Source organism: Pectinophora gossypiella, chromosome 3, assembly GCF_024362695.1.
Source record: "Pectinophora gossypiella chromosome 3, ilPecGoss1.1, whole genome shotgun sequence".
Taxonomy (NCBI): domain Eukaryota; kingdom Metazoa; phylum Arthropoda; class Insecta; order Lepidoptera; family Gelechiidae; genus Pectinophora; species Pectinophora gossypiella.
In genome coordinates, this window is record NC_065406.1 from 15,909,051 (window position 1) to 15,977,438 (window position 68,388).

General features: G+C 36.1%; 1 protein-coding gene across 7 annotated transcripts; it reads left to right on the top strand.

Moving 5' to 3' along the window:
- Positions 1-9,273: 9,273 nt before the first annotated feature.
- On the top strand, positions 9,274-46,091 carry LOC126382113 (inactive ubiquitin carboxyl-terminal hydrolase MINDY-4B). Of its 7 annotated transcripts, none has more exons than XM_050031860.1 (14): positions 29,451-29,656; positions 30,111-30,162; positions 36,783-36,871; positions 37,306-37,436; positions 38,165-38,263; positions 41,627-41,816; positions 42,237-42,251; positions 42,352-42,417; positions 42,506-42,576; positions 42,967-43,114; positions 43,619-43,756; positions 45,028-45,107; positions 45,489-45,626; positions 46,024-46,091. In XM_050031860.1, the coding sequence occupies exons 2-14, from the start codon at positions 30,120-30,122 to the stop codon at positions 46,079-46,081; spliced, it is 1,266 nt and encodes a 421-aa protein (XP_049887817.1). In that variant the 5' UTR covers positions 29,451-29,656; positions 30,111-30,119; the 3' UTR covers positions 46,082-46,091. The 7 variants fall into 7 exon arrangements, with proteins under 7 accessions (XP_049887819.1, XP_049887815.1, XP_049887813.1 ...); XM_050031859.1 differs by having other exon boundaries at positions 29,451-29,564; XM_050031862.1 differs by lacking the exons at positions 29,451-29,656; positions 30,111-30,162 and adding an exon at positions 9,274-9,309.
- Positions 46,092-68,388: the final 22,297 nt, after the last annotated feature.

Consider the following 68,388-nt stretch of genomic DNA (forward strand, 5'->3'; position numbering starts at 1 on the left):
GCGGTAAGAACCCGTTATTCATATATCGCGCCTAACGCGGAAAGCGTGCAGTGCAGCATATTACTGTATCATGCTGGACGTGTATCGCGCATTGCAGCCGCAATATCAGCATTTCGGCTCACTTAGTTTACTCAGCGCGGATATTAGTTCCGGCGCGAGATACGAGTCCGTGTTTATACGCCAAAATAAACTTCATGAGTCGAAATACTTTCATAGTACCGATACCAATATCGCACGTACCTATAGTACTATAAGGACATAATTGTCACAAGACATGCGAAGTGACTACGACAATACCAACATATTATTACAGACACATACGTACATAAACTCACGCCCGTAATCCCTAATGGGGTGGGCAGAGACTCAAGTAATCAAAGAAAACTCGCAGCCACTAATACGATGTCGTAAGCTGGATATGATAAACCTTATGGTGATAAGGGATTAGCCCATCGCCCGGGCCTTAACGCAAGGACACAATCCCTCTGTCGGTTTTTACGACATGTCCGGGAAGACAAGCAGCTACAAACAGAACAAGAGTTACAGAACGACGAAAAATTCCACGTGAGATTCATTCCCATCAGGATTCGGTACGGTGTCACTAACGAGATCATTATATGGCTTCCGTGGTCCAGTGGTTGAGCGTTGTACTCACGATCCGGAGGTCCCGGGTTCGAATCCCGGTGGGGACAAATCACAAAAATCACTTTGCGATCCCTAGTTTGATTAGGACATTACAGGCTGATCACCTGATTGTCCGAAAGTAAGATGATCCGTGCTTCGGAAGGCACGTTAAGCCGTTGGTCCCGGTTACTACTCATTGATGTAAGTATGTAGTTGTTACATGAGCCATGTCAGGGGCCTTTGGTGGCTCAATCATAACCCTGACACCAGGATTGATGAGGCTGGTACTCCACCTGACAACCCACACGATAAGAAGAAGATACGAATTCCATAGTAATTTCGTGTTTTGACGTTTAGTAAAGAGTAACTGATTTGACTAGCTGGAAACTTGCCTATTAGAGTGCCTTAGATAGTATCCATTATGAAGAAATTTTCTTCGACAAACACATTCCAAAGATAAAGTAGAGTTGATAACACGCAATCATTATAACGCTTCGCTAAGCACCCTCAAGGTACCCACAAAATCAGTCGACCACATCCTACATAAAATATTAACATCATCCATATAAGCTGATTCAGTGTTACCACTACTAAATGCTACTCTGCTGGACTAAGATAAAAAAGCAGGTCAACGTATTGCTTTTAACTCATTTATGAATTTTAATCAAGAAATACAATACAATACAAATACACTTTATTGCACCAGAACAAAAAGAAACAATTACAAAAAGACTCTTAGGTAACTAAGTACATGGCAAATGGCGGCCTTATCGCTTAAAGCGACTTCTTCCAGACAACCATAAGTTGAGGAAAAAAGACAAGAAAAAAAAGGAAATGGATGAGGACGTAATAATAAGTCAGATATTTTATCACATTTTTCTATGACGTCACAGTTTTTCATACAAATTCCATAGTAATTTTGTGTTGTGACGTTTAGTAAAAAGTAACTGATTTGACTAGATGTAAACTAGCCCATTCTTCTTCCATCGTGTTAGGATGTGAGGTGGAGTACCAACCTCATCAATCCTGGTGTTAGGGCTATTCAGCCGCCAAAGGCCCCAAACCATTAGATGGTATTTACTGAAATCAGCACCTCTGTGAATGTTACTTTTTTAGATGCGTTGATTCAATGTGCACATTCTTTATTAGCCCACATGTGTGTAAGATGTTCGAGAATTCTTAGTAATGGCTCTGTCGGATTCCGTTTATCGCCGTCAGGGAATAGAACCCGTTTCGTTATTAATGAGAACACTTCATCACGACCAAATGACGACCTGCTGAGATCCTCACTAGCGGAATAGTGGTAACACTTGTTCGTACTTCTTCTGTCGTGTGGAATGTAAGATTAATGACCGACCTTATAAACAACCTGAATAACTATTGAACTTTAATGACTTCTTACATCTTTTTTTACCTTTGATGGGTTTGCTCCAAGGATGTTATGGGTATGAAATTTCGGTTACGGATTCACAATAAAGATTTTGATTTGATTTGATTTGGCATTTCTCATCACATCAATAGCATGTCTTTAATAAAGAAAATGCTTTCTAGTTATATTACACACACACGAACACAGTTTTGTGCAAAAAAATATAATATTCGATTTGAACAAATATACTTAATTATGGCGGCTTTTTGTGTCCTGAGAATTGGTTAGACTGCTCACCCCTGTTGAGATCACTTCTACAACTCATTTTCTACTGTCTTGTCAAGTCAAATGTACAATACATTTTACGCATAGTGTGACAATATAAGCTGTTACTCCATTATATGCAGCACTAAAACTACACGGTTCGCTACGCCCTCTTAACTCGAGCCTCAAAGACAAACTCACCACAAAATTGTGGGGTCTCATCGTAAAACTGTCAAAATTTCCCCAAGAACGTCACCTTAATTGTGCCATTACACCGCTAGCTCGCTATCTGCGGCGACCTTCCCTTTAAATGGGACGCGGTGATAAAATATGTGCGCGTATTTGCAAATACTTGAATTATTTCGCGACATGATTTTGTACGGTTGTATTAAGCAGCAACGGTCTTGTTTTATTCAAAGATTATATAATCTTTACGGGCGTATATGCGAGTATTGTAGGTACGCATGACTGATTTAACTAGATCGTCTTCTTGCTCGTAAACGTATCTTGATTACTAGAATTTTGTAATCAAAGGATTTCAGGGCTTTTGTGTAAGTAGTTTTAAATAACGCCATTTCATTATTTTTAACCAATACCAAGCCCACATTCATCTAGAAACGGCCACCCAGCAGGCGATCTATCACGATTTCTCATATCGCCCAGAATTCAGTCTAGCAGCCGTCGGCCGTCGTAAAGCGAATTTATATCTCGAAACCGTTTCCCATTAAAAACTTTGCCATTATTTCTTTCGGGCCCTAAGAGATACGGTAATGTACGTTTTAGACTTTTGCGATTAGTACTGGTATACTTAGCTTTGCTTTTGTAATTGCTTCGGAGGCTTGAGGAAGTTTGCAAAATCCAAGACTGCTTTTCTCTATATTATAGTCTCAATGCGACATTGTTGAAATCACTTTGTGAAACTGTCCTTTGTTTAGTTAGATTATTATTCTTCTTCTATCGTGTGGGTTATGAAGTGGATTACCAATCTCATCAACCTTAGTGTCAGGGTAATTATTGGGACACGAAAAGCCCCAGGTGATTGCTGGCTTGGATCTCCTGATTGTCCGAAACAATAAAGTAATTTCGTGCTTCATGAGGCACGTTAAGCCGTTGATCTTGGGTTGAGTTCTAGCTTCCACCAAGATAGATAGATAAAATACTTTATTGAGCACAATGGACACAAAATACAGAGATAAGGACAGCATATACAGAAAAGCACAACAGGCGGCCTTATTGCTCATGCAGCAATTTCTTCCAGGCAACCTTTGGGTACAGGAAAATTAGAGAAGCGTGTTGGAAGTATACCTTTAGCCTTTGAAGAAGGTGAATTGTGCGGAAATAGTTTAACAAAACAAAAGGTACTTACTGGTAATGCATTTAAACATCGCATTAGTTTTGAATTCACCACGTCACCTAAAAAAATACATAAAATCACTCTTACAATCTCCAATGCGTTGAGCCGCAAAGACTACTTGCAGCTACGATTGATAAGAAGAACGACGAATCAGACTATCACCTATAGTTCGTCATGTAAGATATGGATTTTTCGACATGCCTGGGAAGTCCAGCAGTTAAACATGTTCTATGTTTTAGTGGCTCCCAGCACATAAACTCAATATAAATACTAATCCACTGTAAACTATCTACACTCTATATACAGGGTGTTAGTGACATCGTAACGAAAACTTTGAGGGGTGATTGAGGCCATGATTCTGAGATGATATCAAGTGGAATTTTCCGTCGCAAAAGTATGGAATTGAAAATAATTAAAAAAAACACAAAAATTTTCAGGATGATTCAGACTGAAAATTCCACTTGATATCAACTCAGAATCATGGTCTGAACCATCCCCCTCAGTATTCGTAACGGTGTCACTAACACCCATACCTACTTGTATGGCTACCGTATGTACTTGTGTGGGGTGTAAGTGACATCGTAACGAATACTGAGGGGGATGATTCAGCTGATTATTCTGAGTTAATATCAAGTGGAATTTTCCATCGCAAAAGTATAGAATTGAAAATAATTTAAAAAAAAACTAAAAAAAATCATGAATTTTGCGACGAAAAATTCCACTTGATATTAACTCAGAATCATGGTCTGAATCATCCCCCTGAGTATTCGTTACGATGTCACTTACACCCTGTATTATATACTCTATATTATCTGATACATTTTTTTTCTGTAGAACACTACAGTCTCTGCCACAAAACCCATAGACAGTAAACGCTGAAATATACTCCAAGAAAAAGCTTTAACGACAAACATCGCGTCGTAACAACTTGTTTCGGAGCAAACAGGAATTGCTTAAGCCAACCCAAATTGCTGTACAGAAATATTCACCTTCGCAACCCATTTATTCGGAAACAAAGACCCGCATATTTCTTGTAGTGTTCGCAAAATATGCTCCAACTTCGAGCAAAGAAAATTTGGAGCTTATATTGAATGAGTTCTTCTTATCGTGTGGGTTGTAAGGTGGAATATCAGCCTCATCAACCCTAATGTCAGTATTTATATTTAGCCGCGAAAAGCCCTTGACATGGTTCATATAACGACTACATACTTACATCAGTAAGCAGTAACCGAGACTAACGGCTTAACGTGCCTTCCGAAACACAGATCGTCTTACTTTCGGACAATCAGGTGATCAGCCTGTAATGTCCTAATCAAACTAGGGATAACAAAGTGATTTTTGTGGTATGTCTTCACCGGGATTCGAACCCGGGGTCTCTCAGGATCGTAAGTCCAATGCTCACCCACTTAATCACGGAGGCCAATTGAAGGAGTTGACTATACCATATTGCATATTAAGTCTGTAATGCTCATAAATAGCCTATATACGACCAACTGCTGGGCACAAGCCTCCCTTCAATGAACCGGAGGAGGGGTATGAAGTACTTCCACCACGCTGCTGCAATACGCGTTGATGGACGTGTCTTGTGCTAGTCTCCCGCGGCCAACGTCAGCACAGATTTTTCATGAGTTTGAGTTCATGTCACTTTATTTCGGTCAGTTTTACATCCATATCGGCAGGGGTTAAAACTTAAAGAAAAGAAATACTTAGCTGCAATACACCATAATGATGATGCTTAGATGCTGATGGGTACATTGCTTTATAAAGGTGACATAAGGTGGTGGGAGGTAGTGGTGATTATAATGTAGGGTGGGAGGCCCACCTCACATAGTATAATTGAGATCACGTATCACGCAATAGACTCACCTGCTATTACATGAGACTACAACATAGCTGGCGAGGAGTCAGTGTACTATACAGAGTGTTAGTGACATCTTAACGAAAACTTTGAGGGATGATTCACACCTTGATTCTGAGATGATACATACATACATACATACGTAAACTCACGCCCATTTCCCACCGGGGTAAGCAGAGATAGAATTCCATTTGCTTCGATCCTGACACACCTCACAAAGATTATATCAATTGGAATTTTCCGTCGCAAAAGTATGGATCTAAAAATAATTAAAAAAAACCACTAAAATTGTAATTACTTTTCTAACAGAAAATTCCGCTTGATATTAACTCACAATCGTGTGCTGAATGATATCCGTCATTATTTGTTACGGTGTCACTAACACCCATACGAATTGGCATGGCTACCCATACGTACCTAATTGTACGTAAGTGACATCATATCGAATACTAAGAAGGATAATTCACCTCATTATTCTGAGTTAATATCAAGTGGAATTTCCCATCCCATCATATAGCATTGAAAATAATTTAGAAACTCAAAAAACAATAATTTTGCGATAAAAAAACACTTGATATTAACTCAGAATCATGTTCTGAATCATCCTCCTTAGTATTCGTTACCATGTCACTAACATCCTGTATACCTCTGCCTACCGCGATACAGCCTTTTAAAACAAGGAGCTGAATGCGTTGTCTTTTGTTTGTTCCAATTTTAAAAAGGACGAACGTCGAATCCTAGACTTTACCGAGTTGTCAGCTCCAAAAGTACATAAACTAGTTTTACACCTCCTTGTGGAAGTGTTCCCGAAAGTTTAGCGACACGGTGATTTAACCCACCTTTTTGAGGAACGTTCTCTAAAATGTTCCCCATTCTGCATCCATTAAGATGCAGTAAGTCGGTACCTCAAGCATTTTCTTTACAAATCGTCATGGAATTGGGCAGGCGGAGTTTGTTATGCTTATGAAAGATCGTGGAAGATTCCCTAGACCCTCAAGTTGAAAGGAATTTTGTTCGAGGAATGGCCGGTTTTCTAGTATCGTCAGATATCCGAGCTCAACTCTTGCCAGTGGAATTGGATGGTTTATTCACAATCATGATATGATAATAATAATGACTCGTGATAATAATTATGTCATGATAAAAATAATGTGATAACTTTTATTTATGTTACTGGTACCATACCAATTAATCACCGAAATATTTCTTCGTTTTCGGATTTGAATGCCGCCGTATTTTATGAGTTTCTTTTTCTTCTTAAGCGGTCAGTAAGAGACGACCGAGTTCTATCAAGTCAAAAGAGTTTCTCACGAGGATTTGATTCAACCGCTTTTCTATAGTAAAGTATCGTTTTGCACTCTTTATCATTGTAGTGCTTTCAGAAAGAAAGACCACAATAACAAGTCAGGACTCCTCTTGTATTGAAACCGTTTATATTTATCTGTGGAAACTCTACGGCGTTGAAGTCCCCTATTCAAATCAGCTTATTGTATTCAAGTGGAATAGTTTTCTAAGTATTGCACTTAGGGTTGCTACTCTCCTCTGTATTTGTATGAATTAATATTATACCAAATATATAATCCTTAATATTTGACCAATGCCGAGAGGAGTGCAAAAGTAAGGATCGAACAAGGTGTACGACGGATAAATAAAAGAACTGTAACAAGGAAAATCAATTAAAACTCACGAAGAAGACGACCAGTCCGTCAAGAAGGCCTTGACCATACCTGATCGACCGCGTGGAAGTGGCCGACAGCCTTCTATCTGGTGGTCAAATATGCAGAAAGAGATTCGATTAGAAAACCTGAGTAGAGAGACAAGCCAGAACAGAGTTCTCTGGCGCAGACGTGTAAGGAGACCCGACTCCAGCTAAACTGGGAAAAAGAAGAGAGAACAATGAAATTCAATAATATTCATTATTTTTAAATGTTCGATTTTCACTAAAGGTATACAATATTGCATAATGCACTACGCGTCTGTATGTAAGCGGATTTACATGTCCGAAATCCGAATATATTTTTTCTGAACGAAAGATTTAAAAAACATTTACAACATTGAATTTATATGTGCATTTGAATAGTAGCTTCATGTATGTATCCCTAAAAGGGTAGCAGAGGTATATAGTATATGCATCTCACTCGCCGTCACTTATGATTAATATATTATAACATAAATTCACGACTATATCCCAATTGGGGCAGTCAGCCTCATCGAGCTTTCAGTTAGACCAACGTGATAGGTGGTACATACATTATAATCCTGTTACGGTAAGGATAATTCCTTACCTAACCTGAGGACTTGACAGACCAATGAGATAGGTGGTGAGCCGTATCGACGTCTATAATGGTCAAATCAACTGTCTTAGTAAAAACTGCATTTACGATATGTTTAATTCAAATGTAATAAGCAAAGAAAAATATATTATCTTATCAAAAGAAAAAATAATGATTCGACTCAGTGATATAAGAGGCTAAAAAAGTACAGTCATGAGCGATATTATGTACCCATTTTAGAACCCTATCGCACTATCATATTTGACATTTAATGAGACTTACGGATTATGTGATTTCATGAAAATTGTACGCAAATCTATAATAGGTAAATCTATATATTTCCTTTGTCTGTATTTCGTCCTTTCTTTTGTGTACAAATAAATGAATAAATGAGAATAGGATATCCGATGATTGGAGAGAGAGTCCTGGAAAAAATGGAGGGAGGCCTTTGCCCAGCAGTGGCATACTATAGGATAAGAATATCCGATAAGTTACAGAGTCTACGCATTGCTAACTTAACCGGTGAACTTTAATGCCACCCGGAGTCTTTCCATACAAGAAAGTCTACAATAACATGAACAAAAAGCTGTGGTATTTGTTACCTTTGTCTAAAAACATGGTATAGTAGTACATCGCGTTTTATGCATGATGAGAATAATGTCTCTTTTTTGTCCATGTCGAGCGTTGCCATAGTTGTCGATCCTGTTACTCGTAACTTTGCACCTAGCGAATAATAATAATGCCAATAAAGTATTTTATTTAGGTATTGTTCTAGTGTAGTTTGGCATGCAGACTTGCTTGAAGTGGTCGGTCTCAGTGGGAAATCATTTCTGTTCTATAGTGGTAGTGGTTTGCTATCCGTTGTGTGACTAAAAAAGACGTGTAGCACTCAGGGACTGCCGCGGTAACGCTATTGCATAGCATTTTTATCAACTTATGCAATTATAATTATTTATTTATTTTATTTTTCGTTGATATTAATTCAAGTTACACTTTTGAGCGTGGTGACCGATAAGAAAACAATTTATTTTTCTTTTGTTAAATAAATGAGAAGTTAATATTGTTCAAAATATTTTTTTATCTTACAATACATGTAGGTTATTGAAGAATATTTATTATTGAAACTATACGTTTATGGTAACTGAAATAAGAAACAAATTTCGAGACTTGATATCTTCTAAATATCTGGAAAATACCGCGTCAATGGTGGTCCAATATTTTGTTGTGGTTTCTTGTGGATTATTCATTTTCAAATTCAATATTTAACGCCAATACAACCAATGCCACCTAGAGGCGAGTTGCTGTATTAAAGAGACAAGCGTGATATTTCAAAAAGTCATTAAAAGTTCTGCTTTTCATCGATAGATGGCAAAACTAAAAAGTATTACCGCTGTGCCGGTCGGAGTGGGGGGTGTTAGGTTATTTTCGTTACGGAATTTCTGGATTCGGTCTCCACGTTCAAGGCCCGCGATAGAAGCTATGCAATTGCTCAACTGATATACACCAGTAAATCGAAGAACATTTTTGCAGCCACGTAGCATGATGATGAACAACAATTGTGTGATAGGTATGTAAAGTACGCGCCTCGAAAGAAGTCCCGCGTATTTTATTGGCGTGTGTTTTTTTATTGTATTATTTTGTGTTAATATGTTAAAACAATAAGTAAGTATATCGATTAAATATTTTTTCTTTTTTTTTTGTCTTATTTTAATGGAACCAATGATGGACTTTCCAGGCTATGTTCCTAAAAAAAATACAATATAGATAGCGCTGTAAAAATTTTCCTTCGTTTCGCATTCTAATTTCATGGATTACAGACATATGCATCTCTTATCTTTGTTTTCGTGTATAAATGACGACCCTTTTTATTACACCCAGGTACGGTCACGAGCATTAATATGTACACACTTTGGTATCATGTCACATTCACTTTTTTGACAAATTGAACTGTAACTCTCACTAAATGTCAAAGACGTTAGTGCGACAGAGTCCCAAAGTGGGTACATTATGTTGCTCATGACTGTACAGTGTACATTTACATCTTCCACCCATCTTCTTCTTCTTCTTCTTATCGTGTGGGTCGTGAGGTGGAATACCAACCTCATCAACCCTGGTGTCAGGGTTTCACCCATTATTACTATGATCAAAATATAGAGAAACAATATAGATAGCAACATAATGTGGTCCAAATATCAAGCAACAATAAAGGTTTTGTCATTACATTGAATTTTTGAATAATAATGTAGGTACCCGAGTAATGAGAAAGTAGGTGATTATCACGTTTAAGCTGTACAACGCCATCTATATTGGTTTTGGTGAAAGTAGTCTGCAAAGTCCCAATAATTCCATACAGTCATAATAATTCCATACAGAAACTGCGACACTAGCGCCGCGACCGTGGGACTTTTTTCATGTTGCGGACTCTATTTTTAGTTTTTTAAGCTTTTATTTTTTTGTGCTGGTTGTTCCTTCGCGGGCTGAAGGTCAGACAGGCAGTCTCTTCTATAAGTATCGGCCCTGTCAAATCTTCAGTTTATGTAAGCGGACACTGTGAAAAAAGAGATAATCATAATCGTATCATTTATTGCGTTCCATATGGTAGGTGGTAGGTTGGTTAGTTGGTTGGTTGGATAATGCTAGGGAGGTGTTGATTTTTTTTCAAAGTCTGTTTAACCAAGTGTTAACCCTGTGAGAGAGTTGTATTAGTGCGTATTCATTAGCAGAAGGCGAGCCTATTGCTTTTAACCGGGCATTGATTCTGGAAACCACGTGATATCAATTACCTATGATCCAAACATGAATTCAAATTCATAAAGTCGAATTCAGTGGTTTAGACCCCGAACAGGGATTCAGTGATACTACAATGTAAATCACGCGCTTTCCGAACAGATAACACGGATTGCTGCCTTATTAAGCCATAACATTTTTTTGACGTAACTTATTGTAGAATTGCCGCAGATGGCATTAACTACTTGGCCGGACAAATGGGGAGCGCTGAATGCTCTCATCCGGTACAACGTTTAAGACAACAGGCCTGAGGGTGCCCAGTTGGGCAAGAACCTCGGCTCAAAGCGTCGTCTGAGAGGAAAAATATTTGAAAAAATTGATCGACCCTAGTGGGTCGATAGCGATAAGCGCTGATTGAGAGGAATCGTTGACCACGCCGGCGGGATCGGTATTGAGATCCTGAAGTGTTAGGTGTCACGAGCTGATTGGCTGCCTCTATGTCTAGAGTAATCGGGTCGTCGAGATCGTATATTACGTCCTTCGAAAGCCATAACAATATATATTTATATAGACTTGAAACTTAGATTTGCGAACCCTATTCCGTTACCTATACAATTTGTCCGCGTCATAATGGTGGCCGCGATCGTGACCTTACTGTTCGACAATAAATCCATTCTACGACACTCAAATCGATAGATTGATTGAAACGTCTTGATAATTTTCTAAAATCATCAATACTTTACATCACGTATGTATCACCGAAGGTAGGCAGAGATGTATATGTAGTATAGACACCCAGTTTTCGCCTTCAATTACGCACGCCTTCCAAAACTACGGGACTCCATAGGCCCGAGATATGGAAACGACTTGCAAATAATAATAAAACCCTTTATTGCACACAAATTTACAAAACATTTACAGGATAAACTTATTCTAAGGTGGGCAAAGGCGACCTTATCGCCTTCAATAGTTAATAGGTACATATTTTGTCTTATATAAATATTAATTTATTATTATGTACATCTTATATTTAGGCACAATATTATTGCTTGAGGTTTTCGCGGTTATAAATATCGAAGTGTCACATGTTTGATTTAACACATTTCTTTTTGCCGAGACTTATTGTAGATCTGCCGCAGAGTGCATATATACTTGGCCGGACAAATGGGGAGCGATGAGGGCTCTCACCGGTTAATTATTATGTGTTTCATAATATTACTTAATTTTCTTTATTTACTACACTCAGTACGTAGGTACCTGGTCTACATTTTGTGTACCACGTGGTCAGTATCTGCAAAGATTTTGTAGGTTTCTATCACAGCTGTTATTATTAATGAATCGTCAATTTTTGTTTTTGCAAAGCATTTTATTATTTTTGTCCATCTGCTTAGCCAAATAGCGAATAATAATATATTTAGCGATTTCACAATAATTTTACATATTACCTAGCTATATATTTAAAAAAATCCTCATTACTATTCATTAATTTCTAAGGTTTTGTATGATTAAAGTCAAAATTAAACAATTCCTCAAATATCAAGATTGATTAGTCGGACTATGTTAAAGAAAACCGTTTAACACCTTCAAGAAAAACTACACACTTTGCGAACCTTGAAACACAATTCAGTTTATTCTATTCAAAACTTTCTTTAATAGCGGACCAACTCAGTGTTTCAAGAAAGTAACGGAAATTGTGCGAAATAAATGTTTAAAAATATATTAATATAATTTCTCAAGAAAAAATATATTAAACTAATAATATTAATTTAATTTTCCTAACTGTTGCATGAAAAACCTATATATTCTTCCTACTGCTGAGCGCAGTAGTAATAATTATTGAAACCATAAGTAATTTAATAAAATGATTATTTAAAGTAGCAATACATAATTTCAATATTTCTATTTATGTACGCGTTTTTTTTTTGAATCACAATTTTAAGTTATTTAATTCGAAAATGAATAAAGACTTCGGAAATCGTTGGAAAAACTTAAAATCAAATTTGCCGGTTGATAAAAAAGCAGATTCCTTAGTTACTAATAAAGAATCCCTGACTAAGGTGGTGAAAATTGCCAAAGAGAAAGGTAAGTCAAACGATATTTTTCTCCTGTGAATATAATTTTATTTTTAAATGAACCAATTTAAAATTAACGTTCTTTGATCAAACCATTTACGTTATATGATTTTTTAATTATTTCTCATTTCAGAATTTACATTTTTTAATTTTAATTAGAAGTTTGAATAAACTTGTATTTGACGTGTCCTCCCGGACACTGTTCGGGTGTATCTCTATGTTATTGAATGGTGAAAGATACTATAATAAAAGTATTTTAAAAACAAGAGCATCGCAGCGCAATAACCTTTATTTATTTAATTTGTTAAAAACTACAATGTTTTTCCAACGATTTTCCTAAAGGTCTATAATTTCAAAAGCTCTCTGCAAAAAAAAGCGTTGCCTGCGGCTCTCTTGTTTCGGAAATTCAGTACAATACGGTTTATTCGTACTTTTTTTATTATTAAGTAGAGCCGTGGGCAATGTATCACAATAAACATTTTGATTACTTTAATTAAAATAAGTTTCGTAATTGATTACATACAATTTAAAAATGGAATAACATTAAAAAAAAACAAATACAAATATTATTAAAAATACAAATTGAAAAAAATATAATAATTAAAAAAATGTATACCAGGAAACAAAATCCAATTACAGATAATGTACTGTGATTATTAAATTGCATTTTACACAGGCTTTTTTTATTTGAGATATTTAATTTATAAGACGTATTTTTTTATATTTTAATGAATATTTACGTAAAATAACTAATAAATGAAGACAATAATTGTACGTACCTGTTCTGTTATACATATAAGCAGCTTTCATATGAACTAGAACACGTGTTAATGTGTGCGATAAAGCGCAAGCCTGACGTAGTTCAGGGCACGAGTTGATTGCAAATCATTCTAATTTTAAACATGGTTAGTTAGATAAAAGAATTTTGATATTTGTAGTTCTTTTTATTACACCATCACACAAAAGGGCAAAGGCCTCTCTGTCTTTCTTCCATTCTTCCTGATTTTCTATTTTCTTTCCAAGAAGTCAAGTAAGTATCCAACTTGTCACGCCAGCTTCTTTGAGGTTGGCCACGGCACCTCTTGACTTTGACGCCTAGTCTGTGGTCTTCTAAATTGTAGTATTTAGAAATAAACAATCTAAGCCACAATTAAAAATAAAATAAATTACATGAAACATAGACAGCCTTTATATGTTGCAATGCTGGGAACAGGCCTCCCTTGAATAAGGCAGTATGGAGCAGCTACCATGCTGGTCCACTGTAAGAAAAAAAACCAAATCAACTTACGATAGTAGTTAATGATTGAATCCTCCCAGTAAGTAAATAAGTAAATATTTATGAAGCAGCAGTGATGAAGACTATCAAAAATAAAACATACATACATAAACTCACGCCTATTTCCCACCGGGTAAGCAGAGACTATGGAATTCCATTTGCTTCGATCCTCACACATACTTCCTTTGTTGTCTCCAGATTCATCAATCGTTTTCAGTTCAGAGCAGATCGTACTGAAACTTTTTTAAGGACATCTCCAATTTGGGCAATGTACGTCCTTCTAGGTCTTCCTCTGTCAGCCTTACTACCAACCGACTACCAATCAAGAATATAACAGCTACCGTATTTTGTAAACCCTCAAACCCAAATAATCGGCTGAAGCAACTAACGAACTGATTTGATCAAGCTCGTATCTCTAACTAACCTAACTAGACAGCGATCAAGCGTGCACCTCGTAAGATACGTACATATACCCTGTACTCAGATATATCTTCTGTAGACTTCTGTATTACAACCTCATATGTTTGAGACGCCGACGTCTACAACTTATACATGCAACCGTTCATCATCGAGTAGCAAGATGCGTCCTTTGTAGAATGTTTCATATTAAAAAAGTTTACCTAAGGTTTCCTGGAGCATTTTCTACAAGTGATATTTTTTAACGGTGTAAATTACCTCATAGAGAAGCAAGAAAATAGATAGGTAGTTCATTCATTAGTGCTAATCAAGACATGCTAAAATCTACAGGGTTGCCTCTGCCAAACATATAATTTTCTCGTGTCGGTTTATTACGACATCGTAACGAAAACTTTTAGGGTTGATATCAAGAAGATGTTTTCGTCGCAAAAGTATGGAACTGAAAGTAATTAAAAAAGAAACATTAAAATCATGAATTTTTCGACGGAAAATTACACTTGATTTTGTAAGTCAGAATCATGATCTGAATCATCCCCCTTAGTAATCAGTACGATATCACTAACACCCTGTATTGAGACTACTAACCTGTAGGTGTCTAAAATAAAAGTTTCATCGCTAAATTGTGTACATGCACCAACAGATGTACCCAGTAGGTCATAGGGAATTTTATATTATCATGAATTATGGGTGTGATTTTACGATACACTTTGATACAATGTCATCTCTTTTTTGACAATTTAAACCTTAAGTGTCATTAAATGTCAAATATGATAGTGCAACAGGGTTCTAATTCTAAAGTGGGTAAATGATATTACTCATGACTGGACACTGGTACGAAAATAAGTAATTGAATAGAGTATCTAAAATGCGTGGTCGCGGTATATAGGCATCACTGTCAGAAGCTTATAGTTCGTTTGATAAGCGAGAAATGCAGTGAGTGTAGGCACATATCGTGTAGGATACACCTATCTAACATGTTTTAGTCATTATACGGTCACGAGCATTATTTATTTAGGTATACACTTTAATACCATGTCACATTCACTTTTTTGAAAAATTGTTTTGTAAGTCTCACTAAATGTGAAATATGATAATGAACTAAGGTTCTAACGTGGCTATATTATATTGCTCACCCCTACTACTTGAATTAGAGCCGTTACCCGTCAAAACTCCAATTCATATATTAATTAACTCAAAATCCATATATTCCACAAAAAAAGCCATAATGTTTAATTAAATATAACTATTTGCCGTCATAAAGAAAACACACAGAAATACAGAAACTCGGTCATCTGTGTTTCCTTAGTTAATCTTCCAATGGCACCTCTGGCTACTCCAATATTATCGTGAGCTTTTGTGTTTTGTTATGTTATAAACTGACATATTTTTTCAATGTGCTCCCAGGTTGCCGACTTAAAGAAGAAAATTGATAACATATTGGACCTTTTAGAATAATCCATGTTATACCTGCTCAATATAGTTATAAAGAAAAAAACAACTACCTAGATTTTACAGAGATGATTCCTGTAAAAAAATTGACATTATAATTATTATTTCTTAAAGCTTGTAGCTCATAGAATAGAGAAATAAGACTTTGTTTGAGATCCCGCCTCTTGCCCGCTTGTCCCGCTGAATCTATCGGTATTTATCTCAATTTAATCATAAATGTACACTATACAACTATTTTATTAAATTCTCATAACTGTAATATAGTCATTTAAATTTCAATAGCAATAATAATAAACTTTAGGAATACTATTTCAAATTTTAGTCACCATTTTAAACGATTGCTCCCAAACTACCAATAACGCCGAACATTGAAATCAGAGAGTCGAAATTTCAAACAATGATTCCGTATATCCACATGGCTGAATATTTAAAGTCTCACTGGAGTAATATACATTTTGATTTGCATAAACATTTTGTGGCGGCACGGTGCCGCGGAATTATTCTACTGTACGAATTTGTGGTGTTAACACCTGCAACAAGGTATATTTTTCATTAAATAAAACTAAAATAAAATTGAATTAATTTTACAAAACACAATCAAAATAAAACTTCATTCCAGTAATTAGCTAATTTGGAAAAGCTGGCAGAATGAAATAACTACAGTGAAAAATAAAAATAAAATATGCGATAAATATTTGGACACCATCCAAAAAGAATACAGTGCAGTTTGTACTTAGCAGTAATTAGTACAAACAAGAGAGAAGCACGCTACAACCAAGTGAAAAAGTTATCCGAAATTGAAATTATTAAAAAATAATATTTATACGAAAAATTAAACATTATAATGTAAATTCAATTCAAGAATGTATTAATCACTAAGCAAGGAATTAGTAGCAGAAAATATACCAAATAATAGTTAAATAAAAAGGAAAGCTATTAACTAATAAAAACAATATATTGCACAAAACGAAATGGAAGACCATCTAACAAAATATATTATTTACAATAAAACACCAAAAAATCGGCTCAATGTGGATTATGATACAATGAAAACTCAAACGAAGGAAAGTGAAGAAAAGGGATTGTTTGACAAACGGCTACTTCTTCTGTCGCCTGATTTGGGAAATGCAGGTAAGAAATATGATTTTAATAGAATAGAAATAAATATACATAAGAAATAATTAATCTCGAGATTAAATTAATCGCTGACTAAAAATATTTAATAATTGGCTTATGTAACAGTCTAACACCTTTTACAACATAAATGATTAAATAAATAAATAAGGTAAGTGTGTAAGTATGAAACCCTTAATATTAAATAGAAAATAAAATATTAAGTAGGTATATTAATATAACAAACAATTATTATTAATAAAATATACAATTAATTAAATTAATATCGTACTTTTGTAATTATGTAATATTATCACTATAACTTTGTAGTAAAAAAAATTAATATGTATAAAATAGCTTACCCATTACACATTTATGACATGCTCAATAGCTTTTTTTTAAAGTAACTAATTGTAGATTTTCCTCAAATGGCATTAACTACTTGGCTGGACAAATGCCCACTAGCATAGATATTCTTTCTAACTGACCACAGTGGTGCTAATTCCTGTACACACCATCGAATTTCGCTGAAAAAGAAAGGTATGGGTAATCGACAAACATACAATTTATGGAACACGTCAATTTTGTGCAGAAATTAAAAAAAACCCTTCCAAAATTTTATATTAGTCCGCCGAAATATTAACCCGACGAATTAAGTTGACAGCATACGTCGAATGGGTTGCATACCAGTGAGATATTTGATTCGCTCGGATTATTTATTTATTCACTCATACATTTTAAAATTAACAGCTATCAATCATCCGTCCCTTGCTGTTTCGGCGGATTAGAAAATTACAGGCATAAACTTAAAATAAACTTAGATGATTTGTACTGGGAACAGAACCATCGATTGCCTTGAAGTATATATTATAAGCTTTTTCAATTACCTATTATGTTATCCAATAAAATAGAATAGACACAATAAAATAAATAAATAAATAAATAAAACTATATTGAAAACCCGTGATCATTTTCCTTAGCAATAGTGATTGACGCCAAGCATGGAGCAAACCTTGGGTTTTTTATGTTGGTAATAGCGCTATAGTGTAAATTGAAGTCGTATTCGTCCATGGTCGCCAATATGACGAAGAAAAACAATTCGAATCACTATTTGTGTGAAATTTTAATCTAAATATATAAAAGGAGAAACTGACTGACTGACATATCAACGCACATCCTAAACGGCTAAACGTAGGCACTTGAAATTTGGAAGGGACGTAGTTTAAATACCGTAGAGGTGCACTAAGAAAGGAATTCCCGAAATTCCCACGGGAACGGGAGTTAGCGGGAAAAAACATCTGTATGAAAGACACATTCTCATCTCTGAATTCCAGACGAAAGCTAATAGGTACTTTAGGGTTAGCCTCCTCTGATCGTATTTTCCTAAATTTATATTAAACCAAATTATCATAAACTAATAATCTAAAAATTAACAATTCATTATTTAACTAAGCTACTCTCTCTAGCTGCTCTAGTATACTCTAACCTCATTTAAGAATAATAAAATTAAGCATTTTTAACCTTTCCCCCACACACAAAGATCTCTCTTTATAAAAGCTAACACAATATAACCGCGCGACTTTTCATTGCGAAAAAACTATATCATACCAAAATTATTAATTTGCAAATAAATAACTCCAAAAACTATTTGAAATATTTGAATTTGTTGTGTCTGTTTGACTCTACATCAGTCAATATGTCGTTATAACAAAACTATTCCGCCGAACCATATTCGGCTGTAATAGAAATCGTATGATAGCTTCAAAATGCAGTTCTATTGATAGAAGCCTTCAGGCGACTCACGAAAATATGTTAGCTCCACTGCTTTTCAGTAAGTTTTGTCGCTTTCATATTTTTACATTTCAACGAAAACAAAATTTTACAAAAAGTAAACAATTACTTAAAAAAAAGGAAACTCATAATTATAATACGTCGATTTTGAATTGAATAATTATAATACATCCTTTAATATTATCAAAATCGGGCTCATTTAAATTTTAAATAATTGGAATAAGTCCTATATATTTTATCAAATTTTGTTTAGAACTAAAATTGTAATCATTAAATTAAAATGATTATATTTTTAATTATGTTATTATAATTAATATTTACTTGATGTAATTTGCAAATTTATAATTATAACTAGATGTCGCGTGGTTCGCTCGCAGCAAGCTGCTCGCGTGTCTTGTTTTCCCGCCATTTTTTTACTGCGATAGAATTTGACCAAGACTTAAATAGGTCTCGTGAAATCAAAAAAGTTCTAGGTGCTATAGTTTTGCCAGGCCGTAGGGTGACCCCTGATGCGGAGCAGTTTTCCAAGATGACGTTCCGATCACACCCCAATACATCATTTTTACCTCTGAGACATTTCTGGAAAAACAAAAATTTGTATGGCGGCCATCTTGTTTTTTCGGCCATTTTGTTTTTTTTTTCACTGGCGATAAAATTTGACCAAGACTTTAATAAGCTTCGTGAAAACAAAAAAAATCCAGGTGCGATAGTTTCGCCAGGCCGTAGGGTGTCTCCCTGATGCGGAGCAGCTTTCGAAGATCGAAAAGTATTTCCATACTCAACATGATGTTTCGATCACATTCCTCATACATCATTTTTACCCCCGAGGCATTTTCGGGAAAAACGAAAATTTTGTATGGCGGCCATCTTGATTTTCCGCCATTTTATTTTTTTTTCACCGGCGATAAAATTTGACCAAGAATTAAATAGGTTTTATGAAAACCAAACAGTTCCAGGTGCGATAGTTTCGCCAGGCCGTAGGGTGTCTCCCTGATGCGGAGCAGCTATCGAAAATCCAGACGTATTTTCATACTTGACATGACGTTCCGATCACATTCCTATACATCATTTTTACCCCCGAGGCATTTTGAGGAAAAACGAAAAATTTGTATGGCGGCCATCATGTTTTTCCGCCATTTTGATTTTTTTTCACTCACGATAGAATTTGACCAAGATTTAAATAGGTCTTGTGAAAAAATAATCGTTCCAGGTGCGATAGTTTTGCCAGGCCGTAGGGTGTCTCCCTGATGCGAAGCAGTTTTTGAAGGTCGGGAAGTATTTACATACTCAACAAGACGTTCCGATTACATCTCCATACAAAATTTTTACCCCCGAGGCATTTTCAGGAAAAACGAAAATTTTGTATGGCGGCCATCTTGTTTTTCCGCCATTTTGGTTTTTTTTCACCGGTGATTGAATTTGACCAAGATTTAAATAGGGTTCGTGAAAAAAAATCTTATCCAGGTATAATAGTTGCGCCAGGCCGTAGGGTGTCTCCCTGATGCGGAGCAGTTTTCGAAAATCGAGAAATACTTCCATACTCAACATGACATTCCGATTGCACCCCAATACATTGTTTTTGCCTCCGAGACATTTTCTGGAAAAACAAAAATTTGTATGGCGGCCATCTTGTTTTTCCGCCATTTTGTTTTTTTTTCACCGGCTATAGGATTTGACCAAGAAATAAATAGGTTTCGTGAAAAAATAATCGTTCCAGGTGCGATAGTTTTGCCAGGCCGTAGGGTGTCTCCCTGATGCGGAGCAGTTTTCCAAGATTTGAGATTTTTCCCATACTCACCGGGAGGTCTTGATCACACCCCCCATACATCATTTTGACCCCCCGACGCTCCTTCTGGGAGAACAATTATGTCAGTGAGTGAGTCAGTCAGTGGGTTTGTAGCTATATATAATATAACTAGATGTCGCGTGGTTCGCTCGCAGCAAGCTGCTCGCGTGTTTTGTTTTACCGCCATTTTTTTACCGCGATAGAATTTGACCAAGACTTGAATAGGTCTCGTGAAATCAAAAAAGTTCTAGGTGCTATAGTTTTGCCAGGCCGTAGGGTGTCTCCCTGATGCGGAGCAGTTTTCCAAGATGACGTTCCGTTCACACCCCTATACATATTTTTTACACCCGATACATTTTCTGGAAAAACAAAATTTTGTATGGCGGCCATCTTGTTTTTCGGCCATTTTGTTTTTTTTTACCGGGGATAAAATTTGACCAAGATATAAATAGGTTTCGTAAAAAAAATATTGCTCTAGGTATTATAGTTTTGCCAGGCCGTAGGGTGTCTCCCTGATGCGGAGCAGTTTTTCAAGATGGAGCAGTATTGAAATACTCAACATGACGATCCGATCACATTCCTATACATCATTTTTACGCCCGAGGCATTTTCAGGAAAAAAGAAAAATTTGTATGGCGGCCATCTTGAATTTCCGCCATTTTGATTTTTTTTCAACTACAATTAAATTTGACCAAGATTATAATAGGCCTGGTGGAAAAAATAATGTTCTAGGTGCGATAGTTTGGCCAGGCCGTAGGGTGTCTCCCTGTTGCGGAGCAGTTTTTCAAGATCAAGCAGTTGTTTCATATTAAGCTTGACGTTCCGATCACACCTCCCATACATCATTTTTACCTCCGAGACATTTTCTGGAAAAACGAAATTTTGTATGGCGGCCATCTTGTTTTTCCGCCATTTTGATTTTTTTTCACCGACAATAGAATTTGACCAAGATTTAAGTAGGTTTTGTGAAAAAAGAATCGTTCCAGGTGCGATAGTTTCGCCAGGCCGTAGGGTGTCTCCCTGATGCGGAGCAGTTTTCCAAGATCTGGAAGTTTTCCCATACTCACCGGAAAATTTTGATCACATCCCCCATACACCATTTTTACCCCCCGACACTCCTTCTGGGAGAACAACCCTGTCAGTGAGTGAGTCAGTCAGTCAATACATGGGTTTGTAGCTATATATATTATAACTAGATGTCGCGTGGTTCGCTCGCAGCAAGCTGCTCGCGTGTCCTGTATTAGTTCGAAGCTTTGTATGGCGGCCATCTTGTTTTTTGCCGGCGATTGAATTTGACCAAGACTCGAATATGTCTCATGAAATCCAGAAAGTTCTAGGTGCTATAGTTTTGCCAGGCCGTAGGGTGACTCCCTGACGCGGAGCAGTTTTCAAAGATGACGTTCCGATCACACCCAAATACATCATTTTTACACTCGAGACATTTTCTGGAAAAACAAAAATTTATATGGCGGCCATCTTGTTTTTCGGCCATTTTGTTTTTTTTTCACCCGCGATAAAATTTGACCAAGATTTAAATAGGTTTTGTGAAAACAAAAATGTGCCAGGTGCGATAGTTTTGCCAGGCCGTAGGGTGTCTCCCTGATGCAGAGCAGATTTCAAAAATCGAGAAGTACTTCCATACTCAACATGACATTCCGATTACACCCCCATACATTGTTTTTACCTCTAAGTCATTTTTCTGAAAAAACAAAATTTTGTATGGCGACCATCTTGATTTTCCGCCATTTTGGTTTTTTTTCACCGGCGATTGAATTTGACCAAGATTTAAATATGTCATGCGAAAACAAAATTGCTCCAGGTTATATAGTTTCGCCAGGCCGTAGGGTGTCTCCCTGATGCGGAGCAGCTTTCGAAGATTGAGAAACTTTTCCGTACTCGACAAGACACTCCGATTACATTCCCACACATCAGTTTTACCTCCGAGACATTTTCTGGAAAAACAAACTTTTGTATGGCGGCCATCTTGTTTTTCCGCCATTTTGATTTTTTTTCACCGACAAAAGAATTTGACCAAGTTTTAAATAGGTTTTGCGAAAAAAAAATTGATCCAGGTATAATAGTTGCGCCAGACTGTAGGGTCTCTCCCTGATGCGGAGCAGTTTTCCAAGATCTGGAAGTTTTCCCATACTCACCGGAAGATCTTGATCATACCCCCCATACATCATTTTCACCCCCCGACACTCCTTCTGGGAGAACAACCCTGTCAGTGAGTCAGTCAGTCAGTCAGTCAGTACATGGGTTTGTAGCTATATATAATATAATATAGGGAGTATATTTTCACGATAATAATAAACATGTTTCTTTAAAGACAAAATTAATTGATAATTTGTTATTGACGACATCGTAATTACGAGGGGAGGTCAAAAAGTTCGCGGAATGGAGGGGTTGGAGGGGGTTGGTTTGCTCGTACAGGTAGCCGCTAGTTGCACACCTCATTAACAGTATATGTACCAAGTTTGAAGCAAATCGGGTCATTAACGTTTGAACTATCGACCAGCAAACAAGTGAATCGGGAAGAACTCAGCGAATATGGAGAAAATTGAACACCGCGCCGTCATTAAGTTCCTCACCAAGCAAGGAAAATCCGCTCAGACGATTTTTCAAGAGCTGTTAGCAGTTTACGCGGACTCTGCCCCTGGTAAAACCATGGTTTACAAGTGGCATAGTCTTTTCAAGCAAGGAAGAGAGTCGATTGAAGATGACCCCCGCTCCGGACGGCCCATTGAGGCCACCACACCGGAAATCATCGAAAAAGTAGAGAAACTTGTATTAGAAGATACCCGCTTGAAGAAGAAGCAGCTTGCAGCAATGGTCGGTGTATCCGAAACAAGTATTTTAAATATCCTACATCAACATCTTGGGATGACTAAGGTCAGCGCAAGATGGGTTCCAAGAATGCTCACGCCACTTCAAAAAAGCGAGCGTGTCGAGTGTTCTCGCCAGTTTTTAGAGCTCTGTGGAGAGAATAAGGAAGAAGTTATGGTCCGGATTGTTACTGGAGATGAAACCTGGGTTCACCACTATGAACCTGAGTCGAAGCAAGAGTCGATGCAGTGGCATAAAAAAGGCACACCTCCTCCAAAGAAGTTTAAGGTGTCACAATCGGCCGGAAAGATCATGGCCACTATTTTTTGGGATACAGAAGGTATTTTGCTGATTGATTATAAAGATCGTGGTGTGACTATAACGGGACATTACTACGCTTCTTTACTGGATAGATTAAAAGAGGCTATCAAGGAAAAAAGAAGAGGAAAGCTGTCAAGAGGTGTGCTCCTTTTGCACGACAACGCACCCGTCCACACGTGCCATGTTGCGACGGCTGCCATTCACCGATGCGGGTTCGAAAAATTAAACCACCCGCCTTACAGTCCAGACTTGGCCCCCAGCGATTATTATTTGTTCCCAAAAATGAAAAAGGAACTGCGTGGACGAAAATTTGGCGATGATGAAGAAGTCAAGTCTGCAATTTCGGCCTATTTTGACAGCAAAGAGAAATCTTTTTTTTATGATGGAATAAACAAATTATTTGATAGATCCGGAAAATGTGTTAAGGTTAAGGGAGAATATATTGAAAAGGAAAAATAGTTTCGTGTTTAATTTCGACCCCCTTCCCCCTCATTCCGCGAACTTTTTGACCTCCCCTCGTAAGTTACTGTTTGGAAATATTTATTGCAGAAAAGCTTCGAAAACTTTATTTAATCATATTTTACAAAAGAAAATCAGCTTCTGCAAGGAAAATCTTATAATTTTGTTTTACGGTATTAATTGTTGACATTATTCCTCGATATTTTAAAATAAACTTTTATTTTTAATTTCATGCTGCTGCTAATTTTCAAGGAAAATTTGCGTCTATTGATTTTTATTTATACTACTTTATATTTGTAAAGAATTGTCGATAATTTAAGACTGCAATTTGTTATATAGTCATTGGATTGACTCCTTTTCTAAGTTCGTACGAGTACCTATAAGCTAATCCGGCCGGTTTACATAATTATCGAGAAACCCAAAGATTTAATTTTAGAACTTTCCAAGATCTTGCTTCTTTGCTAACTTTCGTTCCACGTGTATAGAGTTGGCTTCGAGATTGTGTCTCACTTTGCTCATAATTTTATTAAACAGGTTATGATTACTTTTAATTAATTTCCGATCGATTTCAATATCATAGGGCTACCTTTTGTTCGTGAAGTGATTGGGATTTAAAGAAAAAAATAATATACATTTAAGTGACGGAAAATGATGCAATAAAACAGTAGAACTCAATTACGTCTTTAACAACATTTTAACGTAGACCGTATAGAAATTATTAAAAGATTCAGACAATAAGACTCGCACAGGCAATGTTATCTTAAAGTACTTAATAAAAAAATAATATTTTTTAAATCAATAAATAAATATAATATAATACTCATTTAACAAAAAAACACTGACATTCTATAAACAAAGAAGTCAATGATAAAAGGTATTTATTTTGTAATATTTAAATTAAATTCTATTCATAAATTGGGACGTCTCCCGCTTTACCAGTTTTGATGGCAGCTCTTCTGTAATAACAAATTTTAATCAAGTTTCAAATAAAGCTAGTAAACGATGGAAACCGCGGAAGCTTTCCAAGGTTACCCTTGACGGCTAAGAGAAGACCTCGTTTAAAATACTCCATTCATTCCAAGAAGTACATATACTTCGTGGAAATTCGCACTCAAGGGGAATGAGGGTTTTGTTTAAAGCCATGACTTGCATTCTTTGCACAATTCTTTCCATCATTCCGGTTTGGTGAATTTTGCGGTGGGATTCATGTGAAGCAATTTTTCGAGACAGTTTCCAGAAAAGCTTTTGAAGTTTTGATTAAAAGAATGACGATGTACTCTATGTCTACGACCCATTGTTGTCGTTTGTACAATAAAAAAATATGTTAGCTTCATTTTATTTTATTCTTCAATATTAGGCATCTTTCTTAATTTAAAAGCCACACTCTTTTTGGTAAGTATAGTATTTATAATTTATCGCTATTAAAGAGAATAGAATGTTCAAAAGTTAATTACTGTTAGAATTAAAATAATTGAATATTCAGAAGTAAAAGTTCTTTCAATAGATTGAATATATTATTATTATAAATTTTGTAACTAAAATAAAGGAAGTTTCGAATCCCAAAATTCAAAATTCAAAACCTGCAAAGGTGAATAGATAAATTCAATTTAAATTCCGAACTCGCTGAGCTTCACCAGTCCAACTATAGTTTCCTAAGCTGCTAACTATTTCCCCGTGTCTGTTTATCTTGCGGATTAGTTTGATGAATGCATAACTGCGCATTTTGCAGTTTCGGCCTTGGTTCAACAGATAAGCTGCACTAACAGGTGTGGGGATGGTACATTATCAGTGTGAATTCAAAATTTTAGTCTTGATTGGGAAAATTGTAGTAAGTTGTCAATAATCGATAAATTCAATTCTTTCTGACAAATTTGGTAAGTTTATATCAAAATGATTTTAAATTCACGAGTTTTTAATGGAAAACATATCGACGATGGTTCATTACCTGTGTTATTAGTGTGCAATAGAATTCAAAACCTTAATTTTATATAATGTTCTCACAAACAATCATGGACAAAATTATTTCCATATAATTAAAATAAGTGGTAATTCCATTTCGCTCGCTTCTTATGACTTAGGAAACCTTATTTTCCTCAAATTCGGCTGCAGTTAGCCCATCGGTTCAGTTCTTAATTGGTGTTTTCCATAGCGCCTAGCATTTCAGCTAGAGCAAAACATGAATAGTGAAAATATGGAAGAAGATATCCAGAAGGAAGAAGAGATCATAATTGAGAGAAAAAGCGAAAGAAATGAAAAAGGCGGTGAGTTAGATTTATATGTATTTATACATAAGGCTTAGTACCATGTCACACACAACTTTATTGACAAATTGGACTGTAAGACACACTATATATCGTATAATAATTATGTTAATATGACAGGGTTCTAAACTGGGTAGGTATACAAAATTGCACATGATTGTACATACATAAACAAAAGCAAATATACACTTACTCCCATTGATAATATTTACTTTGCTTAACCTGTTTGCTTACGCTATTGACAGTGCTCGTGATAGAGCCATAAGGAAGACAACTTGCAGTCAGTTTTGATACAAATTCCTAAGATTAACATAATGATGTGTAGTGAGAGACAATCTAATACCCTAAGAAAAAAAAAATGATGGAAATAGTTCTTCTACCTAATGTTGATCCAACTGGTTTATCAACCCTGGTGTCAGGGTTATTATTGAGCCTACAGTCATGAGTAATATATTGTACCCACTTTAGGACTCTGTCGCACTAACATATTTGACATTTAGCGAGACTTACAGTTTCAATTTGTCAAAAAAGTTAATGTGACATGGTACCAAAGTGTATACATATTAATGCTCGTGACCGTACATCAGTAAGTTGTAACCGACACCAACGGTTTAAGGTGCCTTCCGAAGCACGGATCATCTTACTTTACTTTTGGATAATCAGTTGATCAGCCTGTAATCTCAAAATTACAATTAAATAAACAAACTACGAATCATAAAAAAACATTGTGGTATGTCCCCACCGGGAATCGAGTCCGGGACCGGAGCCCGACGCTCAACCACTGGACCACAGAGACCGTTAACCCAACTTGTTATAAACGACACAATTCCTGAGTCTTATAAAAATGATAAATCCCTCTCACAGCTTTTACAACATTCCCGAAAAGAGGGTTAGCCGACTTCGTTAGAAATTTTTGAATTGAATTCATATACTTATATAAATTAAAATATTAATCTACTCAAATCACCCAATTTCTCAAAACGTTGAAAATAGCGTATAGGCTATTGTTCTAATGCTCATACAAAATCTGTGTCAATATTTTATGATACCTATGTTTATGGTGATAGAATAGGCATTACTGCCTTCCACAGCAATTTGATAGACAGTTCAGATTGAAAACACTATGCTAACCACCTAAAACTACGAAACTTGAAAGAAAATTTTGAGCTTTTTGGCCTTCAGCAATTTTCTTTGTAAATAGCTGAAAAATAACTATAAGATAGCTTCTAATTGGCTACTTGACAGTTGTAACAATAAATTATGAAATATATCGGATATGGTAGTTTATCATTTTAACCATGATAATCCAATAGATTTTTAATTAATATCATTTTTAAATATTTTATTACAAATAAGTATGCGGGCGGCCATGATTGAGCTTCGTGTGACGTCACATATCACAATATAAACAAAAACTATCTGTCAGGTTTCAAGTTATACTGTTTGACTGTTTCTTTGTACATTGAAACGTCACAGGGCAAAATGTCACGTCACCAACCGTTTTCGCACGAAATTTGAAATTAATGTGGAAAATTATATATTTTTTTCTATTATACCATATAAAGCTTCTACTAGAAAATAAAAATATTTCAAAAAGTATAAAATAAGCGTTTGTAAATTTTAAAATACTTATTCGAAAACTGTCAAGTAGTCATTGTAGTTAAGGTTAAGTAATTGGTTCAAATGTGAAAACTAAATCAAAACCACCAGTGCCACAAGTGTCGAAAGGTGATCTGTCCATACCTGACGACTATATCTCAATGGACTAGTAAGAGGTACATCATCAAAATAATTACCCACATCTCACACAGGTTTCTGTTAAACCAACGTGATAGGTGGTGAGCCGTATCGCCGTCTACAATCCTTGTTACAATGATTAAAATATGTTAAAAAGTTACTTACTCAAATATTTACAAACCTCAACAATTCCAACCAACTTTACACCCCAAACAAACGATAACAAATAAATCATCTCTAAAAACTGTGAATAAAAACGGTAGCCATGTTTTTCAAAAACCGAACGCGGCGCCATATTTCAAAATGGCAGCATTATTACTTTAGCGCATGAAAGCTTTCTGTGCAAGTGTGACCTAAAAATAAAGGATTAATTTACTATAAAGGATGTTGCAGGAAGATTGTGAAAATCGGATAATTACAACTGAAGCTTAGTAATCGAAAAGATTATTTTTTTGTCATTGGTTAATACCACGGAAATTTCCTTACAACGGTTCTGACACATCACTTTTGGTTCGTCATTCGTCAATCGTCATTCATGCTCGCCTTTCTTTGAAACATCCTGGATTTGATCGCGGTACGTTCGCCTAGGTTCCTCTTCAGACCCTACTATTTACACCCGCATCATAAATCTTGTTCATTAATCTACTTTCTTTCATTCTTTCTACATGTCCAAACTTTCTGAGCATTCCATTCTCAGTTCTCGTTTCTCCTTCTTCACTTAATTAAGATTCTATTTCTTGTTAAGATTTTATTTAATTAATCAGAAGGTAATCCGTAATAATGCGATTATTGGAATCAAGTATCAAAAATGTATAAGCGTTTATTATTAATATGCCAGATTCGACAATATTCCCGCGACATATTATATTCTACATTCCTTACCTACATACATCTAAAGCTGCATAGCCTTAATCTTGTTCGACGTTTACGAACATAGTTGCAAGTCTGAGATTGGATTTGCTAGGTTTATTACCTAGTTTTTATTTACCCGGCCACATGAGGTAGAACGTGCCAGCTTAGTTTACCCGGGGGATTTCTAACTAATCTTCTTAGCAATACGGCTTTAAAGCTCTAAACATAGTCGTGAATAATTTTGTGCCGCCTCCACCGGCTTTGACTGCAGTTTGGAACTAAATTATGGAAACTTACACCTACAAAATTAATGTAAAATGAACACATCAACTTATTTTACTACAATTATTACCTAATTAAGATAAGTAACTAAGAACGTCACATTCAGCAGAAGTGCGTTTTGGAGGTATGTGACCTGTATTGGAGTAGTTCGAAGGTCAGACGGACAGTCGTTTCTGTAAAAAACCGGATAATGCTTGGGAGCTGATGATTAAGTGTAAATAAATGCCATATCCACAATCTCTGCCCTCGACCATGTTTTAACACTTACATAAACCCTATAGAATTCACGGTTACCATGCTTTATTTACCCCTTAGCAAGCATTTTCGTACTACCACCTATACTGGTTTGACGTGTTGGTTATATAAGGTTTTATACAGACTTTTGTTCGATATAAAAACGGATTTGCCTTGAGAAAAGTGTTTCCGCGCATCACATTGCGGTTTCTCGTATATGTGAGTGATTTTCCATTAAGTATGCTTCAAGTTTGATTGACATATCGTGATTGAGTTCCAGAATTGTGTCAGTTGGATTTCAATGCAAATGTGTAGGTGAAATAGTGATTTTTGACGATGATAATATCAATTTTGTAAATGACGTGGGTTGTGTATGAGATGACGGGTGAATGTTGTTTAAAATAAAATAAAAAAGGGATGGAAGGTGATTTTATAGTGCAATTCAAGCTAAAGCAAGGTAAGAAATAGCAAAATGTTTGTTTCAATGTAGGTTTTGAATCGAGCATGTAAAGTTTAGTACAAATACTGAAAAGAAACAATAAAGTTCTTTTTTCAAATCCAAAAAGGTGTTAAAATAGATAGCTTTTTGAAAAGTTGTAATGGCATGTGTTTAGAACGTGTTTCAGTGTTGCTATGTGGAAATAAACTTTCCAAGTTTGTTCACCTAAACAGATAATAAAAAGTAGTTACGGTGGCAGTGAACTTGACGCCCGTAAAGATGGTATCCATGTAAATCAAACTTTATAACTTCTTTGTTTATCGCAGTTCTAAACGATGGAGAGGATAGTGAGAGAAAATTCTACTGCGTCGAACGAAGGTAATTTTTTATACAAACATTATTTTATCTGATCTATTTCCAACAGATATAACACAGGTACTCATCCGCAATATCATGCACAAATTTGTACAATAGTTAGAACCCTGTTGCATAAAGAACAAAACTGCGTATAGAACAATAACCCTTCGCCCCGCACCAATTGGTATCGGGTGCTGAGCTACATTTACCTCACCCCCTCTGGGGGTTGTTACTTTAGTCTACATGGCCGTGAGCCCTTAAGGAGTAAGAGCGAGCTCGCGGACTGTCTGTCCCGCTCGCACCTACGCGGTAAGGCGGCACGCAAAAGAATGAAATTGTTGTATGTAGTGGACGTGGTGCGCTTAACAATACCAATAGTATGTAGCATTCCGTGGTTTTTGCATACCCTAACGGGAAATAGGCGTGATCTTATGTATATATATATATATATATATACAGACAAAGAAAGAAAAGAAGAAAGAAGAAAGTATGAATAAAAGTATAAGTAAAGTAAGTATGGAAGTATGTATGTGAGAAGGAGAAAGTATGGATTGGAAAATAATTAAAAAGAAAAGAAAAATTTTCATGAATTTTTTGACACGAAATTCCACTTGATATCAACTCAGAATCATGGTCTGAATCAACCCTCTCAGTATTCGTTACGATGTCACTAACACCCAGTATATATATATATATATATATATATACACTACCTATAGACTTTTCTTTTTCTTCTTTTCTTATAGACTTTTCGAGCCTTTGCTCTATTTATCGCACACTGTATCGATGTTCCCCCAACCAAACTTATATTTTTATTTATTTCTCTCTGTGTTACATTGTTGTCGGATATTGAATGGAGCGGAAATTAGTTACTCACATGCCTTCACACAAAATAGGTTTACGATTTTTATACACACCGAAATACACGATCATCATCTCCCTAGCATTATTTTTTCACAGGGTCCACTTATCTAACTTGTAGATATGGCAAGTCCGGTTTTTTACAGAAGCGACTGCCTGTCTGACCTTCCAACCCGCGAAGAGAAAACCAGCCCAGTACAGATTAAGTCACACACCTCCGAAAATGCATTTCTCGGGAATGTGGGTTTCTTCACGATGTCTTCCTTCACCGCTGAGCACGTGATAAACAAAACCAATACAATCATTGGTTTAGGCGTGTGCTGGATTCGAACCTGCGACCTCAAAATGAGAGGCAAGCGTTCTACCAACTGGGCTACCACGACACACAGAAATACACGACGAACGAAAAGATATTTAAAACACGGACCATCATCTTTAGTCCAAGTAATTTTTGTTGTCGGAATTTTTCATGTAAGATTTTGAGTTTTTGCTGCGCCGCAATGTAAATAGAACACATACACATACATAAACTCACGCCCGTTATCCCTAATGGGGTGGGCAGAGCCACAAGTAATCAAAGACAACTTGCAGCCACTGTTGATACGATGTCGTAAGCTGGATATGATGAACCTTATGGTGATAAGGGATCAGCCTATCGCCCATAACATTAGTCCATCATGTTAGAGGACACAATCCCTCTGTCGGTTTTTACGACATGCCCGGGAAGACAAGCAGCTGAACGTGTTCTATGTTTTAATGTAAATAGAAAAACGCGAAAAGTCGCTTGACTTCGTACGTAATTAACTTACCTACGTGCAATGTTGTTGTACATGGATGGGTTTTATAATATTATCTTTTTATTTTAAGTTTGATTTCTACGCAGCTTAAAGCACAATATCGAATTGAAAATAATTTTATAAAACACAAAAAAATCCACTTTGACGTGACTTATTGTAGATTTGCGGCAGATGGCAGTAACTACTTGGCCGGACTAATGGGGAGCGCTGAAGGCTCTCACCCGGTATAGTCTTCGTTTTATACTCGTTTTAAGGCGGTAATATAAGGCGGTTTATTGGTCATAACAAAATGACAAAATATATAAAAACAAAGTCATATTTTTATATAGTATTGTTCAATTCATGTGATCCAGCCGGTTTCGCCTACGGCAACTGCTTCAACTACGACATTCATGTGAACTTATAAGTGGCTTATATAGCTTTTTTTTTTTTGACGTGACTTATTGTAGATTTGCCGCAGATGGCATTAACTACTTGGCCGGACAAATGGGGAGCGCTGAAGGCTCTCACCCGGTACAACGTTTAAGACAACAGGCCTGAGGGTGCCCAGTTGGGCGCGAACCTCGGCTCAGGGCGTCGTCTGAGAGGAAAAATTTGAAAGAATTAATCGACCCTAGTGGGTCGATAGCGATAAGCGCTGAATGAGGGAAATCGTCGACCACGCCGGCGGGGTCGGTATCGGGGTCCTGAAGTGTTTGGTGTCGCGAGCTGATTGGCTGCCTCTATGGCTAGAGTCATCGGGTCGTCGGGATCGTATAAGCTTATATAGCCAATCTTCTTGGGAAAGATCCTCGCACATAGTACATCTAAACACTTGATCACACAACAGGGACCAAAACGAATAAAACTCTGTATGAATGTGGTGTAAAGTTAGAATTACTTTATGAAATGAAACGGCTAACAACGCCGTAAATATTTTGCCAATATCAACGCTTTATGCTTATATTTTATTATAAGTGTTACTTTTATGCTGGTTAGAAGCGTATGAAAATCATAGAACGCATTCAGATGCTTTTTCTTGGGTATGTTGTAAAAACAAACCGAGAAATATGATTTTTCCAACGAGATATAATAAAATATAATACATCGTATATGCATATATAGTAGAACCATTTCGTTAATAAGCGGATGACTCATTCTATAAAAATATTATATGAAAAAATACCAATGAAATCGTAAAGATAAAATTAATTGAATTACTGATTACTTTTGATATAGCTCAGTACAAAAAGTTATTTTTTATTTAATCATTTTCCGTATCAATTGATACCTATCTTGAACCCCGATACCGGTCCCGCCGGCGTGGTCGACGATTTCCCTCATTCAACGTTTATCGCTATCGACCCACTAGGGTCGATTAATTCTTTCAAATACTCTTCCTCTGAGACGACATCTTGAGACGAGGTTCGCGTCTAACTGAGGCATGTTATCTTTTGTACCGGGTGAGAGCCCTCAGCGCTCCCCATTTGTCCGGCTAAGAAGTTAATGCTATCTGCGGCAAATCTACAATAAGTCACGTCAAAAAAAAAAGAAAAAATGATACGTATCTTACAGTTACATTAGCAATGTAACTTCAATCCATATTAATGTTATAGGTAAAGGAACCGAATAACATCCCGTTCCTCACATATCCATTACGTTCCTATCACGGAACCAATCGAATTCAATATAGCACTGTCCTTGATGGAGCATGCAACACGAATGCAGGCATTATGGTTACTAGCTACACCCTCGATGCGGCAGTGGCAATGCCGAGTTTCAATAATGTCTTTTTTTTGTAATGCTGAATTTCAATCAGATAGGACAAGTAATTTATTTTAAACAATACTAAATATACAATTTATCAATAAAATTATTATAAAAAACTTAGTCCATAAATAACCCAATATAATATATAATATTTTAAATATTTATTTCCCATATAAAGGGAATCGATATAAATAATGGAGCTTGAATTATTTTGGCTCCATAAGTAGATATTTTATTCATGTTTTAGATTATTAGAGATTATTATGAGTGAAATTAAATAAATTTCTTCAAGAAATAAATAATTTTGAATTTATACAAAAAATCCTCAAGAATGACAGACTTGCCAGGCTGTTCCATAAAAAAATAGAGATGACGCGGTTTAATGTATTGTGATAATTAACTATTTTCTCATTGCCCGGGTACATAATTAATCAAAATTATTATAATGTTATGGCAGACGCGACCCTGATACCAGGGTTGGTGAGGTTGGTAATCCACCTCACAACCCACACGATAGGAAAAGAAGAAGAATAAGAATAATGGCAGACGCGTATATAAAATAATTATTCCTTGATATTTCGATCAGATACGTATAAAATTATGTAACTACCTATAATTATTGCTTCACATTATTTTGATTAGAATATTAATGGATGGAAGATGTTTTGTGCCAGAGTGTAAACAAGGGTCATCATTTATACCCAAAAACAAAGATAAAATTTGCTTAAGTCTGTTATGCGTGAAATTAAAAAAATATATTTAGGTGTAAAATAAGCGAAATCTGTACAGCGCAATCTATATTTTTTTTTTGGAAACGTAGCCTAAATTCCCTCATTCTATATTTAAAAATTTCATTAGCGGATAATGAAGTAAATGGTCAAAATACGAGTGAAAGTTAAAAATATTTATATAATGAAATATAGAAATATGGTATTAGATATAAATATTATTAAAGATAAAATATAATATCAAAAGTATTTTTAAATTTTATGATCACTTTATGCTTACTGACATAAAGACTGTAATAAATAAAAATATCCTGTAAAAACTTTACACAAGCCAAAAGACGATTTAACAACTTTTGCCAACTTGTAACATTTTCTTTGATAGAAAATCAACTTTGTCGCGTTTAGAAAGATTTAGAATTGAAAATGGCTAAATTTCAATACGGTCTAGCGTCGCAGTGCTATAAAAGTTGATTGGAACGTGTGAGTAAACGCCTTTAATGCAGTTCACGTTTCACACCTAGCTACATAATGTCTTATAGAAGTGATATTCCTGACTTAGTACAGCGTTGAACTCACGCGAAACAGTTGTTCCGATTAAACATTACGAGATATTCACAAATATTAATATTATTACCAATAAAAATCTATAATAATTAATTTACGTTTAAATAATAATTATAACTTTTTTTTTAACTTATGATAGAACATTTTAAAACTTAAACGTTCTTCATTTGAATTTTTAACTTGGGAATATTGAAGCATGTTTCAAAGTTTTTTTGACATGTCCTAAAACTTTTGCCATAAACTTGTTCAGGCTATGCTAACATTCCCAATTATTTTTCTTAAGATTATAATTTCTTGATTATTAAGTTTATTTTTAAACATAAAAATATAAAATTATTTATTTAAATTTATCTCAGTTACGTGACCGTACCGACTCTTGATTTATAAAACGAATAAGTACATTGTTGTATTATATATAGGTACAAAATAACTAACCTATTCCATGTTACCTTCAAATAAACACCAACACGTAAACTACCTTTATAAGGTCATTTGGATCGTAAGTTTCGTCTTAATTCAAATACGGTTTACATAGCACGGTTGAGTAAGTTTTCATTCAATGGGTGTATGAAAACAGGTTTCGGCTCGTTTCGGTTCGGTTTCCCTCGTTATCCTCAAGAGTACTTTAGAAGATAGTGCTTGAAAAGCCGGACACTACTCCAACGTTGTTAGTTGGAGAGATCCTTTAGAATTTGACTAAGAAACGGTTTTGTTGCGTAAAAAAATAAATATATTTTTACCTTAAAAAATAATGGATACTATTATTATTAATAACGTTCAAAGTATTTAAATAACTAACATTGCATTGCAAGATATTATATCTAATAAAAGAATATTAGAATCAAAAATAAAACTGAAGTGTTTAATTATAATTCAAGCAAGTGTCTACGAGTAAAAATGAGAAAATTTCTTGGGACGTCGCAAGAGGAGTGTTTCGGTTTGAATTATTTATATTTATTTAAACCGTGGTTGATGTCCGTTATCTATGCGCAGTGGGCTAAATGCTAATAGAATAACGCTATAAAAAATTAATGCTATGATATTAATTTGAAATAATTATTATTTCATTTCTTTTTTCTTTTTTTTGTACATACCTTACGCTCTTTGTGCTCAATAAAGCATATTTTATGCAGACTGCTATATATGAATAAATCCTTGGAAATTCATATTCGAATTCAACAATTCAAATGCGAATTCTCAAAACTTCTTGAATATTCTATCTTGAAGCAATATAGCGTAGTTATTGAATTCAACGGGGAATATTTTCTTATTTAGAAGTTTCTTGGACGATCACCTAGCGGACGCTCGACAAAGCAAATAGGCGGCCATTGTTGAGCCGACAATAGCACGAATAAAGGAATCAAAATGGAATAATTCACTTTAAAATATAAGTATTTCAAGGAATTTTAATCTAAAAATTAAACTTTCTTAGTGCTGTGACGACTTTTGTAAATAAAATTACTTATTATAATTCTTACTAAAAACTCCGTTTTTACATAATATAACATAGCATCATGCCTGTATCCCATCATGTATTGTAATTGTAAATTCAGTTTTAAAATATGAATTGTAATTGCAAATTCAAAAGGGTAATAAAATATTCGAATTCAAATTCATTATTTATCATATATCAGTGGTAAATTTTAATTTTAAGTAAGATAGTCTCCATTTTGAATGACATATCTCAAGTTACATTTTGGATTTTACCTACTAAATATTACTCAATTTAACACAATAGATGTTTACACGTTTACAAGTCATATTGACCTCTTGGACTGCACAAGTTGAATATTGTAAACAATATGACGAAATAATTAAAAAAAAATTGTTTTATTGGGAATAATCAATGTTCACGGCTCTACTTACTCAACAAAGTTGCAGAAAAAACGGTATACTCAAATATTACAAAGTTCTTGTTTGAAATGCGTTTATTTTTTTACAGAACGAGTACTGTATGCTCGTAACAAGTACCCGCCGGGGTCCAAGCCTGCGGTCGTAGGAGGCAAGCCCATTACCGAAGAACTGGCTATGGTGAGTGTCCTTTTTTGTGACTTTTTCTGGGTTTGCCTCACATGTCATAAACTCATTTAAAACTATTTTGATAGGGTCGATACGTAATTCAATGTTAAATAAGGTAAAAGCAAATACCTACCTTACCAATTTATTTTTCCTGAGATTTTGGCCGCGTTGCAGCGATCGCGCTTATTTATTTATTTTTATTAAAAATAAGTACAGTACTTAATACATTTCATTTGCTTGTCATTGCGGAGACGTTGACAGTGTAACTACCCACTTCGTTAATACTATTTCAAGCCTATTTTCATTAACAGGACATAAGACCTGGAACAAAGTGATAATAATTATCTATGATCCAAACATGAATTAAAATTCAAGAAGTCGAATTCAGTGGTTTAGAGTCCGAGCTAGGATTGCTGAGATCAGTTATCAATCACCTCTTCCACCAGGAACTTCGCCTGACCATCTTCGGAACGGCGTCTTGTCCCCCGCGTGGAGAGTGGGTCCGTTCTCCCCTCGTCATGAGACCGGCAGACCAACCACTTGGCTACGGCCTCGCTGCTCCTCGTAACGGATGCAGGTAATGTTGTTTCATTTAAAAGATGTTATATCCCTAGTGAATTGTGTTTGAAAATTGTGCTGTATATAGACAGCGACAGACAAATAAACCTGATAATGATTTTGGATGCGGATGTATGTAATAGGAGTTGGAAGAAGAAGGTCTAGGGATTCATACCGCGATCAAATCCAGTATGTTTTCAACAAAAGTAAGGTCAAGAGTACTGTAAACCAGCAAGCATGCATGAGAGTGGAGTCTGTTTCTGATTTGAAATGATATATAAACCTACCCCTACAAATGAAAAATAAAAAAACATCAAAATCGGACCTGTCCCTGGCAAGTTAGTTAGAAAGGTTCAGCTTTATAGACCACTATGAAGACACTATGGATATAGCAAAAGTTTTGTGTCAGGATCTTAAGAAAGTCTTTGAGAAGATACGTAGCTTAATTTTAAGTATTTTTATGTAAAGTTGCTACTGATAGCTTTTTAGACGCAAACAATCCAAAGAAGTCACTAATGGGTTCTTTATATAACTCATTACAGACTCAGATTATTATGAGACAAGGGGGGTTAAAATGGCCACATCAAAGCAATTCATTCATTTTTTGGTATTGCTCACTTACTTTTATATGCGCAAATGTCAAATTGCAATATTGCTTTATTAGACGAATTTCTTCGATGTGGCCATTTCAACCCCCCAGCTACGCCGTAGTAAACGTAAAATATAATCTATAATCATTGGCTACAGGTCTCTGTTGGCTGGTCTTCAAGCTCACATCATCAAGTGGCTTCTGTTTGACTCCAGGCCTATTGCTAAAGATAATAAGAGTTCTTTACCGCCTGACACGTGAGTAACAGTACCTACTATTCAATACGCTGGCATTTGATCGAGATACGGTCAACGCTGGCATATCGTCTGTTCAGTACAATGACAGCAAGTCTATTTGTTCTGTTGACGTTATTGCAAACCCCGGACACTACATACAAAACACCTCATTCTTACCGTGTGCCGCTTAAAGCGTAAGTGCGAACAAGACAGATAGTCCGCGCGCTCACTTACTCCTAAGCGACTTTACACTTCACTTCTCCCTTATAACAGCGCCCTCTGTCAATGGAACTCAAGTGCCAGAATAGCGCAATATTAGAACCTTACGTTTTTTGTTGATGATCTTTTGAATAAATGTATGATTATCGTCGTAACAGAAAAATCGTGAAAAAGTCGCTTAGATTGACAGTTTTTCACACGAAATGGAACTGTTATTGTGGTAAGCCATGAAATCCTTCTATCATTTTCGCGGTTTAATCCAACATTTTACGACGAGTTGCATAAAATCACCCCTGACACATGAATATCGGAAAATATTTCATACTTAACTGATAAAATCTCAGAATTTGGAATATCTCCATCTAGATCTATATTTTGTTTTTTTAATTTTTGAAAAGAGAATATGAGGTCACTCACATGTTGATATAAAAGGGATTTGGTGTATTATCTATCTTTTACCGGACTAGAGCTTCAATAATGTTCCTAAGTTGTTGTGAATCATACCCCTCAGTATTTGGTACGAGGTTACTAACACCCTGTATATAACAATTATACAAGCGCGCAAACGTTGAAGTAAAATTCCAAACATTATAATTGTCCTCATAATCCATAAGCACACCTAATTCTTATTCATATATAAGGTTTATATATTTTCTACCCATAAAAGATTCATTCGTCGTAATACTGTTAAAAATGGGCAAGAATTTTCATACGAAACCTTAAGGCAATGATAACATTCCATCACCTTCGCCAATAAATTGCAATATGAAAGTCATATCTGCTCCATTTACATAGACGGAGCCATTTTTAACATTGAAAAGCTGTGTAACGTCAATATTTCAAAGCAAGGTGTACGTCGAGATATGCTCACAAATTCACAATATTGTTTCTAGCCTCGAGCGTGGGTATAAAAATTACAGAGGTTCCCTTTCAAAATCATGCCGCTGGTTATAACAAACGATGGTAGTTCGAAGCGAGTTGAAGTATGTGGGTAGCTATTATGATGTACGATATTGTAAGGAATCTTCGATCGAATATATAAATTACGTTCGATGCTTGGTAGGAATTTATTAATGATATGGCTGTCAATAAGTATATCTAGGATGCACAGTATCAGCTTATAGATGCAAATAATGTGAATGAAAATAAAAAGGATTTATTTTTGTAAAATGATCCCTTACACGGTTAAACACGGGAATCAAATCGTGTTCGAAAAGCTAGGAATATAATTTAAATAATCCTAAGTATTAGTAAACTAAGATTTTTTTTTTTGTAATAATCACAAACGAGAAGTTGAGACTTTAGTGAAGTCCTTGTCGAGATGGATAAACAAGTGTCAACAAGAGACAAATTATCAGTATACTCAACACCCACTAAATAGCCAGAGCGAGATACGGCGACGTTGTCCAATAGTTGGGCTGCTCAAGGCAATAAAAAAAATCGAGCAAAAAATAGGCTGCAGCAGTTGCTGTCGACTTGCATAATCCGCAGTTTAAGAAACCACCTTCGACATTTCTGTAACATGGCCAGCATGCCAAGCAGCTAAACCAATACGTCAACATTTCTCACCAAATTCTCGTGCCTCGCAATACTCCCCCGAAACACCCAACTACACACTAGAGGCACAACACAGCTTCAAAACGCCGATCATAATTCTCCGCCACGTGTTCCAGCATAACTCTGCACTATGCACCATCGGACGATATTTTACTGGAAATGGACGATTTTATGGTCGACCCATTCCACGGTGTTTATTTAAATTATAAGCTATACATTCTAGTGGAGATGCCATATTTTCATTTTATAGTATACGAGAAAGAGTTTTAAAGATTTCTGCGGACGATAAAATGGGTGTTTCTTCTGAGTTTTGGAGCGGGAATATCGTCTGGTATCTTTATATTGGTTCGTTGGGTTTGTGATTGATTTATGTTCGTTATGGATATAATGAAGCTGTGGACAAGTGTCCAAGTTAGGGTGTGTAAGTGTGTGTATTATAGGTAGGCATTTTGAATTGCGAACCGATATAATAGGGGTTTGTCTATTTGTTTGATAAACTGACATTGTCAAATAGTATCATGGGTAACGTTTCAAAGATACATAAGTACAGTCACGCATCACCTATTCAGCTTGATGTTTTGAGTTTGCTTAGGGTACTAAGTAACATGGCAATCTGTCCCCGATACCGACTCTACCAGCGCGGTCGACGTTTTCCCTCCTTCAGCGCGTATCGCTATCAGCCCACTAAGATCGATTGGTTCTTTCAAATAAATCGAAGGCTAGCGAGAGTTGTGCCCAAAAATGTAGTCCGCTCAAGTTACTTTGCCACTGTGCATTCGCTCGTACAATACGGCGCAGAGCTGTGGGGACGCGCTGCTGACTGGGAGCGAATCTTCCGCATGCAGAAGAGAGCCGTCAGGGCTATTGTACAGGTGCCAAAAGATACGTCCGCAAAGCCGCTATTTAGGTCTCTGGGTATCCTGACACTACCGTCCATAGTCGTGCTGCAGGTAGCCACTTATGTGCGCTGTAACCTAGACGAATACATAACGGCTAGGGAGGTGCATGGACGCAACCTGCGGAGTGGTGGTAGACTGGTAGGTGTTCGTCACAGACTCGCAAAGTCCGATCGGCTGACCCACGTCATGGGCCCGTCGGTGTACAATAAACTGCCGACACACGTCACTGACGCACCGTCTATACCTTGTTTTAAATCGCGACTCAAACGTTGGCTTCTTGAGCACACGTTCTACAGTTACGATGAATTTATTAATTTGTAATTTAGATAATTAGGTACTGGACAGTACAGTTCAAATATTGTGTAGGTACATTATTTGTATGAATGTATTAATGTAACAATTTTATTTTAATTTTTAATATTGTAATGTGACTAATTTTTATCTTGACATGTAATACGAATTATTACCAATAAATTATGAATATGAATATGAATATGAATAAAATCCTCTCAGACGAAGTCAGATTGTCCGAAAAATTTGACGATTACATATTTTGAAGGAAAAATTTAAGTTCAATTAATTGAAGTATGCAGTCGTTACATGAGCCATGCCAAGGGCCTTTGACCACTAGCTTTGATGAGGTGGGTTATTTGATCTCACAACCAATACAAAAGTAGATGAATAAAAATAATATAAAAATGTTCCACAGCTACCTTCGGCCTTCAGAAGAGCGCCAAGACGAAGCGACATGGAGGGCTTGCAGTGAGATCATTTGGCGGTGCGCTGGCGGCTTCAATCCCCAACCGGGAGTAGAACCCACGGCTATCATAGCGCTACCCACTGATAACAGCTACGTGCCTCACAGCACTCAGTATTACCAAGATCAGATTACCGAGACGGTACGAAGTATTTTCATCAGATTTGGGCAATGTGGAATTCTAACTTGGGTTGTTGAACCCGCAGTAGAGCAGCGTAGCATCCGCGGTTGGTTGATTTGGTTGGTTCGTTGTTCCTTGCAGTGGGTTTATTTATTATTTTATGTTAGACAGAACAAGACTAGGCGAAATTGTATTACGTGGCTGTCTACTGACACACCGGGTAGCCTTGAAATTTTAGCCAAACTTGGGATGACACTTGCTTTAGAGTGGTATTAATAAATTAATCTCAGCTGAGACTGCCCTCAAGACTTTGCTCAAGTTTCTGTTTTTATATAAGAACTGTCACATTGACATGATCTTGAGGGTAGTCTTGAAGCTGAGATTAGTTTATTAATACCACCATTAGTCACGTAAGTCATATTTCTTTTCTCTTGACTATAGGTAGGTGGTGCGTTGGTGAGTGAACAACCAATCGAAAGTTACCACTTAAACACGAATAATTTATAATTACACTTATAATTTTTCAGAAATCTTAAATATATAATTATGTTTCAAGCTGCACTTATTTGAGTTCAAGAATTTGGAAGATGTTCAGATCTTCGTGAAACGATATCTTCACTTGGTAAGTAGAAAAAACATTGGTAAATAAATTAGATGAAAGAAAGAAAGAAGAACATCGGAGAGACGATGTTAGTTGATCCTTTTTTTAGTTTCAAGCGGAAGAAGGGCCTGGAGCTTTGTTGCTGCTATATGCTGTGGTTCTTACGCGAGGGTGTGAAAAGTGAGTAATGTTGGAATTAAAAATAGAAGTATGAGCTAGAGGAAATACAATCAGAGCACTAACAAGAGTCCAGGCTTATTAGTGCACTGTAAGGGCAAGTTACGGCTTAGCTTTGTACTAGAATTTCCATTATAAGTACATCAAATTCCATTATAAATATTTTACGAAACCGTAAGGATTATGAGAAAAATATTAAATACGATTTTCAGGAATACTGCCTAAAAAACAAACGTTACTTTACAATGAGTATAATATGGTGTTATTTTTTTAATGTCGATATTCCAAATTCAAATTTGTTCAAAATGGATTCGATTTTTTTGATAATACGTATAACTATTTTATAGAATCGTTCCGTTGATACTGATGTATAATATTCTTCTATTCTTCAAGTGTCAAGAAGGATCTAGATGGAAAGCTGACGTACTTGGTGTCTTCTCACGTGGAGGGTTCCCTGAACATCGTGACCCTCATTCTGACCGGGCGAGCTACTCCGTATCTTCACAATGGAGTTGTTTACGTCGGTGATGAGGATCATTACGTAAGTCCTACAAATAATAATAAAAAAAGAGATCGTCTATACTTAAATCTATTGCAGCAGTTTAACCGTGGGGATACATCATAAGCAAGTAATTGAAAGAAATAATTATTAATTTTAAAATTAATTAATTAATAACCCGGGCAAATAAAGAAGGCATCTTAATAATATGCAACCCGTATGACGAGTACTGATAACTTAACTATGTCGGGTTATTAGCCAATAAAAAATTTACAGTAACACTGTTGAAGTTTGATTTTAATTTCTGCCTAAAATTTACGTGTGTTCAATAAATTTTGATGCTTGTCGATTACCCGTCCCTTTCCTTTTCGGCGAATGAGAAAATGACAAGAATAACATAAATTAAAATAAGATGGTCAATACTGTAATTAGCAACAATATTTTGTTAAATACAATCACAATTCAACTCAATGTTATAATTTAAATTCTTAAGTAGGCTTGTGATATCTTCCTTCCGAGTTACAAGAAATTATTTTTGCCATACAGGCAATGCCTCAATTTGGAGTGTTATCCCGAAGTCCAGTGGGGTTGCTGGTGTGGTATGGTGGAGACGAATCTGGATCCAAGAACATCAATAAGTCCAACCCTGGATCCCGACTGAAGACTCCAGCTTTGCCTATTTGGGTGCGTAGTATTATTTAATTGATGTAAAAATATAAATTTGTCTTTGTATAGAGGATGAAATTTCAAAGTTTTAGAATTTTCTTGTTGTTTGTGTACTAATACCAGCTCACATCCCAAATTTCAGCCTTATAAGACGTCTGCAAGTACCTTATAATTAATTATGATGATCGTTAGTATGTATGTCAGTGAGTGTCAACATCGGAGTTTTTTACATATCAATAAAAGTTAAAGTATAAGAGCTATGCACTTTTAACTTTATAGGTTTAATAAATCCATTAATGGCAACATATCTTGAGAGTTTAGTTTATCTACTATAATTTAAACCTGAGTTATGAGGGTTCAAAAAACCGGCGAAACGTTTCGAGAAAAGGTAGGTAGGGCCTACCCTTGCGCTTCGCTTTGCTCGTCTTGGCTAGGGCACTACCGTGCCCCCAGATTTCGATTTATGATTTCAAAATGACATTGAAGAAAGTCGGAAAAAATATAACGTTCCGTTCCAGTAACCTACAAAGTTCAGCGCCATCTATCCAGTAGCTAGGAAACAAATTAAAAAAAATTAAAAGTAATAGGAATGATAAAGGGCAGAGAGAGAGAGAGAGAGAGAGAGAGAGATAGAAAAAAGAGAATAATATTAGTGCTACATAACTACATAATTAAAGCTCAAAGTTCCAAAGTAAATAATTTCCGTTTAATGATTATTGACTTCACTGATTGATAGTCGATTGTAATTTGCGACATTTGCTTAATATTTATGGAGTCATAGAAATGTATTAAATTTAACGTGAATAATTTTAACTTTGCAAATACCCAATGCTAACAGATTCAAATTATTATTTGGTAAATATTCATTTTACTATGTGGACATAAAGTTTGTGCGTGATATGTTTTTTGTTATTATGTTTTCAATTGAGGACTTATGCTGCATTATTTTTATGTTTTAAACTCTACACCACGAAAGAAGTCCACGGATTTAAATGGACCTAATTAACTACTTATAATTATTTTAAAAGTACGCGGATTATTATGGTGCACTAGCGTCGTGGCGCAAGAACTTTATCGCGTTTCAGTTTTTCTTTACTTCCACTCCGACAAAAAACTTCATATTAATAAAATTAAATGGATGTTTAAAAGTAAACACCGTGTCATTTTTACTATTTTTCAAGACGTTTGAGTTTTTTGTTTGTTTTTTTTTTATTGTTTTAGTGATTTGTTTGTATGTGTATGTTGATAATATGTAATAAAACTCTTCACTTTGATATTTTTCCTTGCAGGTAACAAGTTGCGCAGGACACTATGGGATACTATTTAATACCAACCGCGAGCTTCTTAGAAACTACCACGCTGAACGACGGTAGGTATTAGTAAGTTTAATAATACATATTTAGCGTCCCTCGTTATTTCTGTAAGTAAGGAGAAACGCTAAATATTATTAAACTTTAAATTGTGCTACCACGATTACAGAGCAGTTGCAATAACGCTTGACTATCAAAATCATGTTTGGATCATAAATTATCAACACCTGCTCAGCGGTGAAGGCCCCCAAAAGGGTTTAATTCGATATACATTGCGGAGTGTGTGCTTAGATATATTTTACAACTTTATATTAGTAACGCAACGAATACTAAATTGTCGTTGTAATTTACAATTGTAAGATTAATGAAATAGGCCCCAGGTGTCGGTCGGGGCCTGGTTCTGGAAACACAACTACCTAGATAAACAACCTATGTTCCAGGTTCGACATCCACTACTACACGTGTGGTGGTTGCCACGTGCTGCTCAATGTTGACACTCGTGCGCACGACGAGTCATCCAGTACCATGAGAAACGACGACATCAGTGCTACTCCGCTTGAGAAACTTATACATACCAAGTAGGTTCATTCATATAGACAGGGAAAACAACAATTATCATAACATCATGCCTATACACATACAGTCATACCGCGCCAGCGATATTAAGTCCTGTGTAATAAAATAGGGAGCGAGCCTAACGAACGCTCTGACGATTAGCATAAAATAAGGCATGCCTTGGTACCTATAAAGAAAACAGATATGCTCAATTGACTAAATTAAATAAAATAAAATAAATTAAATATATCTTTATTTCAGGCTCAGACCCATAGAATTACAATTAAAATGATAAAGAAAATAATAGATACAGTAAAATTGTAAAAATAAAATAAAATAGTTAAAACTAAAATACCTACTCAACTGTAAATTTTAAAAAAGAATATTATTTTTGGCTAATCAGTGGTAATATCTTTACAGGTGGCAAGACGCTAAGATCACTTGGACCGGACCTGGACCTACCGAAACTCCAAAATAAAGACACTTTTATTTTCCAAATACAAAAAATAATATATATAATATATAAAGAATAATCTACTTACTCGCTTTCTATGTTATTAAGATATACATTTATAATTGTAGAATGAAGGTTTAGACTGTTTTACCTATGGTTAATTACCGTTACGTAGTCTCACTGAGCTGATTCTTGTCTGTCTTTTTCACTCTAGTCAACTTATTATTATTATTGCGTATGGCAGACAAAAATAAAATATTCTGCGTGGATCATATATCTAGCTGAAGCTCCCCTAACCAAATCTCTGCCGCATCCATCACACAATGCAGCTCGGCTATACCACCTGGGAACCGGTGTAGAGGGTACGCGTTCACTATGTGAGATATGGTTTGATCCGGGTGACCACATTCACAGTATGGCGACTCCTTTAAGCCCCACTCTAGTCTACTAATAACATAACATAGCAACATGCCTGTATGACATAGTATCGCCGAAGGGATAGATAAAGGTGTATATAACTATATACACCCACACTTTGCCAGCTACGTTTTAGCGATATTATATGTAGTGAGCCTGTCATTAACAGGACACAAATCCTTGAAACCACGAGATATCAATTATTCATGATCCAAACATGAATTCATACTCATAAGTGGTTTAAAGCCCGAACCGTGAATCGAACCCTTGACACTACAGCGTAAGTCACGTTTTCTCCGTACAAAGCTATTGCGGATTTAAAAAGCTAATGAAATAGTCGTTAACTAGATAGCATGCTTAACTTTGTAGAAATACTCGTATTGGAAAATAATAAAGTAACATACAGCTCACAACTAAAATATCGAACAGGAACCTTCATTTAACTGAGTTGGCTCAGTCATTATAGATGGCGATAAATATAGAATATCTTTTCGTTTCGTGCTCAATATAATGATTTGAGTACGAGTACATAATAATATTATTATATTTTTGAAACAGACATCTGCATCTAAAATTATGATATGAAATTTATAAACTATAATTATATTACGAGTATTAAACAATCTAATATATATAAAAATTAACAAGTATTTTAATCTAATATTATAATAAGAAAATTATAAACATCTAATATACACATTAATAAATATAAAATGTGTATTTTATGCGGATTCAAAAGGAAGATATGAAAATTATAATTGTAGAATTCCTATTATACATTAATTACTTATAATCCGACTTATCGCTAGCGTAATTCGAAAGGAAGATATCACGCGTCGACTTCAGAATTTAGATTGTAACATTGATTTGAATTGTGATTGTATTTAACAAAATATTGGCGCTAATTTCAGTACACACCATCTTATTTTATTTTAATTTATACCTGTTATTTTCTTATTCGCCGTAAAAGAAAGGCACGGGTAATCGACAGGCATAAAATTTATGGAACACACGTCAATTTAAGGCAGAAATTAAAAACAAACTCCAACAGTGTTACTACAAAACAAAGACTAAAAGATAAACTATGTTTAAAATATAATCCGTATACGAAAGAAGTCCCAAAGGCCGCGGCGCTACTGTCATAGATTATGCATAGAATTATTGTGACTTGTCAAGTTACTTTCGTTAAAATCCGCCGACTTCTTTCGTGGCGCGAAATACTATTTTAAACTTAGTTTATTTTTAGTTTGTATTTTGAAGTATCACTGCCAATGTTTTACATTGACCTATAACCCGACAAAATTAAGATGATAGCATACGTCAAACGGGTCGCATATCAGCGAAGTACTCATCATTCATTCACTCATTGATTTTAAAATTAACACTTGTCTTTCATCCGTCCCTTTCCTTTTCGGTGGGTAAAAAAATGACGGTTATAACTTAAAGTAAAATTAGTAGGTGTCTGCAGGAATCGGGGCCAGTTACTGTATTATTATAAAAATAAATGTTATACGCTATCCGCATAGATGCTCGTTATGACTTAGATTTTAATGTATTTATTTATTAACGACAAAATGGCAATGTTGTACGAGTAATATGAGGTAATTATGTAGATATAAAATTATATTATTGTCACATGACAATCTTCATAGATACATACATATCTAAGTAGACAAATTAACAAGGGAATGTTTAATTTTATTCTATATTCAAATATGCATATCAATATAGTTTTAGGTAAACAAGTTTGTTTTATTTCGTCCCAGTATTGTACACTAATCTCAAAATGTAGAAAGTACGTTATAAGTTCTGTTTTTTTTTTTTTGAAATTATACCAAAATTCTAGTTTCAAAATCACTTTTTCTTTTCTTACGGCGTTTTGATTTTGACTGTGACAACTTTACACTTTTCCGTGTAGCGTCGGGTGTTAATAAGGTACTCCTTTCGCAGTTAGTATGAATGAAACTTTTAAAAAAAATCTGTCTTGCTGTCAAGTAAATAATAAGCTTTATTAACTGGGTTTTAAAACAAGTGTTCTGCCTCTGGAGCGTCACGGATCACCAAAATGAAAATTCGAATCTAAAACAAATTCTCTACCAGCTCCCAGCTTTCCCTGATAAATTTGGATTTAATGTCAGATAAGGCGATCCTTGTAGACTCGTTACGATGAGGATGATCGATAGCCCCTTGACAAATGTACCAATAAAAGTAATTTATCAAACTCAGCGTCAAATGCAGAGGTGCTCACCTTACGATAGGTTTTTTTAGTAATTTCTCCAGGTCAGTTGATAAGGAGTTTGGTATTTGAAGGAGTTTTGATAGGTTTCGGTTAAAGTTCATTATTTTGATGACGTCTAGCAACTTTCTTTCCGTCGAATATCCTACTTTCACAGGTCTCCTGTTTGTAAAATAGAAATACTCGGGAATAAGTGAAACTTTATATCTGTCTATTGATTTTTACGTTTTGCTCTGTATACAAAAAAAACTATCCAATAAAATAAGAGTAAAATTGGGTCAAAGTGTCATACCTAGAAATGATGAAGGCAGGTATCACGTCATTTAATAAATCAAAAAACAACGTGTAACAACTATCGAGTTTTCAATAAAATTTAATTTGAATGAAACAAGCCATACCCTATTTTTGGAAGTTCATTAACGTAGGTTAATGAACTTAGAAAAGGGATCGTTTTGGGTTTTGGTCTTTTGAGGGTAGCCTCAAAAGACCAAAACCCAAAACGATCCCTTTTCTATTCACAGAGTGATAGAAGGAAAATTCCCTAACCCAGAGGTTTCCAAACTGTTCGTCACGGCGCCCGCACGTTAGTTTAGAATAAACAATAATACGTACCTACTAGGTATATACATATAGTCACTGGAATTGTAACCTGGAACCAGACAGCAGTAACTATCAGTACTATCCAGAGGCGGAGGACTGGAGTCCTAGTACGGCTTTGAAATAGACTACTGTGGGCGATATCACACTCGCGTCAGAGAGAGTACTTACTGCGGGGCAGAAGGCTACAATTTTTCCTTTAAAAAGTAGCATGGAGAATGCTACATCGAAATTAGGGACTGACATAAAAGAGAAACTCTCCACTCCGCACAAAGACGACCTTTCCATCGCAAAGGTATAAAATTAGAAATAATTTAAAAATACCAAAAATAAACATGAATTTTGCGGCGGAAATTATCTCAGAATCATGGTCTAAATCATCCCCCTTAGTGTTCGTTACGATATCACTAACACCCTGTATTGTATACCTAATTGCATAGGACATAAATACAAAGGAATAATATTTACTAGTTCGTAATGAACTACTTATCTATCTACTAAACTATCATCAATAAAAAAATCTTGGAGCGAGCTTGATTTACCTCACTCCCGGCGGCGGGGCCAATTTTAGAGTAAAGGAGTACACGCGGACTCTATGTCTCGCTTACACGCATATGGTAAGGTGCACAGTGAGAACGAGATTCGTTTAAAGTTGCCCTAGTACGCCGTAGAGGCTAAATAAGGGTGCCGTGACGCGCCCTGTAATCTCTTCTTTAGAAACTAATCTTTAATACTCACAAATATACATACATACATAAAATCACGCCTATTTCTCGTTGGGGTAGGCAGAAGTCACGGAAAACCATTTACTATGATCCTGAAACACTCATTTATACACTCAGAAATCAGAGTCATTTATTCAACGTAATTATCATAGATAAACTTGTTGAGGGTCAATTTAACATTTTTGAATCATCGTCATTTCGCAAGGTGTTATGGCTGAGGAGAAGAAATGACAAGAAACTGCAATAGTAACCCATCTTTTAAGTCAATGTTATACATTCATCATCATTAATTTAAGAGCTACTCTGTTCTGGTGTAGCATTTTCTTTGCTTTCTGGTATGCATTACAACTTCATGCATGATCGCTAGTTTTGAGTACTCTTAACCAGGTTTTTCTTTGAGATTTCTTTTGGGCTTGGCCTTGTACTGATGTGAGATTTATGAAAATATACATATTATAAAAATATAAATATGCCTACTTGACTTGCTAGGGGACCGCCGTATCATAAGGAAAATTCAAAGTGGGCAACGAATTGAAAAACTTTGGGTACCTCTGCCCTAACCTAGCAAGAGATAGTAGCTGTGTCCATAAACCCATGCGAGATCGCACTACCGATATGGTAAACTTTGGCCGCATAAATTAACGAACTTTAACGATCAAATAAAATTTTATTATGGCCAATCTTGTTCGGTCCAGCAATTAGCCATTGTCGCTCGGTTTACGGTTAACACGGATTTTCCTATGGTTTTGTTTGTATTAAACGTTTTTGATGTTTCAGGAAGAAAATATGTCTTTTTACTTACAGCCATATTTGGAATTGAAGTTCGGAAATGGATATGATGAAAAAGGTAAGTACCTACTTAATTATAAAATTATATAAAAAAATAATATGATAATTATAACTGGATGGGTTACGTGTGTCGAAGTTTGACCAAAATAAACGTTTATTAATATTATGACGAAACACTATGGATTAGTCTATAATTTTTTAGGGAACAGAATCTTTCAGTTTTTACGAGACGTAGTTATGCACTCGAAATAATAAGCCGATGTATACATTCTATGTCTGTTTACACAAAGTCTAAATTCAAAAATAGTATTATATATAAGTAAATATATACTTTATAGTATATATTTACTTATATATAATACTATTGGGCTAATACTAATGTGCTTATGCCCAGAAGACAGTTGTCAACGAAAATTAATCAGTCCTTGATATATGTATAACTATTATGTCTATAATGTACCCTCGTACTTAGTGAGGCTCAATTTAAGTGGTGACCCTTTCTTCTTAATTGTCTATTAGTCCTTTCTTAACCGACCATTATACCGGAACGGTCGAAGTGTTACGTTTCAAAAGACTGAATTATCACTCACGGAATTGTCGATCGTTTAAATAATTCTGGCTCATTTTAGACTATTGATCGTATTGTATGTTTTTAAAGCCTAAGATTGGCCCTTAAATGTACTTCAATCACAGGTTATTCCTGTCAATAATATATGTATTTATTTTGTTTTGTGCATCGTATGCACCGTCTGAATTTGTAATTATAGATATGTGTATAATAATCTTTCACACAGAACCATTTAACACAGACACAAACTAGGAACACACACCAATGACTATGACTTTACACAGACTCAGATCTTTTCCCCTCAGAACTCGTTATCAGAATTGTTTTGTTTTGAAAATTTCGAGCTATGCAGTGACATTCGAGTCTTCGAATTCTTCTGATGACGTCATTAGATTTTTGCTTAAATTAACAAAATAATAATCGGCCGTAAGTGTTCTATAATAATAACTCTTCAGCACAAATAACGGGTTCTTAATGTGACTGATCAGTCATCCCGTGATCATGGCACTTACAACAGTGTCGAAATATCGGGAGTCTCATATCCCCATTTAAACGCGGTAAGAACCCGTTATTATGTGCTTTAATTATGATAATAACCGCGTAAACTTAAAACAATGTAATAACTCTTCAGCGCGTGTGATGGGGTAAAATGTTGGTCTCGCGTCAACTTCAGCCGTAAGTGATCCAACATTGATTGTTTTCACGACATGCTCGGGAAAAATGATCAGCTAAACGCGTTTTATGTTTTTTTTATCCGTTTTCAATCCATAGCCTAGGAGTCTCACGTAAGGTCGTAAGACCAAAGTTCTTCTAAAAAACAATCTTTATTGTTTAACTGTTGTGTCTGGAAACCCGGGTCTTAGGGTGCCTTTCCACCAGAGATGTGCTATGCTACGATGCTAAGGATGCGTTTGATATTCACCAATCATATTTATTGGTGCACATAGCATAGCACAAGTGGAAACGGATTCAACTTAGATATGTTTTTTTATATGGAAAGATGCGTACTATAGATGTGTGGTATGGATGCGTGCTATGGATGCGTGCTGTGGATGCGTACTTTAGCTATGTTCCGAGCAGAGTACTATTGATACGTAGCGTACCTCGTAGCACAGCTACTTTGCGGAGGCGCATCTTCGCAGCGCATCTTTCTCGCACAGCTACATAGCTTAGTATTAGTGGAAAGGGTCACATAGTTTCGTAGCGCAGCTTATAAATCTTCGCAGCATAGCTGCATAGCACATCTCTGGTGGAAAGGCACCCTTAGAAAGATATACGTATATAATAAGGGTAGATAATAGTCGAACAGCTCTATTTGTACTTGTACTATGTATGATTTATAGCTAGGCAGGGCCATTCCTATTGTTTCTGAAATATCTCCCGGTCCGTGATGATTCCGCTATATTTTGATGGAATAACCCTTGTGACAAATGATCGAATTTATTGGTCTATTAGGAGGGTTTTTATTGATGACTCCACAGTTTTCTGTCTTTGCTTATTACTGGTTTTATTAAGACGCTCAAGTTTAGTGGAAAATGGTTGTAAGTTTATAAAACAGACACGGCAATCACTAACAGGGAGTTTAAGTTTTCATTCCTTTGCAGCCTTTACGACAGTATCTAGGACAAGTTGCAATTCTCTGACAAAACACTCTACCACTTCGACCACACACATTTTGTTCGCCTGTGATTTTCTGTATAATACCTTTGAAACTTACAACAATGATAACTCTTATTATATAGGCTGTTCTTGACACCGTACTGAATACTGAGTGGTGTATTTCAGCTCATGACTCTCAGTTAATATCAAGTGGAATTTTCCGTCTCATACAAATACAATATCTAAGTATATTTCATACTTATTGTCAGTACCAATAATATGTATTGTACGTATATATAAAAGCCTATAAAACTTAGTGTTTTATCACCTTTTCACATGGCGTCAACGACCTGAAAATTCGACAGTCCCCCGATGGAAGAAATACAGACAACAAAGTTGTTCCGATCTCAGTCTAAATAGTTGAATGGAAATAGAAAATTAAATCAAATCAATCATTAGTTCGTAAAGAACCACTCTCATTCGGGGGTTGAAAACAGAAGGGCTTAAATAATGTTTTGCCATAATTAAACGCTATTTGTTATTTTGTTTATTTTAAACGCGGTGTGAAGTCGTTATTATGTGTTTTAATTATGATAATGGTGCTAATTCCTGTAAATACCATCTAATTTTATTTTAAGTTATATCTGTCATTTTCTTATCCGCCGAAAAGGAAAAGGACGGGTAATCGACAAGCATAAAATTTATGGAACACACGTCAATTTTAAGGACAAATCTAAAACAACCGTCTAAAAATTTTACATCAAACGGATTGCATACCAGCGACATACCTATTTGATTCGCCCGGGTTATTCATTCATTTACACATTCTTCCTAAAATTAAGAGCTGTGAATTATCCGTCCCTTTCCTTTTCGACGGATATGAAAATGACGGATATAACTTAAAATAAAATTAGGCGGTGTCTGCAGGAATCGGGGCCAATAACCGCGTAAACTTAAAACAATTTTTTGTCATACTTTTTAAAATAAAGTTAAAAAAGTTATACTTTTTATAATCGTCATGTCGTGTTGCCAACAACAACATTTCTAAGTAGTACCTTGGCAGCGTCTACACTAGCCGCAGAATCCTTTGACAAATCACTCTAAAACACTACGAGCGGACACACTTTGTCCTCCTGTGATTTAGAGCCAGTTCTGTGCTGACACCGACTATTCGGCCATTGTTCTCGAGTTACGATTACCATAAAGAACAAACTGCACAATGGTCGCGTTTGTCCAAGTGTTTGGGGAAAAATTTGAACTACGCCATTGTTCAAATTGAAATTCAAAAATATCTTTATTCAGTAGGTAACATAGTTACACTTTGAATCGTCAATTTCGACTAACTAACGTCTGATCTGCTTAGAAATATTGCAGATTCTCACAACCGTATATAGCCGGAGAAAACAAGCTTCAAGAAAAACCTCGGCACAGGACCATACATTTAAGGATTGTCATACATTTTAGCCTCCTAAACTCTGTATATATAAATCATCTGAAAAAGATGACTGATGAAAATTAGCAATTCGGTTTTACAAAGTTTCTCTTTAATCACTATCTTGTTTGGCGGACTAGGTTTGTGGTTTAAGAATGAGATATTTATATAGATCGTTTTAAGTTTACGCGGTTATTATCATAATAAGGGATATCCCTGCTTTAAGCGTCGTAAGAATCCGTTATTATGTGTTTAAAATATTTATATAGACTTATCAGGTCTGGTTGGAGGCAAATCTCTAACCTAAATAAATTAAATTGGAAAGAAGTTCGCTTTCTTTTTTCTAATTTGTTATGTAATCGCTTCAAAACGAATAAAAGAACTTTCTATATGATATAACAAACCGAGTTGAAAATTAAGTTTCGTGGAGTATAAGACTTTTGTGTTACAGCAGAGACTATGGAGTTCCATTTGCTACGATTCTGACATACTTTTGTTGTTTCCTCCACATTCATCGATCGTTTCATACACGCACGCCGGTTTAGAGTATATTTTACTGAACCTTTTCTAAATATACTATACTTATATAATTTTATACAAATGCGTTAATGGCAGGCCTTTGTTCTTTTTTAAATTTTCGTTTTTACTTTTCTTTGTAAGTATAACAAGTTTTGTAATATTCTAATTTTTATGGCTATATAACCAAAAGCAATGTAACATTGTCAGTGGAGGGGCGAAGTCTCTATCACAAGTATTTTAATAACTTAAAGGAGACTTCAACCGCTATGTGTTAATTATTTTGGTAAATAAAGCATTTTTCATTTTCATTTTTCATTCTGTGAAAAATAGTAAAAAATAGTAACTACGTTGGGGAATTTGGTCAATATCCTTCTAGGTATTCCTCTACATACCTTTCAATTATCCTTTGCTTAATAAACTAATTTGGTAACTAAACTTTCCTTTCAAGAGAAATGTAATCTTATATAAAATAAGCTCACGACTATATCCCAATCGGGGTAGTCACAGGTACAACTACAAAATGAACTGTACACCTCACAAGTTTTCTGTTAGAACAACGTCATAGGTGGTGAGACGTATAGCCATCGATACTTACTTTCTTTCTTTCTGTCTTTCTCTCTATCTCTCTATCTCTCTTTCTCTCTTTCTCTCTTTCTCTCTTTCTCTCTTTCTCTCTTTCTCTCTTTCTCTCTTTCTCTCTTTCTCTCTTTCTCTCTATCTCTCTTTCTCTCTTTCTCTCTTTCTCTCTTTCTCTCTTTCTCTCTTTCTCTCTTTCTCTCTTTCTCTCTTTCTCTCTTTCTCTCTTTCTCTCTTTCTCTCTTTCTCTCTTTCTCTCTTTCTTTCTTTCTTTCTTTCTTTCTTTCTATATAGGGGTAGAGCCAACTGCACTTACGATAATTTGATAACTCATTAACGGCCTCCGTGGTCCAGTTGTTGAGCGTTGGGCTCACGACCTGGATGCCCCGGGTTCGAAACCCGGTGGGGACATATCACATAAATCATTTTGGTTAGGACATTACAGGCTGATCACCTGATTGTCCGAAAGTAAGATGATCCGTGCTGGTCCCGGTTACTACTTACTGACGTAAGTGTGTAGTCGTTACATAAGCCATGTCAGGGATCTTTGGCGGCTCAATAATAACCCTAACACCGGGGTTGATGAGATTGGTATTCCATCTCACAAGGCTGTTTTTATTTAAACAACTAAAAATTAGGAGTCAGAATAGTGATATAGGTATCTTGGAGGCCTGTTTATCAGAGCCTACGAGCAAAGAATCATTGTTTGTGTGCTTTCATTCACAACAGCATCACATCTTAGGCTGTTGTGGGTGGGTGCATGAATTAAATATGATTTTTTTATCAGTTTTAGTCAGTCTTGATTGATGGGGCTGGCAGAACAAATTTTGTTAAAAGCCCTTAAGTAAATTAAAGACGAGAGAAGAGAGTAAAGGAAGGCACGTTAAGCCGTTGGTCCCGGCTATTAGGCGTAAAAACACCTCCACCAACCCGCAGTGGAGCAGCGTGGTGGAGTATGCTCCATACCCCCTCCGGTTGATTGAGGGGAGGCCTGTGCCCAGCAGTGGGACGTATATAGGCAGTTTATGTTGTTTATGTAAATTAAAGACTACAAAAAAAAACCCACACGATAAGAAGAAGAATAACTCATTGGTGCAAGTCCGGTATCGGGATTCGGACAAGAGCTCTGCGTTTGAGAAGCAAGTTGGCAAAACGTAATCCCTTTTCAATTATTGGATAATAACAGTCATCTAAGTCAATTACATAACATACATAAACGGCCTATATACGTCCCACTGCTGGGCACAGGCCTCGCCTCAATCAACCGGAGGGGGTATGGAGCATACTCCACCACGCTGCTCCAATGCGAATTGGTGGAGGTGTTTTTACGGCTAATAACCGGGACCAACGGCTTAACGTGCCCTCCGAAGCACGGAATCATCTTATTTTTTCGGACAATCAGGTGATTCATGCCTGAAAAGTCCTTGCCAAACAAAGGATAGTCTCACAAAGTGATTTCGACAATGTCCCCATCGGAAATCGAACCCGGACCTCCAGGTCGTGAGCTAAACGCTCTAACCACTAGCCCACAGAGGCTGTTCCAAGTCAATTATTAGACGGAAATGCGTTTTTCATAGAGGTATTGAGCGAACGAAGCCTTCAAAATTCCAGTCAGTTTTTACAAATTGGCCTCGCACGTGGTACTAAAAAAGGACTAGAATGACGATTGAATTCACCAAAAGCGAACCGATGCGGAGTCGTAATTTTTTATCGGACATCCCTAGGGCGCGTTTACCGAAACTGCCACGTGTGCTGCCAAAATAGCCGCTATTTCATGCCTGATAAAACTTGAAATATGTCTGTAATTTAGACGGGAGTGCCGATTATTAGATAAGGCTGTGAGGCACTTGAAAGTATATCCACTAGCCTTTTTATTGTCAATGTTTTGATTGAAAATCTGCTGTTTTTCAAGATTTTACATGCAAATTCATTACGTATTACCTCCTAATGAAATACTATAGACTATAAATTCATTAGGTGTAAGTTTGCTTGGCAGTCAACATTAATTCACGCGTATGTCCTAAATAGGGTAGTCAATATACATCGCAAGATGAACTAAGTACCTACTCCTCATCGAACTTTTGGTTAGTCTAAAGAATAACCTGATAGGTGACCCATATCGCCGTCTATAATGGTTAACTGTGTATGTGTGTGTGTTGGCTATAAGATACTAAAATTAAATAGAGTCTTCCAAAATGAGGACTTAGAAAGAAAAGGCAATAATAAGAAGAAAAGGAAGAATAAGAAAAGGGATTATAATAAGAAGTAGTTTGATCAAATGAAAGAAACAATCAACTACACTATTTCCAAAAGATTTGGAAAAATATACCTGGTGTTGGTCACCATTCATCGTGAACAATCGCATAAGACATGAATGAACAATCCTATTTCTACTACCTCTACACGCACCAACAAAAAATAAACTTCAATATCAACTTGCGCCCATATTTACTAAGGAAGTACGCAGAGCAATTTAGTCAGAAATGAATTATCAAGAATACCCCATAACAGAACCTACATACTTACTTTAAAATAGTTATAGATCGTCGCTTCTTCAAAAGGCAATGAGAAAATAGATAATTTTCACGTAAAATCTGTACAGCGCCATCTATTTCATTTGGAAAAACGTAGCGTAGAAAGTTCCTTAATGCGCGGTAACTACTATTCGGTCTGCCTAGCAGGTCGCTGTGGTAGCCACTACATCTATTAAGGTATGTCTAACAGTAAATCGTGCGTTCGCGAACAAGGTTTTGTATTCAAACTTCGGCAATTACGTTAGTCAGGATTAAAGTTAAGTTGGGAAGTTTCAAAACGGGATGGATGGTTGCCGTTGGGAGTACACACGGGTTGCTAAGAATGTCAACCATAAATAAATTATTATAATTGTATTATTATTATTTTATTTTTTATTAGTGTATGTCATCATCATCATCAGCCCATTAACGTCCCCACTGCTGGGGCACGGGCCTTCCCTATGGATGGATAGGGAGATCGGGCCTTAAACCACCACGCGGGCCCAGTGCGGATTGGTGGTTATTAACGACTGCTAATGCAGCCGGGACCAACGGCTTAACGTACCTTCCGAAGCATGGAGGAGCTCGAGATGAAAACTTTTTTTTTTGTGGTCACCCATCCTATGACCGGCCTTTGCGAAAGTTACTTAACTGCAACAATCGCAGACCGAGCGCGTTTACCGCTGCGCCACCGAGCTTCTCAGTACTGTATAGTAATTGTACACGTTATCTGCCTTCTCCTCGTTAAGCTTTCACTCTCACAGGCCTACTAGAAGAAATTTATGTTAGGAAAAGTTATGCATTATGTCTTTCCCATGTTGTCATATTGTATTTCTGTGTTATCATGTGAACAATAAATTATTAAATAATAATAAATTGATAAAATACACACTTAAGATCACGCCTATTTCCCGTTGGGATAGGCAGAGACCACGGAATTAGTGTAGTTAGGACAGAAGATAGATCCTTTTAAGATGACCTGTGCTTTGGAAGGCACGATAAGTCAGTTCGTCCCGGTTTTTGTAATGTAAGTATATAGTCATAAAATGAGTCCTAAAATTGTGGGATGTGGCATGAAGGAAACGATTATTATTTCTTTAACTTTCTTTATTTTAAACGTTGTATAATTTTGTACTTTTTCTCTGTTTTTTGTTGTTGTAATTCGAACCTGGGACCTCTGGATCGTGAGCCTAATGCTCAACCACTGGACCACAGAGTCCGAAAATTAGCCACAGACTCAACAATCACACTTTGCTTAACTTTAAACACAACTTTTGTTTGAGATCGGACAATTTATGGGCTTTTTTATAACGTTTCTTTTAGATATTACTGCGAAATATGGTTTCACTTAATCGAGTTAATATAAGGTTATCGGCAACCCCTTAAGTAAATGCTAGTAGTACGTACATAATTTCATCATCATCATCATCAGCCGTACGACGCCCACTGCTGGGCATAGGCCTCCCCCAAGGATCTCCACGACGATCGGTCCTGCGCGTACATAATTTAGAATGTGCTAATTAAGCCTGTTAATCAGATATTCAATATGATACCCTCCACATTCATCAATCGTTTCATACACGCACGCCGGTTCAGAGTAGATCGTACTAAACCTTTTCTAAGGACGTCCTTACAGGTCTTCCCCTACCAGCACTACCATCAACCAAAAAGAAATGTAATAGGTACTTCTTCTTCTATCGTGTGGATTGTGAGGTGAATTACCAACCCCATCAACCCTGGTGTCAGGGTTATTACTGAGCCGCCATAGGCCCCTGACATGACTCCTGTAACGACTACGTACTTTACATCAGTAAGTAATAACCGGGACCAACGGCTTAACGTGCCTTCCGAAGCACGGATCTTTTTACTTTTAGGACAATCAGGTGATCAGCCTGTAATGTCCTAACCAAACTAGGGATCACATAGTGATTTTTGTGATTTGTCCCCACCGGGATTCGAACCCGGGGCCTCCGGATCGTGAGCACAACGCTCAACCACTGGACCACGGAGGCCATTCTTGTAATAGGTACTGACCTACATGATTTATTCTTTGTCAAAAAATATTTAAAATTTAATATCAGTGAAATCATAATTAGATAAGATTAGAAAGCAATTCGTCTTGGAGGAAGCGTCAAAATGGAATTAATTTTCTTTCAGCAATTTCTATTGAATCATTCAATTATTCGTTTCTACGATTTAAAGTATTTTTAGTTAGGCAGTAACTTCAAAAGAAATATTTGTTTATGATATTTAATTCAAGGAACTAAGGCTCTTAAAGACAATTTCCAGCTATTTCCCCCTGGGGACAGGGCTAGAGGGGACTACTGGGAACAAAAACAATATACATACAATATTATAATCATAATTAAAATAAATTATTAAGGCAACTTACTATTCGTCTTCGCCTCCCTGAAGCATTATAAAAACATTAATGTAATCATCGGCCTCCGTGGTCCAGTGGTTGAGCGTTAGGCTCTCCATCCGGAGGTCCGGGGTTCGAATACCAATGGAGACAGCATAAAAATCACTTTGTGATCCCTATTTTGGTTAGGACATTACAGGCTGATCACCTGTCCAAAAAGTAAGATGATCCGTGCTTCGGAAGGCATGTTAAGCCGTTGGTCCCGGTTACTACTTACGTAAGCAGTAGCTACATGAGTCATGTCAGGGGCCTTTGGCGGCTCAATAACCCTGACACCAGGGTTGATGAGGTTGGCAATCTACCCCACAACCCACATGATAGACGAGAAAATCACTTACATGAGAAAAGGAATTAATTAGATAATTACGATCGTTCATGTCATACTGGACTTCACTACGCTGTATATCAGGTAACACTTCCCAACGCGAAAAATTCAGCTTTTTAGTAGATTTAGGTTAATTACCTCTATGCTAGGTTCAGTTAATAATATTTAAAAATATAACTTTTGACATAATTCCAATTCCTCGAAGTTAAGTCATGACATGCAATTTGCAATTGGAATTGAAATTGGAATTAAAAATAAGTACGTAAATATTTTTTTGTCTTCCAAGACATTTCCACTTCCCAAGAGAAATTGGTGGATTTAAACCAATTAAGATGTACCTACATAATTTATGGAAAGGTAATTTCAGATTACGTCAATTACTACCTTTGCAATCAAACAAGACGATTATCACCAAATATCTGGGCACTCCCCCTGGGACTGACCGCAGTCAAAGAGAAACCTACTTCGAAGTTTAGTGTATGGTGTAATTTTAATGATTTTAAAATCATATTTCACTCACACTGAACATTATCATGATAAGCTCACTACCATTTTTCCAAAGCATCATCTTCCTAGCGTTATCCCGTTTTTCACAGGGTTCGCTTACCTAACCCGCTATGGAGCAGCGACGTGGAGTATACTCCATTCTCTTCTATACGCAGAAGGCGTACAGCGCGCTACGTGTGCAGTACAATGTTGCGCTCAGGATACTGTTTGGACTTCCGCGATTCTGTAGCGCTTCTCTCATGTTTGCTAAAGCGAGGATAGACAGCTTCTATACAATAATGAGGAAGAGAGGCGCCTCGACCCTAAATCGAATGTGTAAGAGTTCGAACAGTATCCTGAGTGTGCTGATCGGCAGGTGGGACGCGCCTATGTTCGCGCGTTGGATGCGATTGCACACATCTGGCAATCGTTAACTTATTTTGTGTTTTCTACTAACAATAGGTTAAGACTGCATTTTTACTAACAACTATGGATTGTAAATCTGAAAATAAATGATTATTATTATTATTATTATTATTATAAGACATGACGTTTGCTTTCTCTTTAACTTGTTCCAAGTAAGCTCTTATTGGTCTTCCCCTTTCGGGTAGGTCCCATTTGTTCCATAGAACATGACGTCAGCGGACAATTTTTTTTTATTTTTTTTTTGCTTGTAAGTAATTATAGTTCCATAGAACATAATGGGAAATAAAGTCTCATAAACAAAAGCAAAACAAAAACAAACAACAGAACAACAGTTATAAATTTTTTTACAATACAATACAATACAAATACACTTTATTGCACCAAAATAAAAAGAAATAATATTATTATTATTTATTATTATTATTATTTTGTCCGATGACGTCATGTTCTATGGAACAAATGGAACCTACCTCCCCTTTCTCTATTTCCATTCTATCTTCCCTTCTACGATGTTTTTAATAAAATCGTCATGCAACATGTTGAGAAGTTAAAATTTTTTTACGTCATTCCCGGGAATAATGATCAATTGAATGTCCATGTTTTTATTCGCTCACAGTCCAGTATTTTTAGAAGTCAGCGTTTTGTGACTTACGCCGACCTTTCAAAGATATTAGCTGTATTGAGGTAGGTTGATTATCATCCTCTCAAGGGGAATGCCTCTTAATTGAGTTTAATGTCCCTATTTTGTCGTGAGATTATTTTTTGCTGGGATTTGTAGGGAGTGAGTAGCTTATTATTCTTGAGTACTCTTTTGTTATTCGGTCTTTCTGTAGTCGGTAAAAGTTTAGTGATTTTGCCGTTTTACTCTATGTTACTAAACAGAACTTCATTAATACATCTTACCTATCTGTCTGCACAGCCTGTATCCACCCACTGGGTATAAGCCCCCTCTCTTTCACGCCATCCTTTCAGTCTTCCGGCGTGCTTCATAGGCTGATGGTCGAATCCCTTGACCACCATTCAGTAACAGCCTTGATCCATCTGTTGTCTTCCCGTCTTGCCAAGTGTCCTGCCCATCCTGCTTAAACTTAGCGATTCGTATATATATACAGGGTGTTAGTGACATCGTAACGAAAACTTTGAGGGGTGGTTCAGGCCATGATTCTGAGTTGATATCAAGTAGAAATTTCCGTCGCAAAAGTATGGATTGGAAAATAATTAAAAAGAAAAGAAAAATTTTCATGAATTTTTTGACACGAAATTCCACTTGATATCAACTCAGAATCGTGGTCTGAACCATCCCCCTCAGTATTCGTTACGGTGTCACTAACACCCATACCTACTTATATGGCTACCGTATGTACTTGTACGGGGTGTAAGTGTCATCGTAACGAATACTGAGAGCGATGATTCATCTGATTATTCTGAGTTAATATCAAGTGGAATTTTCCATCGCAAAAGTATAGAATTGAAAATAATAAAAAAAAAAACTAAAAAAAAAACATGAATTTTGCGACGGAAAATTCCACTTGATTTCATCTCAGAATCATGGTCTGAATCAACCCCCTCAGTATTCGTTACGATGTCACTAACACCCAGTATATTATATACGTATATATATATATATATCTTCGACTTAAGTGCGTTGCTTTATGCTATACGATCTACCAGGTAAATGCCTAACATGGCGCGCTCCATAGCCTTTTTATCATCATGGGAAAAGTACTACTAAATACCCATAAGAGAAGATCTCGTATAAACTCACTACTTTCCCAGATGTTGAAGGTGCTGTGTGAGAACTGAGAGATCACACATTTCAGGCTGTATCTTTTTAATTATTTCACTTCAAATTTCAGAACACAGTTCTACATTTGTTTTACAACTCCTACTAAAACCTATAATATTCTATTCATGAATTTGCGAGGTGATCTCTCAGTGCACACGCACATGCCTTTTTTGCCACTGTAATTTTATAAATGTGATATTATGATTATTATTTAGTAAACTAATAAGCCAAAAAATAACGACCCGGTTAACTAAAAATGAGTTGCTACAATTTTCAAGCATACATATCTTCACATCACGCCTGTATCCCCGAAGGGGTAGGCAGAGATGTATAGTATATAAAATACAGTATAGTCTACATTATACAGTACATAGTATACAGTATAGTATACAAATACTCCTCGCCAGCTATGGCAATACAATTTTCAATTTACACTTTTTTCATCAACAGCATTACCTACACCAAAACCATCCATATTTTACACCTGGCAAGAAAAACAACCTTTTTCAATCCCAAAGGAGACCCCTGTATCTGAAACGTTGAATAAAATAATAATTGTAAAATATTACAAACGCAATTCCCTTCAGATATGTAAATGTGCGGAGTAATTTTGCGTGTATTTTCATGTAAGCCTCGTTAAGCCTCTCCCGAGAATCCTATGTTAATTTACAACCCATTATACATACAAACACAATATAATCATAATTGTTGAAAGTGCTTATTTTTTGTTAAAATAAGTACACTACTTAAATTGTTGCTGTTGTAAAGCTTTGGGGGATGATTCTGAGTTGATATCAAGTGGAATTTCTTGTCGGAAAATTCATGAAAATTTTAGTGTATAATTTATTAAGTCCCATATTGTTATTTAAGCTCAATAGAGCACCAATTTAAAATAAAAATAAAAAATGTTAAATTACTAAAAACCATGAATTTAAATCGAACGACGCGATCACTGTCGCGAACTTGTTGATTAAAATTAATACATAAGTTACATAGAAAAAATAAAATGTTTTTCATCAGTTTTAGATCTATTTTTATTTATTTTCATAATTAATCTTTGACCTAGTATATTATCCAATTATTATTGCTCAGATTGACTGTTGTCGCTTCTAAAATGCGCTACAGAAATTCCAATCTAACCACTTAGATGGTTAACAGTCCACAACTACGGGTTTATGTTTTGTCCGACCAAGTAGTTAATGCCATCTGCGGCAAATCTAAAATAAGTCACGTCAAAATAATAAAAAAAGAACGATACGGGTTTATTTAGAAATTTCTTGCCTCACACAACTTGCTGTGAAACGAATTGTCGCCTGCGGTATTTCCGAACCGACATGACCTTGAAGCCTTTACGAGCGTATTAAATTCGGCAACGTATTTGAGACCCTTCGGATGTGTCTATGGGCGACGTTATTCGCATACGATCACGCGTTCGTAACGGCCTCCGTGGTCCAGTGGTTGAGCGTTGGGCTCACGATCCGGGGGCCCCGGGTTCGAATCCCGGTACCAAAATCACTTTGTGATCCCTAGTTTGGTTAGGACATCAGGCTGATCACCTGATTGTCCGAAAGTAAGATGATTCTTGCTTCGGAAGGCACTTACTGATGTAAGTATGTAGTCGTTACATGATCCATGTCAGGGGCCTTTGGCGGCTCAATAATAATCCTGACACCAAGGTTGGTGAAGTTGGTATTCCACCTCACAACCCACACGATAAGAAGAAGAAGGCGTTTGTTTGTTGATTTGACTTCTTTATAATAATATAAAATATCTAGGTACTATTTGCTACGAATAAATGAATCGATCGATTGATCTTAATGAATTTTTCAAAAATCTTATTTGTCTCTCTCATATTCGACGTCAATTCGATATTTATGCGGCTGAATGGTCTTCAACATGTGTCGGCAAAGGTATCTCGAGCCCAGTGAGTGTATAAACTGCAAAATAATAAAATTAATCAAATTATTATTTATTTATTTCATAAAATTAGTACACACAGTGATTATGCTAAGTTATTAAGTTAGTTTGTTAAGTTATTAATTTGAACACTAATATTTTAATAAAAAAATAAGAATTTAATCAAAAAACATTTTTTTTAAAACGGAAAGAGTCCATAGTTAGCAAATTATAATATTATATAACATAACTAGCCTATACATATACGTGCCACTGCTTCGCATAGGCGTCCCCACCACGCTCCTCCACTGCGAGGTCACGGTTTAACGTGCACTCCGAAACAAGGAATTATCTTGCTTTTAGGACAAGCAGGTGATCAAGCCTCCAATATCGTTACCAAACAAAAACAGTCCCACAAAGTGATTTCGATCGAATGTCTCGAGGGAATCGAACCCGGACCTCCAGATCGTGAACCCAACACTCCAACCACAAGACCACGGAGCAAAGTTGGCAAATTACAAATTTAAAAAAAAGTCAAATGAACACTAGTAATGCGTATTCGTACTTATCAAAGTCAAATCATTTAATTATCATTTTGTATCTATGTGTAATTAGACTAAGTTTTTATTAATAAATGGATTTATTCTAAAAATTAAAAAAGTTAATTGCAGCAACTGTGACTCGTCCTTGAGTTAAGATTAAAGAAGGATCTAAAAAGATATCGGAGGTGGAATAGAATGTATTTATCTATAAAGCAATTGCAATTTAACATAAGCGCATACAAAAATATCAAATAGACATATTTTTAACACACAACACACACACACATACACACACACGCGTACCACTGATATACGTGAACTCGTCTGCCCCTACTACTTTAATTAATGCGTGGTTAACTGTAATTAGCTTCACTAGCTTATAACATAATATATTATTATTGTAAAGTATTGTAAATGAGCTGTTGTTAACCCGAATAAAAAAAATATAAAAAAATAAAAATATTTATTTGTAGCATGATGTCTATTTATTTAAATTTGATTATAATTAATTTAATGATTAATATTTGAAATTTTTAACGTTAAACGAAATGCCCTCAATTTGCAGTGCCCTTACCAGGGCGTCATATGTGACACTTTACTATAATTAGACCTTAAGACACCATGTGACAGCAAATAAATAAATAAATAGATGAATTAATTAGGGAGGGGGAAGGGGGGGTTCTATATTCAGCTTGTTCATGTCATGAGATGTGAGTAGATTGATAAAAGAGTAATAAAAAGATTCCAATAAAAACTTAGAAAACGTTCAGCTGCTTCTCTTCCCGGGCATGTCGTAAAAACCGACAGAGGGATTGTGTCATCTAACATGATGGACTAATGTTATGGGCGATAGGCTGATCCCTTATCACCATAAGGTTCATCATATCCAGCTTACGACATCGTATCAACAGTGGGTGCAAGTTGTCTTTGATTACTTGTGGCTCTGCCCACCCCATTAGGGATTACGGGCGTGAGTTTATGTATGTATGTATGTAATAAAAACTTACTTTACGTGAATCAAAATGTTTCCTATATTGTCTTATAACGTAGTTCGTAGGTCCCCACGAAGGTAAAGGGGTAAAAAGTGCCCTCCATTTCTACAAAAAGAAAAAAACAGTATTAACGTGTTTACTATAAGCTAGCTCTCCGCTCGCGACTTTGCCCGAGAAGACTTCAAGCACTCTATGTTCGTATCTTATATTCTCAAATTACATTCTCAGGCTTTCTTCTGTGTATGCATAGTTCAAGGGAAACACCGAGAACTAGTATACACACAAAACATCAAAAGGTCGCGCGGTAGCGTCCCTCGGCGATTCGGAACTGAACACTGTAGGCTGAACCCTGCCGTCCGCGCACCGGGAAGAAGACGTACACGCAGGAAAGCAAGGTCCTCGTAGTTTAGGGTGTACTGTGATCGGTCTTATAATAGAATAAGGAATAATCCTACTTATACAACGGTAACTCTCCACTCCCCACCAGTGGGTGAACTAGGTTTGCCTCCCCCCTTACTTTAGACTTCATACGTACGGGCATGAGACACCACAGACACAGATGCGCATGTACGATTACGCAAATGTAGTGTCTGTGTAAAACGAGGTTTTTGCTATGAAATGTCAGGGGTGTGACGTACATTCAGCGCTATATTTTTAGCTATCTATGTGTCAATTTACCCAGTGGACACCGGTGGGCATAGAAGTCAAGGCAGACCGCGTAAAAGATGGTGCGATGACCTTAATGCTTATTGGAGGGATTGGCCGGAGATCGTGCAAAGTCGAGAGGAGTAGAAAAATCAAGGGGAGGCCTTTGCTCATCAATGGGATCTAATAGGTTAGATAAGAAGATAAGATACCTGGTGTCAGGGTTATAATTGAGCCGAAAAAGGCCCCTGACATGACTCATGTAAGGATTACTCACTTACATCAGTAAATAGTAACCGGGACCAACGGCTTAACTGTCTTCTAAAGCACGAATATCTTACTTTCGGACTATTAGGTGATCAGCCTGTAATTTCCTAACTCACAGTATCAACATGGAGTAACTAATATTTTGCGTAAAATGGAGGGTTCAAAATCAAATCAAATTACCTCCTCCTTCTCATGGACATATATACACACGACATACATTTATATAAATACGTCAGAAACGTTTCCACTATGTAAATCGCGCGCAAATGGAGCGGCTGGTGGCGAGCATTTGAGTTAACTATCGAGTTCTTAATGATACGACACACCGCCACTAGATGGCGCTTATTTCTATATGTAAGCTTACTCCGTTAGCGACATCTAGTTATCCATGTGAAATAGACTATACTCAAAAAATAATTGTACCGCTTCCTTCGTGAACACGACAGAACTGCATATTTTGTACAAAGCTCCCACTATGATTGGTGAAGAAGGTATAAATAAAATTAATATAATATGCATTGTAGACACTGCGTGTATGTAGTTGTAAACTGTAATGACATTGTACGTCTCACT

Coding starts and splice junctions, on each gene's coding strand:
- LOC126382113 (XM_050031856.1), top strand. CDS start 16,655: ATGGAAGACCATCTAACAAAATATATTATTTACAATAAAACACCAAAA. Junction 16,815..36,782: donor GCCTGATTTGGGAAATGCAG/GTAAGAAATATG, acceptor ATTTTTTTACAG/AACGAGTACTGTATGCTCGT. Junction 45,627..46,023: donor GAGAAACTTATACATACCAA/GTAGGTTCATTC, acceptor ATATCTTTACAG/GTGGCAAGACGCTAAGATCA.